The sequence below is a fragment of the Mytilus edulis genome, chromosome 4, assembly GCF_963676685.1.
Source record: "Mytilus edulis chromosome 4, xbMytEdul2.2, whole genome shotgun sequence".
In the NCBI taxonomy this organism is placed as follows: domain Eukaryota; kingdom Metazoa; phylum Mollusca; class Bivalvia; order Mytilida; family Mytilidae; genus Mytilus; species Mytilus edulis.
Window position 1 is genome coordinate 59,648,148 of NC_092347.1, and position 60,948 is coordinate 59,709,095.

Consider the following 60,948-nt stretch of genomic DNA (forward strand, 5'->3'; position numbering starts at 1 on the left):
TTATGAACTCAATATGAAATAACAGAGAGTATGTTATTGCTGTAACCTGTTGAGATGGCTATTTAAACCAGTAAAAATTACAAAAGCAATCTCTTCCAATGAGGGAAACTTACCAAAAATATTTCAACCAGTTGAATTTACTTACTCAATTAAGACATCCATACTTGGTTTGGTAAAAAATCAGCTTTAGGGACTGCATTCACTTTTCTATAATCCAAACAAAGTCTGTCAGTATGAAAGTTTTGTCAGGCGTAAGTACCAAAATTGCAAGTCAAACTCCATTCATTTTACTTAAATAAAATAACATAACGTATATTGAATTTCCTCTTTCAAATGTCAACTTTGAATGATGGTAGGATTCAAACGACAAAGTCTTATATGAGATTCCTCTTTCTAGAAAATGAAATTTATTAATGTACTGTTCAAGTTATGTAAAGATATTGTTGCCGTTTTAAGTCAAGTCTTGATTGTCCTGAATATAGAAAAAAATCGATTTCATTACAGGTCACTGAATGTTTTAATATTCTAGTGTTTCCCTCTTCGTTTGCTCTTTTAAAACAGATGGGCCTAAATACCTAAACAATGATGGGTGCCTCAAATAGTTAAAGCAAACATACTTCATTATTATTATTTCATTGGGTTGATTCTAGACAATTATTTCATTCCTCATACAGTTGTTTCAATTTTACAAAACCTTTCTGTATTTGTTTTTAAAGGAATGCCAAACACAAATCAAATGGACTAACCCGGCAACTCGTTTCGTTTAATTCTAATAATTTTAACAGGTCCGAAACAGAATAACGAAAGACTTTTTTTTTTTTAAAGAGTTTATCACTCAAAACTGCTCACAACTTCAAGAAGTGCAATTACAAGGATAATCAAATGGCCAAATCAAAAGCTCAAACACATCAAATGAATGGATAACAACTGTGATATTACTTACTTGGTTAATGAATTTTCTTATGTAGAAAACAGCCTGGTTTTATAGCTAGCTTAACCTCTCACTTTACCTCTGAAACGATGATCGAGGATCTTGGCAATAAAAACTCGATGATTTAAATTGTTTTATGCATGAATAGTCCTTGTCTTTCTGGGGGAAAATGTATAAAGTACGGCACCCCTGTTTGTTCTAATAATTGAAGTACATTGTAAGTATTATTCTAGTCTTAGTCAAAGTAGGATATCTTTAAGACATGTGTTTAGGAACACATTACGGTCAATTTGTATTCATTTCCTTGCTAAATATTGAAGGTGACCCTACACAATTATCCTACAGAGGGTTTCTCAAAGTAGGAATTGAGAAGTATCACGCGAAAGTGACATAAATCTACCTGAAATAAAAGTGTAGTAAGCCTCAAGTTTAATATCTATGGCTGTTTAATCTGGCCTTTTGTTTTAAAAAGCTCACGAGTGATTTGAATTGCGTTAAAATACCAAACATTTTCAAAGAAATTGTCATGTTTATGCTCCAAGACAACAGCCGAGGGTGAGATACTAGAGCTTCTATATATCAAGGCTCTGCTTTTACCAATTGAAAGCAATATTAAGATTTAAATTTCATCACCATTTTATTCGTTTCTAGATAGAACCTCCTTAAATGATATACTAATATTTTCTTTTTTCATGAATGAATGCGATTCTAGGTCATATCTTAACAATTAATTGTCAGCAGTTTATGTTTCTTTTTGTTGAGTAGCACTATTATTAGAAGATATATGGGCGCAGCACTTCGATTTGGCTTTTTCTTATAAATCTAAAAAAGCAATGACACAAACACAAAAAACAGAATAATCATCAACAATGATCATGCAGTAATATCTGCTTTACCTTTTCACGTAAATGATATGAATTTATTTTTAAAATGGAGTTTGAGTAAAACGTGATAACAAATAATAATCTAGTAAATTAAAATAATGGAAGAGAAACATTGTGCGCTCAGAATGTTTTATACACAGTAGAATCCCTCACCTAATCAAATCTGGTAAATATCATAAACAGACTAGAACGTCATCCATCTATTGTATTTAGGCGTCCATCTACAAATGCTCGAGCAAACATAAAAAAGTTTGCAAGCACGCCATTCTGGTCAACAAGGACATTAACACTAGCTGTAGCAGTCTTTGTAATTATTGACGACGAAAGGTCTGTAAAAGTATCATAGAAAAAAAATAGAACAACTATTTCATTCTTTTTATATAAATGAAATGTACTTAGAAAATAAAGCTCACATGTTGTAAATACTTACAAAACATAATTTAACTACTGTATTTTAGAAATATCGCAACTACTGTAACAGATAGAGATTCAATGAAAAAATTCTACATATTCTTGAGCTGGATTAAAAATCATATTTGTTGAATACTATAATTCTTGTATTTTACAAAATTTGAGTACTGAATTAACGTAGAAATTTCAATAGTATAATGCACAATGAATTCAAAATCCAATTTGTATAGTTCACACTTTGGAGAACTTATTCAAGCTTGGTTAGTTATGACTGTAAGGCCAGACGTGTTATCATGTTTTATGTGTTGCTAGCTATAAATTGTTAATTTTAAGAAAGTAAATGAAAAAAAAATATTGTCATTAATACTACAAACAAATTAATGTGTTGCTATTACTTAAAGAGGAAGAGGAAAGAGGTAGTTCAACTTATTTCACACCAGGGTCCTTCTCAAAAAGTCTTCAATTCTTTATATCATTAAAATGCTGGGCTATTTTTTATCGGCAACAAATAAGTTGTGTGTGTTGGGTTGATATTTCATCGGTATTCCTATTGGTATTAATTATACAACACAACTCGCGGAATTGTGTTGTACTCATTTGAAGCAGAATTCATACATAGCCTTTTCAAAAATAAATAGAAAAGCCGATGACAATTGATCTTTAGTTTCCTGTCACTCAGTAACCCATATTTAAGTAGAATTTACATCTTAACCATCCAAGTGAACTTGGGACTAACGATACAATCGAAAGTAAAAGATCTACATATCCCACGTGTGTTCCATCGAATGACATTTACACATCTAAGTAAATATGTGGCGAGCATGCATCGTCAAAACTATACGGATAACATTAACAAATGCTTTCCAAGAATTATGATGAATAACGAGTGTAATCGACACTACATAAATTTACGGTTACCTTCCCAAATTGGTTAACGATACGTCGACGTATTGAATCCCTTACTACATGTCTTCGTAATTTTAGATCTTTCGAAATCAGTAAATTCGTCGCACTTATAATTTTACCGGTTGAGTCCTCGTTTTGACTTTTTTGCTGAGTGTTAATTCACATGCAGGTGATGCATGCATATCCGAAGACGCGTACCCTGTCGACTCACCACTTCTTGCTCCGTTTGAACATTTTTCTTCCCTCAGGTTTTGTTTGTAACCTAGATTTTTCTCTCTTATAGATTTACATGATTTGTACATCGGTTAACTACTATCGCCTTAATTTACAGCGTAGCACAGTTTCAAATGTGTACTCTGAGGTTTTATCAAAATTTCAAAATATGTTTCCAAATTATACTGGCTTAAATATAACCAAAAACCGTAATTGAGACGGAATCTGGCAACATTTGAATACTAGTATTTATATATAAAAAAAACAATACAAGAAAGAAAGACATGATTAGCCGAAACGAAAATTATATTGGAAGTAATGCTATTTTATATTGTCGTCGGGTACAACTCAAATGCTTTTTGGTTAGTTATCATTCGATACAAAAAAAAAATGACAAAGACACGAACATTTGTAATTTTGTATCAAAATGCTTTTAACAGAAATATATAGCACTGATTAACAATTCAGTTTTATATAATTAAACAATATTTGTAAAAAATTATAATTGATAACAGCATATTATATTGACTATTTCATTAGTGATACTGTTAGGGAAACAAATACACTTAGAAATTGGTCTTACTTGACGTAAGTTAACAAAAATTAAGTAAAAAAATGTACAAACATATTTCAGTGTTTTTCTTTATTTTCAAAAATTCATATGAGTTTTCAATGGTCAATTGACACTTGGACTTGATTATTTCAAGTTTTATTATGGAAATGCCAGGAAAATATAAAGTATTTAGCATGTTAAAATCAGTTCAAATGCTGAAGAGAGTTCAAACTTTGTTTAAAAAAAGCGTAGGACATGAATGGAGACAAGAAAACGTATGGTCAAACACATTTAGAATTTGCTACCGATGAATAAGTGAACCCTCCAAAAAAATCTGGAAATCTTAGACAGTTCATTCATGTTCGGCGCATATCAATTTGCAGTAGCCTACATCTATCTCATCTGAGCCAGATTTCAGAATGAAAATAAAAATCAATGATAACCAGTACTAGATAATGATAACAAGAAATGCAAAATTATGGTGTTATATTGTTGATGATCCTCAAATGTATTATACATGTACATGTTATATATTGTGCACATGCGTATATTGTATCGATTTTGCGTTCGGGAGTCGCATATTATTAAGTAGGTTTGTTAAATAGGAGATGTGCTATGGTTTTCATTGAGAAAATTAGCAAATATAGTCCAAAGAAATTGGATTTAAATAACTAAATAGCACAGTACAATGAACCAAAATGCACCGTTTAGACCGTTATAAAACGACCCTACGTGACAAAATGTGAAACAATTCAAACGATAAAAACAACCGCATGAATAATGACAAAACAATAAACGAAAAAACAAAAATGATATGTTGCAACCAACGACCATGTCCAATAAATTACAGGCTTCATACTAGGGACAGGCACATGTGCATGTGCCATATTGCTGATTTAACCATGTATGTGAGCGCTCATCATCCTCATAACCTAGGAAAATGGGGTAAGACTATAACATATGAACAAACTAAAAGTAATTATAAACTTATTAAAAAGATCAGATTGAGGCAAAACAACAACAAAAAACAGTAACATATATAAAGATAGAAGAAAAATATTGGTGATATAAGAATGCTCGCAATAACTGAAAGCACTACAGCTTATTTCAGAAAGCTTTTTGGCAGATTATTGATCATGATGGTTGATGATATTTGGATTGCTTTATCATTTATATTTCCAGAAAACTATGACCTCGATATGATTTAACGAATAATTGAAATGTTCGAAACAATTTGCATAATTTTTGGTTAAAATAAAGTTAAAACATTTTGAGTTACGTTACTTTGGAACTAAAACAGAGGGGTGTTTTTTTCACATGTCGCGCCGTATCTCAAGATATGTATACCTTTTGGTGATGATTCAACATTTTATTTTAGAGTATTGAGAGCTTTTTTTAAAGGGTGGGGGTTCACGTTTCGCACCGTATCTCAGAAACTGTTTATAATTTTTGTAATAAACTTCACACACTAGACGACGGGCGTATTATGCGCTCATTGCGCAGTTGTTTATTATTTTTTTAGGAATTCGGTATTTATGTTAAATAACGTTTCGTTCATAAAATATATTAATTCAGACTACAAGCCGTTGTGACTGAACTGCTGCAATAATATAGAAATAATAATTGATTCTTGTCATTTATAATGAACGTTATTATCAGCAAAAACAATATCTTATTGTGACTTGGTACGATCGATATTTCTTAAGTGTAGACCTAATCCTACGCATGCATTGATTCTTTGGAGGATGGATGTTTTCTTTAACATGGACAAGTTCTACATTTATGATGGTATACATAATGATATCCGGGTTCATTTATTAATGAAATTAACAGAGCTGGTTACATTTTTTTTGTTTATATTCTCGTCCTTTGGTCTTTTGGTGGACCCAGGGTTGTCAGTTTTCCTGACGAAAGTTATTGGTTATCTTCATGCATTTAAATTGACCGCCATAACCGAGTAAATAGTACCGAAATTTGCATTAACATCAACAATCAATCAATCAGTCTTTTGTGGACATTTGTCTTACAAGCAATCATATCATATTTAATTATTCTTTTTACCATTGTTTTATAATCTCTTAATGATCTTCCTTTAAACAATGATTGATTTACTCCTCTGTTGGCCCAAGACCACAATAAATGACTCATATTTTCGTTGTTCAATATAGTTCCCATTATGTAAAGTGTTTTTTTTCTTTTTTTCCCTTTTTTATTCATTTCCTAGATTTTATGGGGTCCACATGAAACCAGAGAGTTGAAATAAATGTTTGGATGTTGTATTTTAACTGATTTTGATATAGAATGAGTGATAAGGCCAGGTGAAAAAGGTTATATTTTATACAGCGATTAGGCCAGGTGCAAAAAGGTGATATTTACAGTTTCCGGAACATCTTTTTACTTGTTCATTTGGGTATGGAAGTGTATTGGATAAATTTGAAAGATTAAAAAAGGAAATTTTCTGAATGTAGGATATATAATTGGACACAAAAAATGGTGCATTTTTTAAAGATGCATAGACAATAATAGTGCATTAACTTGACATATCAACGATATAAGGATGAGGCTTAAAAACGGGGATATGCGAGGCTCTACCGAGCTTTTTCCCCGTTTTGGGCCGAATCCTTATATCGTTGATATGTCAAGTCAATGCACTATTATTGTCTTTATACTGAAATCTAAAATAGTACATTTCCAATTGTTGTTTAGTGTGTATGTAATTATTTGATTTAAATATTGGGAAACTTCCCCCTTTTATAAAAAGGCCTCATATCATGCAGGCGGGGAAATGTACAGCACAATGAAATGTACATCTACCTCCAGTCGATGATGAACAAGTTTGTTTGAGAATGAACTAAAATATCAACAATAAGCATAAAACATAATGATATATAGTTTGCAAACCAAAAATATTAACAAGTGAAATATGTTTTTTTTTCTCTATAAATTACAAAAGAAATAAGTTTATGTCGTTGTATACATTGGAACCAAGAACAGTTTGAATAGGTCGTATGAATAATTAATTAATAATTTTGTCAATTTCTATTTAAACATTCATGAGAAAAAGTGATATCAGGTCAGTGACTGTATATGACATAGAAATATACAGTCAACGCATTTTGACTGCTCAAATAGAACGAGTGCAGTATAAAACCCGTTATAAAGAACTAATAGAAAAATCAAATGTGGTATGTTGCCTTTTGTTGAAAAAAAATGGTTGGAGTTTTACTTGTTGATGCGGTCATATGTCGTTTTATTATTTATCTATTATGCTAAATAGACCATAGTCTATTGAAAAAAAATATAAAAGGCAGATTGTTTTTGATATGTCATTCAAATTCAAATTAATGATAGAGATATACATTATTTCTATTGAAGGTTTAACAACAGTGCATACTGAAAAAATTGAAGAAGAAAAAACAATCCTAAATATTTCATATTGTTCCGTATGAAGCAAGAATCTTGCAATCTGATTGAGTTATTGAGTGGGTGTAAATAAAAGCGCACTCCAGTCCACACAGAGGGGGAATTTCCAAAATGTTCCGCCAAAATAAAATTTTGCAATAATAATCATAATGATAAAAAGGTTTAAAAAAAAACACCCCTCTAACATAAAAAGTTTGCCAAAATAAAAAAAATTTAAAAAATTTAAACAAACAATAATTAATTCTGTTTAATATTAAATCACACATCCACAAAAAGAGGTATTATATGACAATGCCCAGTAACATTGGTATTGAACAGATTTGAAGTGTAAGTTCTTATTAAAAATTTATCAATATAATAATATATTTGTTCAACAAGTTCAAAGTTAACTGCAAAGTAAATATTCGTTTTGGTAAAGTCACATATTATTTTTTTTAATTTTTCTTTTAACCTGTAAAATTAACACAGAAACGGTAAATTTCGTAAATAATTTGTCAGTTATGATAGTTCTGGTATCATTACATGTTAATGTATGCAGATTTGATGAATAGTTCTTTCAATCAGCATTAAATGCGATCATAATTATAGTCATTATAAATAGACAAAATATAATTTTCCAAATAGATTTATCGTTTTGTAATCAATAAAGAAACGCTTGATACAATACCGTATCATTCAACCACTGGATGCAATCAAAGAAAATCTTTATCCAATGAGTGTATCGCATCTAAAGTCAACGAGTAGGAGTGATAAAATTTACGTATTATAACTAAAAAGTTCTTGTTTCTCATTTTGCCAACTTTATTTGTTCGTCTTCATATTACCTACCATATATTTTCCGCCTGCAAAGTAAATATTTCTAATAAGTTTTGGAGGAAAACATGGAAAATGAAGGACAGAACACAAGAGAAAATACACCAAAGAAGTCATTCTACATTGCTGACATATTGCTGGACAGTCCTATTAAGGAAGCCGATAAAAAGACTGAAAATCCAAAAGCATCTGTTACTGAAGACATCACCAATTCAGGGAAATCACTTCATTCCATTCCAAACTGGTACCCCTGGTGTCACACAACCCCAAAATGGGAGTACATGTTGCGAAGTGGTAGTGAGTATTAATTATATTAAGATGACGAGCAGTATTCAAATTAAACATTATTTCAAATTTAATTACTTTAGATATTTATTTCTTATTTATCTCAAACATTTCATTTCCGTGTAAAAGGAAAGAGTGTCAGAAATTATTTACAATGATTGTGTAAGACATGTTAAGTTTGTTTTCAGTTTTTACATAAGCTTAAACAGATAGTTTGTTTAACATGTTATAGTTTCAATTTACCAAATATGAATAATATATTTGAATGCATTAGTTTTGCATTTTTTACATAGTTTTGTCGGTTTCCGATCGACTTTTTTGAGTGTTTATTGTCCCTTTGGTATTTCCCGCCTTTTTTAATAATATATCTTCCTGTGTTGAACTGTGTTAATCAAAGTAATCGCAAAACTTTGTGCGAAACAAAGAAATCGTAAAACTTTGTGCGAAACAAAGATGACTAATTTTATTTAATTTTAAACATTTTGAAATACAGAAAATTCCCTACGAATTTATTTCATAACTATAATTTTAACAAAAAAAGTCTTAACCTTTTCATAATTGTTTTTGTGTGTTTTGTTTTTGTTTTGTCTTGGTTAATAACAATTGTTTTCCTTATTTCTAAATGTGTCATCAAATCATAATAGATTAATTCTTGATGGTTAACGATGTCTTTGATTTCAAAATATTTACAAAACTATTAAAAAAAACTTGCAATGTTGTATCAAAATTGTCTGAATAACAGAATTTAAGTATAGTCATTAAATTTTTCCAAATATTTGTGTTGGTCTCTTTAATATTTTATTTTTTTTTTTTTATTTTTTAATATTATATTGAGTCTCTTTAATATTCAAATTCAATTTGGTTAAAAAAAATCTGATATTGGCCCTGTGATTAAATCAATTTCTAGTGGATATGCAATAAAATGTTTCAAACGTTTTGATGGCTTCGAAATGTAGTAGCAATATGATTTAATGATATTCTTTGCTAACTTAGAAATTTGACATTTTCCGTATTAATTTAACCAACAGGGTAATAATTTCATCGTTTTTATGCTTAAATTCTGACATCATTTCATTTATGTAATATTGTAAGCATTAAAGCTACTATAAATTATTGATACCGACTAAAACTTCAAATGTGATAGCTTTTTCCTAGTATTACTCTGAAAAGAAATATCACAAAAATACTGAACTCTGAGGAGAATTCAAAACGGAAAGTTTCTGATCAAATCGCTAAATCAATTGATAAAACACATCAAACAAATGTAGTATACTAGAAAAAAAAACTACAAGAAATACAGCGATGTATTGCCATACAAATATAAATTATTCATTCTTAGTTCCTGTTATCTTTATAAAACCATAGTCACATTATACTTTTACTTTTAAATGAAAGGAACATTTGTTTGATTAAAATAGCCTGTCAAATTCATGGCATTTTATATATTGTATACAATGTTTTTTAATTCATTTTCTAACATTGGAAATGTTCATGGTCAAGATCATATATCAAGGTAAGAAAATCAAACAGATGCTTCCATTCTTTCATCCAATAGTTCTTTTTATACATCACATGTCGGAGCTGTATATATTCAGAAATCTCTATAAATCAGGTGTCATGTCAACAAATCTGTCTAAATACTATGGCATATCTTAGAATAGTATAAGGAAAAAGTAAAATCACAAAAATACTGAACTCAGAGGAAAATCTAATCGGAAAGTCCATAATCACATGGCAAAACAATAACAACACACATCAAAAACAGGGCATGATCTTAGTCCTAAATCATGACAAAATACTCCTAAGATGATTTTTTTTTAAAATTTTGTTGTTTTTATAAAGAATGAGTAGTTACAATGGGCGCCTATGAGATGGTGTAAACAGGAACATATATATGAGATGGTGTAAGCTGGAGCATATATACTGTTTCCAAAAATAAGGATAGTCCTAAAATATGAGTATTATAAGCTAAAATAAAAATTCAGAACGGAACAATTGTTTTCTTTGTTTAATGATTCCAGCCAGCGGAGATTGATTTTTTTTTATTTTTTGGGATATTGGAATATACTAGTACTCCTTTTTTTCTTATGTTGATTAAATGAATATGCAGGTATTTGTATGTATACACGTAACGAAACCGGATAAAGACAGATATTTTTTTATCTCGATTTTATTGAAAAAAATCTTTCAACAACACATTGTAACATGAAAAATATTATTATTTTAAACCCAATGTTAAATTTGTTCATCTAACTTTCAAGGGAAAGCATTGTTTCTTATTTTTTATACACTTCCGTTTGAAGAATGTTATTTTTCGCTTCCGTTTGAAACATTATTTTTATTCTTCATCAAATTAGAATAAAATGACTTTTATTTTTTTAAACCGTCTTACCCTTTTACAACAATGAATACTTGGTTGGCGATATTATTTTTCATTGAAAGTAACTTCAAAGGGGAAGGAAAATAAAATAAAATGGGGATCAATGTTGAAAAAATAGATTTTTTTTAATAAAGTTTTTTTTTAAATTTTAATATCCAATAGAAGAAAGGATTCATTATCATTCATTCGATGTAATATCTTTGTATAGATCAGAAAGGGGGAAAATGTCTACACTTCAGTTCAGTGCTGTACAACTTTGTACTTTTTTTTCGCTTTCTGTCTTTTATATCTGGGCGTCACTGGTGAGTCTTTTGTGGACGAGGCGCGTTTTTGACATATTGAATTTTAAACCTGATGCTTTTTGTTATTCATTAATAATGTGTTTCTTTGTCTAATACGTTCTCCTATTTATTTGTATTGTAGTCCTGTAATATTATGTTGTCATTTCAATGTTATATTTAACATTGCAATTAAAGTGCGAGGTTTGGCATGCCACAAAACCAGGTTCAACCCACCATTTTTTCCTTTAAAAATGTCCTGTACCAAGTCAGGAATATGGCCATTGTTATATTATTGTTCGTTTCTGTGTGTGTTACATTTTAACGTTGCGTCTTTTGTTTTCTTTTATTTTAGAGTGTAATTTCACATTGCGATAAGACGTGTCACGGTACTTGTCTATCCCAAATTCATGTATTTGGATTTGATGTAACATTTGTTATTCTCGTGGAATTTTGTCTGATGCTTGGTCCGTTTCTGTGTGTGTTACATTTTAGTGTTGTGTCGTTGTTCTCCTCTTATATTTAATGCGTTTCCCTCGGTTTTAGTTTGTTATCCCGATTTTGTTTTTTGTCCATGGATCTATGAGTTTTTAACAGCGGTATACTACTGTTGCCTTTATTTACATCCCTCGATAAGAATAAAGTTCATAGATTTGTCTATTATTATTATTATTATTATTATTATTATTATTATTATTATTATTATTATTATTATTATTATTATTATTATTATTATTATTATTATTATTATTATTATTATTATTATTATTATTATTATAACTATCATTATTATTAATTATTATTATTATTATGATTATTATTATTATTATTATTATTATTATTATTATTATTATTATTATTATTATTATTATTATTATTATTATTATTATTATTAGTATAGCCAAACTTATTTCAGTAATAGAGTTGTTATTATTATTATTATTATTATTATTATTATTATTATTATTATTATTATTATTATTATTATTATTATTATTATTATTATTTTTAAAATTTTTTTTTTTATTGTAGCCAAATTTATTTCAATAATAGAGTTGTGTAGTGATAAACTATAAAACCTATACAGATAAATATTACTCGAAAAATCGGCTAATTTGTAATACTTCACACTACTACAAAAATCTTTACATTTAAGATGGAAACTTCTAACGTTTAGATATGCACAATGCATTTCTGACTTGGGATCAAATGAAACTGTCACAATTTTTGATATGTTTATTTATCGCTACAATAAGAACCAATTGGTTTTCTATTGCTTTTATATGGTCAGCTATCTGTGAAATAGAAAGTATTAAGCGCAATATAATCAGATAGTTTGAATTCATTGAGATAATTAAACTTAAATCACACTTTACATGGATCAGTGAACATAATTCCTTAGCCGTTTGAGTATTTCAAACACTATACCGAATTATGCAAAGAGTGACAGATTTTCCAATAATTTATTCCATCTTTACAAAAAAATCATTTTGCTGTAGTGATTTTTTTATGCTGAATTATCCTTGTATTTCAAAACTCATTGGTTCCAGTCATTATAGATTCAGACACAAAACATGGCGGCTGCCAACCCATACGTATCTCAACTATTAAATAAGACATTTAAAAAAAAATGGATAAGTAGGTCCGATACCACAATTGTCGTCCCTTGATTTTCGTTGTCCGGACAAATATAGTCCCTAGTGTTGACAGTGGGTTACTTGCCAATATTTGTTATACCCCTTCCAAATTTATTTCTCCATGTTGTATGCCTCAAATTGCAAGAGGGGGTAAAATTACACTGTAAAAAAAATTTGGGTTCAGAACTTTAAAGGAAAGTAGTGATTTGGTTCAGCTGAAAAAGGTTAAAAATTAGCACTTCGGAAGCTGTCAAAAGATTTCAAGACGCCCTAAACATAAAATTGTCCTTATTTTGAGTTAAAGCTGATGAAGTTTTCTATAATTTTGATATAACACACTGTAAAAAATTCATTGAGAAAGCGCAGGTGGGATTTTTTTAATTTTCATTTATGTTCTAAAAGAAATGCACTACGAATTAATTGTGGTCTCGGACCAGTATGGTGAAGTAAAGGTTTGAGTCCAGTGTTAAGAAACATATCATCGGAAGGGGTTATTTGTTGCAAAGCATTTTTTTTTTTATAATTTCCTCCTTGTTTTTCCTCTTTTCTTAAATTTCATGAGAAGTTCGCCTGTTTTATATGAAAAAATAAGTCATACTGACTTGATTGTTGGATTGTGTTTTTTTTTTGGTTGCTTAACGTCCAGTGGCAAATATATCATGGTTGGGACGAATATACTGACTTCACATTTTATTTTATGGTTGATGTCACCGGCAATAGACATATGTTAAACGGGGCGTATTTTAATGTTGCTTATTTTATGTCAGGCCGTTTGTTCGTCTGTCAGTCTGTATGTTAACTAAACTTTCAGAGAATCTTTTGTAGCTTATTGAATTGTTCACATCGTTAATATATTGTTCAAACTATTTTTTGGGGAGATCTTCAAAGCAAATTATGGACAAAGGAATATATGTTTTGTATCAATAAATCCATTTGTAGCTACTGACTGAATTTCAGTATTATCTTCACAGAATTTTATACATATCTTGCACTTTATAAATGATTTTATTCGACTGATTTTTTAGACTTCCCATATCAACACGTGGACTTTGTCATATTTAAATTAAAAAAAATGGACGGCACTTTTTGTTGACACATTTATAAACAACTAATTTGAAATTTAAGGATCACAGTACATGAAGTGTACTATTCGGATGAGCAGTACTTTGGCATATACAAATGAGTTAATGGAATGTTATTAATTTGTGAGCTTCATTTTCTTTTGTTAGAACTATTTAATATTATTTCTGAATGCTTTGAACAGATAGGTTGACCATGGAATTATTATGTCAATATAATACTTCCATGGGTGAACTGTGATACAGCCGTGTTTGTTTTTTCGTCACAGAAGACTCTTTCGTGTGTTTCATAAGGCAAAACATAATTTGATGATTTTTTTTTCTACAGTATCTTTATTTTCATGTTGTGATAGTTGAAACTGATATTGATGTTTGTATGTATTTTTTAGATTATATTCCAAAGGGCGGGCAACATCCACTGAATAACACAGAAAGAGTTCATGATCTGTCATGTCAAAGAAATACCTTATCACCACAAACAGGCCACCAGAAAATAGATGCAACGGGCCTATTTGAGTTTACTGGCGAAAGTTATCAAAATAGAAGAAAAAAGAAAACAAGAACAGTATTTTCAAGAGGCCAAGTTTATCAACTAGAAAACACATTTGACATGAAGCGATATTTATCCAGTTCGGATCGAGCAACTTTAGCGAACACTCTGAAGCTTACGGAAACACAAATCAAAATATGGTTCCAGAACAGACGAAATAAATGGAAGCGACAACTATCGGCAGAAATTGACTCTACACCATTTGCACCAATCAACGCTTCTACGCAACTTCGGATCCCTATTTTTTGCAAAAGCCACCATTATATGCCTATTGGCTGTAAATTAGGCTCAATGACTTCTGGTTTCCAACCAACTCTGAAAGGAATGTCTTTATCGTATGAACAGCTGGCCATACCAGACCCAGCAACGATTCGAAATTCAATTTTGTAAAACACTATTGTTGTGGATTGTTGATCTTTGTTCTGTACAAACTATCGTGTAGTTTTATGTAGACAAATATTTTTTGAATGCACTGAATATCACTGATGCAAAACATTTAAACACCAACGGAGAGAGAACTATTTTAACCGTAACCTTGTCAAAAACTGAATCCTTTATATTGATGTATTATAACTTTTAATTTTTTTTTTAAATATTATCTTTAAGGAAGATATCTTCAAAAAGGTCCTTTCTTTACTAAAAATGAGTTATATGCAAACATAACTCAGGTTTTATATTAATGAAAATATCATTTATATTTTATATATAATACAAATCTTATAGTTTTAGTTTCAATAAATAAGATTACTTGAAAATGATAAGAAAAAAAAAAGAAAAAAAATAATGGTGATTAAACTGAACATTGTGTTGATATATTTTATGGATTTCGATTTGCAGACTTTATTTCCTCCTGTTTTAACATTTGATTTTTTTTCTTGTTTCCACTCAAGATCTTCAACGATATAAGTTTCAAATTGGGTTTGAGTTTTTTCTTCAATTGCTTTAGATTTTTAGCCCTGTAAAGTTTTGAGATTGGATTATTAAAACTTCAAATATCAATAAAGGAATGACTGTAAAAAAATTTCTGTCTATGAAGAAATAACCTAACAAATTTGGTGCACACTGAATAACGCGCGTAGCGGGTTATTTAGCAGTGTGCGCCACATTTTTTATGTTATTTCGAATAGTCAGAAAAAATATTACAGTCATTTCTTATAATTTAATTCTAAATTCCATTTTAAACCGAAGAAAACTATAAAAAAAAAAACCCGTTGATGACGTCACGGTCACATGATTAAATTATGTCTATGGGCTGATAACAAAATAATGTCAGCCAATCAGAAGACGCGTTACATTCAAAATTAAATTATTCACTTTTAGTTTAAATTTTTGGAATTTGGATTGTTTACTAACACATCCCCATTGCAAATAAAAAGTTATTTTGAAATTTTCAAATTTTCAAAGTTTTATGCCGTCTTTTGGGTTGTTGTTTTTTTAAAGTATTTTGTTTACTTAAAAGCTTAACAATTAAAAATCCCATAACGTATATACCATTCAAAGATTTAAGATATTATAAATAAATCAAAATATAAAAATCAAATTTTAACGGACTCCTTCCGCAAGAATGATATTTATGTATGAAGTCAAGAATTCTATGAATTATTTACATGTAATGCTTTATAACTGTCTGTCCTGCATATTCATGTAATACTGTATGTTAGCCCGGAAACGTTGTTTGTAATAATTGTGTAATACGGAAGTTTATTTTTATATAAAACTTGGCAAAAACTGTTCATGGTCACTTTCAGTTTAAGTCAATAGTCCAGGTAAGTCCTAATACCGATAGATTTCAAGTGCAGGGAAATTCCTTGAAGACATTTTTTCAATCTTGGTTAAAATACAAACTGATATCACAAATTAAGGTTTTATTTTCACTTCAAATATTTTTTAAACAAATTACTTTTGAAATAGTCCATTATTTACAAAAATCACATTTTCTTGTTTATCGGTTATCATTGGGTTAATTGCAGTACAAAGTATTTTCTTATAACACTTATAACTTTTAAAATTTATTTATTAGATTATACTATTTTATATTATTAAGATAAACATGTTATTTAATTCTGTTTATTGTAACTAACTGAGTTCACCCTCTTCAAATAAATAATTTATTATTATTATTATTATTACATTACTGTTACACAATGCGTTAACTCAAAATAAACATTTAAATCATAATATTTTTTTTGTTAATAGTTTCCGTTATATTAATAGTTATTTGTTATGCATATTATTGTAATTATACAACTCGTAATTAAGAGTTTATGTATCGTAGGAGAGACTGACAACTATAGGGTCCATGTTACGTTTAACAATTAAAAATTATGTGTAATATTAAAATTTCGATGTTTAAATTAAAACTTTTTGAAATTGCGAACTTGTTTCTTGTTTTCAAAATATATTTATTCAGCTAAAAAGTTCAAATCCCAAAATATGAAAATCCTTTCGAGTTGTTAGTATTTTAACGTTTATTCATTTAAATTCAGAAATCAACATTTCAAGAAGTGGAAGCATTTTTTTCTCAATCAAATCAATGACCTAACAATTCAAAATAAAGAGATAAATATTTGATATCGACTTTCACGGTTCAGAATAATACAAACTTAAAATCAAACACGAACTCGAATATTAATTCAAGTAAATGCAGTTTTTATTTCAGTTATGAATGGTTTAAAAAATATCATTTACATTTTTGTTTCTTCATAATTTGCCATTCGTTAAATTTATAAAGTTTGAAGTTTTACAAGTTTTTATCAATACGTAAAAATTGTAGATGTTTTATTTTTATAATGAAAAATCATTTTCATTTTGAATTGGTTGTTCAACGCTACTTAAACCTTACTGTTCAATACGACAGTTTAGCAAATGGAAAGTGCATTCTTTTCTGTATATTTTTACAGAACATTTATGTAATAAATGTATAAGATGACAACTAACATATTATGATTTTTGCATTAGAAAAAGCATCAAAATGAACACAAAGGTAGCCATTTGTCTGATCCTTCCCTGTATCATCGCACTGGTTTCCTGTGCTTATTTACCTGGTAACTATGGATACCAACAACCAAGACAGGTAGCTCCTTATGCAAACTATGCTGCCAATAGCTACCAGGGTTTGAAACAGGCAAAACTCTTCAACTACCGTGAGTATAATTAACACAGGGTTCAAATCATTTGCAAATGATATTGGTTGAAACGTAGCATACCACAAGAATTATCGCAGTTCATGTTAATAAAGGAATAAGATAAAACAAAATTTACAGCATTTTTCTTATTTTATGTTCTTCTCTTGTTAAGAAACAAATACATATGCAAATATATGGATATATTTTTTGTCAAATGAATAATGTAAAATCATAAAAAATACTGAACTCCGAGGAAAATTCAAAACGGAAAGTCCCTAATAATTGCAAAATCAAATGATAAAACACATCAAACGAATAGACAACAACTGTTATATTCCTGACATGGTACAGGCATTTTCAAATGTAGAAAATGGTGGATTAAACCTGGTTTTATAACGCTTAACCTCTCACTTGTACGACAGTCTCAACTTATTCCAGTATATTGACAACGATATGTGAACAAAATGTCACAAATAGTTTAATGTCTATTTAATTTAATTTATTTACGTGATTTTGTAATTTTTATAATCATTCTTAATATCATTAATTCAGGTATTGAATGTATACTCATTATCATAAAGTATCTTTTATTAGCAAATTTTGTGTCTTCAGCAATTTAAGTACATAAACAGTATTATATAGAGTAAACTGAGTATTTAAGTTCGATTTATCGATCTATTTGTTGATAATGAGATACATTTTATGAAGTCGATGAAATTAAAAAGATTTTTTTTTTTCAAAATAGTTAAATCGGATATGGAATTCAATCAAACTCAGAAAGTTTCTTCTTATTTCTAGAGATGAAATTAAACTTAATAAATTATCAGTAGTTATATGAGTATTTTGGAATGATAATTTCCATTTTGTTATGCTTCAATAATTAATGGCCTGTTTTTTATCATATTTTTTTTCAGTTCTAGGAGGTCTGTATTTCCTGAACCTGTTCAACTTCACTGGAAACAGAATTGCTGGTTAAAGTCCGAATACAGAGCTTGGTAAATTTCTTTATATATTTACTTGACATTATCAAGGCATGCTAAAAAACACATTCGTTATTATTTCTACCAATTGAAACGCCTCATCAATTTAGCTTATGTTAACATTCTAAATTCTTTACTTACAAAACCAATGCCACTGTTTAAATTCAACATATGGAATTTAACTCTTTCGAATAAAGCTTAAACATTAAAAAAAATAATTCTAGTATCTTATTGCAAAAACGTGGAAATCTATAAATTCTCTTGTTTATATCTAAACGAAAACTCTTTTTGTATGATATTAACTGTTTTGTGTTGTATTTTTTAGATGCAGACTAAACTCAGGTGATACCGGGATAATTAGATGCAGTCAAAGATCATTGTTACCCGGATAAATGCTTTAGTTATTTATTGTGGATTGAAATAATAAAATTCAAAATTCAAAACCTTTACGATGTGTGTTGATCTTGTAATATCGCCTGAATCTAAAAACTATAGGGTACTTCTAAATTTTCTTTCTTTATTTAATTTTCTATGTTTTTTAGACCCCGATCAAATCACTCAGCTTCGATTAAGATCAGCTGGTCCGTCATGATTTCTCAGTTCTCCACGAGGTGACATGGTTTCTTAGTAACAATAGATGCATTTTCAACGGTATGCTTTTTAAAAATACATTCCATTTGCACTTTTTATAAGCATATCCTTGGGGTTCCTAATTCATTTTAATTTATAACATGCAGGTAAAAAAAATACTAGGACCAACGATATATTCAAACTCGTAAGTTAAAAATAAACTGACAATCCCATGACAGAAAAAAACCCGAAAAAACATAACATAGAAAACAAAAGACTGTGCAACACAAAGATCACAGAAAGCCGGGTATGACACCAGGTGCTCCGGACGAGTAAGCATAACCTGCTCCAAATACGACATCCGTTGAGTTACTCATTACAATACAATGATAAAGTATTTCAGAAGATAGGAATCACACTATAGCTGATTGGTAGTTGGCTCCTATATAACCATAAGTAATCACCATATTACACCATCGGTCATGTAAATTTCTTACCCTGAAAATTGACCGAATGTGAAAAATAGAAATAGAAACCAGGTTTTTTCATGACAAAAGACTGTAACCTGAATAAAAACACAAAGAAAAATACTTAAACAAAACTAAATCAAGTGCAATACGAATCGCTTTAAGGCAAAACTAAGGGTGATTGCAGGGGCACATATCCTTCTTCATATGTGGCACCCGTTGTGTTGCTCAAGTAACGTTAGTACAAATAAGAGTCTAATTCGGTACGTTTCATTCGAAGAATATAGGACATGATCATTGTTACGAAAATAGGAACAAATCAGTCGTCATCTGTGAAACAAATATTACGTAACGGTCAACCAACTCGAGATGGCCTCCGTAAAATTTTCGAATGGATGATCTCAACTTCACCACTTGGAACACTTATAGCTTACTTGTAAACAGCAACCTTCAATCAAGGAAATCATGATTTGTACATTTAGCTTCCTATATTGCATCTTCATAATTAAGATATTTTTAATTTACCATTGCTTCCTGCGTTCATGTTTACCGGGTTTTCCCGGGACTGTATATATTTTTTTTCATTTCTGTATTGACCTTTCGAATAGATTTCTGGTCTAGCGCTAGACTATCTAAAACCTTTGTTAATTTTATTTCGTATTCTGACACTTTTGCATAGTTTTCCGGTCTGAACAATGGTGCGAAATTTAAAGCTCGAATTTCTTGTCCGCATTTAGCTATAAACTAGTTTTATTCTGGTTTGATCAGGTCTGCAACGTTTGTTTACGTTTTTTGGTTTTTCAATTATTTTGACATCAAGCATCAAGTTGAAAAGACAATTATTGTCGAAATGTTCCTCTGTATGAAAATTGGTACCGTTAATACCTTAAATATAGTGTTTCCACTGCTCAGCTGGTTCCATCATCAGGTGGATCCCCTCTCCTCGACTGTTTCGGCGCTGTCAACGACAATCGCCAGGGGTGCTCCGACTGAGTTGAGCAGGCTCAGCAAGGAACCAGCTAGCTCTTCCCTCTTCCTCCATACCCGACCAGAAGCTTCCTCCGCCTGTCTTCCAACTTTTCCTACCAGGCTTCTTCTTACTGGTCCAGTTATTCCTAGGGACCCCAAGGCTCTCCAAAAAAAGTTTGAGAAACAAAGCTGCTACATCCTACCTCCACTGGAAATTACCATGTCCTCCAATTCTTCTCTTGGATGTCTGTTACCAATTCCTGGTACTTCGCTTGCTTTCTCTCGTGGGCTTCTTCCAGTCTTGATTCCCATGGCACTGTAAGCTCTACAAGTATGACCTGTCTGCTGATTCTGGACCACAGCACAATGTCTGGTCGGAGGGTTGTTGTTAAAACCTCTCTTGGGAAGGTGGTCTTTCCTCAAACATCTGCTTGCATCTCCCAGTCATTTGCTGTTGCTAGTCACCACTGGCTTTGCTGTATGTGTTTTTGGATGACTCTCCACCTCCCTTGATGAAGTTGATGAACTTTGGTCCCTTCTCTATCTTAGTCTTCTTCCTCTTCTGTGTGTCCAATACTGCTGCTATCTCTCGAAGGACTTGGTCATGGCGCCATGTATATCTGCCATCCTTCAGAGCTGCCCTGCAAGACGACAAAACGTGTTTACATTTGCTGGCTTACCACACAACTTACAACTAGGGTCTTTAATAAGTTTCCACATTATTAGGTGTATGGGTGTTGGATTTACGTCGTATACTGATCGAAGTAGGAAGCTTATTTTCTGTCCGTCTATTCTCCACATCTCATGCCAACTGATCTTTCTTGGTCTTGCCATCTCCCATTTCATATATTGCACTTGTTGTTTCATACTGACGGCTCTTACTTGTCGATCTTCTTCTTCCCTACGACGCACCTCTTGCTGAACAAGTTCCCTTCTATGTCTTGCCTCTGCTGACTGTCATAATAGTTGCTGAATGTTGCCAAAACCAAGTCTTCCTGATGTTACCACTCCTACTATGTCTCTTTGTCTCAATCGGCTCTCTGCATCTTCATCATCGCTCTTGTCAACCCATTTCCTTCCTGTCCTAACATCAATATTTGCTTCTTTCACCTTGTCATCTTTACTGTCTCTCAACATCATGACTTGTCTGGTTTTGGTGACTTTAAACTCCTCTGTAATAGAAGACAGTAGTAGTTGAAGTTTTGAACTGGTGCTGTACAAACCAATGCTGCTTTAGAACACCAAGCCATTTGAGTAATTTGAGTAAGTGTCTGTTGAACATCCTCTCTAAACTTTCAACCTTGGTTAGAGGTACTTCGTACATCAACAGAGGCCATGTTATCCTTGGTAATATTCCATGCTGAAAGCACAAAGCCTTGTACTTCCCAGGTAAACCAGACTTGTTAATAGTGTCCATCCACTTTCCAGCCTGTGATACCATCTCATCTACACTTTCTCTGTCGTTCAAGGAGTCTCTAAACCACTTGCCCAAGCTTTTGACTGGTTTCTCCATGATTGTTGGAATGATAAATCCTCAAATTCTGATCTTTCTATTCTGCCCCTTTCCTTTCTTTAATATAAGACTTCTCGACATTTAAGGCTTATACTTCATCCGTGCCCAGTCTATAGTGCCTAGATCTTGTAACATCCACTTGCTTTCAAGGACTGACTTTGCTGTTATGGTCATGTCATCCATAAATGCTCTTGTTGGTGGCTGACTGACCCCAGATGACATAACAGGTCCTCTGCTCATCTTCTCTGCTGATTTTACTAGTAGATTCATTGCTGCTGAGAATAGAACTACTGATATGATACATCCTGCAACGATTCTTACTTCTAGTCTTTGCCATGCTGTTATGTAGTCTGCCAATGTGAATCTCATTATAAAGTTGTTAAAATAGTGCTGAAGCATTTCTCTAATCTTGCCAGGTATGTGATATTTCTCCAGGGTAAAGTCTACTACCTTTTGTGGTATACTTCCGTAAGCGTTTGCTAGGTCTAACCACATGACAGTCAAATCGTCTTTGATATCTTTGGCTTCCTGAATAATCTTTGTTAAAACGCTTGTATGTTCGAGGCACCCTGGTACTACTGGTAGTCCACTTTTCTGAACTGAGGTGTCAATATAGTTGTTCTCAAGCATAAATGTTGTTACCCGCTTCGCCAAGATTGCAAGACAAACCTTTCCCTCAACGTTGAGAGGTGATATGGTCCTAAACTGTTTCAGCTCTTTAGAATCTTCCTCCTTTGGAATAAAACAAACATCTGATTTTAACCACTCATCTGGTAACCAATATCTTCTACATATTACTGTGACAAGTCCCCATAGTTGTTTTGCGAGGTTTGTACAGTTCTTATAAACTCTGTATGGAATACCGTTTGGTCCAGGTGCTGATGCTGCTCTCGCTTTTTTCAAAGTTGACACCACTTCATGAAGTTTGAGAACTCTATTGTTGGTTCTTCTGGACTTATTAATCTATGTTGGTCTCCAAGATTTTTATCTCTGTCTGGATCACTGTGAGTCTCTCTCAAATATTGTTTAACCTCCTCTTTTTTGGCAAACTAACCGGCCTGATCTTTTATCTCCTAGACGTTTCTTTACAAAGCTAAATGGATTAGCTGTAAATTGTGATCTCTTTCTTGCTCTTTCCCTTCGGTTCTTTCTAAGGTTCTCTGCTCTCCTCAGCGTTTGAATTCTCTCCCTGTTGACATCTCTGAGCTCTTTTAATGCTTTTTGTTCATGTACCTCTGCTTTCTTGTAGTACTTTGTTAAGTTGCGTTGTTCTCTTCTTAGTTAGCAATTTCACATACTCTTCTGTTCTCTTTCATCACCTGACTTTTACGCACTTTCTTCTGTTCTTCAATTCCTAACCTGTCTTTCTCCATTGCGTAGATAAAAGTACTCATTGCTTTGATCTTTCTGTCTACATTCCCAGGCAGTGCTGATTGTAACACTTTTGATGCATCTTCATCAAACTGGATCCACTCTTTCTTTGAAGCTGCTGGTGGCCACTTTATCCGTGGTGTTGGTGGGTCTCCTTCTTTCTCTTGATGTGTATCTCCTTTTTTTCCCTTGGTGTTTCTCTCCTTCCTGTTGACTGTTAAGATCAATTCGCCGTTTCAGAATCTAATGCATCCTGGGTAATATTTTCAAAAGCGTACACCAAAGCGTTTTGATTGGTTTAAAACGTTATAAACAATGGAAATTCAACCAATGACGTAACGTTATTTTCACTTTGGGGTACGAACAATGAAATTACCCATGATGCTTTAGATTCTGAAACGGCCAATTCCTAACTGATCATGAGCTTCGTCTTATTCTATGACTTCCCCTTCTTGTATATGGAGGTGTTTAACACTATGGTATATTTCCTGGTTCAACTCCTCCTCCGTCTCATCAGGTTGCCCTTTGCATCGTTCAAGAATTGGTGTCACTGAACAGCCCATCTTTGTGCGATGGATCTTAAGTCCTTTCTCATTCTTACATATCTTCCCACAACTACAAACTCTAGATGTATCCATTTCCTGTCTCGTTGTCCGTGTTTCAGTTCCAGTTGTTTCCGTTAATGTTATTGTAGTTAATGCATGCATTTATTACTGTTTCTTAAATCTGATATCAAATCTGTTATTTAAACTGTCTGGGTTGCATTGACCTACACTTATTTCCATTTCTCCGGGTTCAGGAATTTCTCACTGCATTGAAGACCCATTGATGGCCCTTGGCTGTTTTTGCTCTTTGGTTTGGTCGTTATCTCTTTGACACATTCCCTATTTCCATTCTCAATTGTATTGTTGTTTCAAAATAGGTATAAAGTTAAGCAAACACCGCAATGGTGGTGAGTGTTTCCAATCGGCAATCCTCGTGTGACTACGCTACTCTCCTTAGATGAGGTACGGAATCGGCCGAGTTGTGACGAGTGGAGCGTTTCATAACTTCGGACAAACTTGTGATGAAACCTATAAGCACCGTTTTGGAAGGCCGCCATTCCGAATCAAAAGACGACACCGGTAGTATAAATATAATAAAAGAAATCACTTGCTAAAAAATATGTTTCTTGCAATCATTTGCTGCAAATCACTACATGTTTACGGCATACGTTATAATACCATGAAGATTCCGGGTCTGTTGTTTGTAGACAAACAATTGTGAACCCTTTTTTATGGATGGTTTCCTATGAATTTACATCAAACCTACAAGCAAACATAGATGGACAAACATTACAAATGTATCAATAGCAAGGTAAACTTAATTTTCGACAGTAAATCTACGTTTTACGAATGTAAAGCTTAAATTACAATACATATATCTCATAAATATAAATATTGCATGCTTCCTCGCTTCATAAAAAAAATGTTCTTCGATGTAACGCTTTTACTCCCCAATAAATTTGCAAAAATAAGCATTCAATTCCTAAATATGATTCAGATGAATTATCATTATCTCAATGATATCTTTAGAAAGAAATATTAATGTGAAAGAAAAAAATAATTGTCTGTGTCAGTACACAAACAAAATACAACCGTACTGCCAATTTCATTTAGTTGCGAAACATTTCCAAATGATAAATACAAGAGTGAAAATTCTGATGTTAGGAGTATATAAATGTACATGTAGCAATTACACATTCCAAACCGAGCTATACTTATTTTAATGTTCTAGCAAACAATTTCAAATTCATATTTTTGGAATGGCTTACACAAGCAAATTGAATTCAAATCAATTTAAATTCAATGAATTTCACCTAAAACGAGTTTTTACGTGAAACTCACGTGAAATCAGTTTATGTGAGTTTCACATGAATCTCATGTGAAACTAATATGAATTTCACGTAAAATTCACATGAATTTTGTACACGTGAACTTCACAAAAAAAATTTTAAATAAAGATATTCAAACAACATCTAAATCAAATTTAATTAAAATCATGAAATATACCATTTTTTTTTAAAAAGTTTACGTTAAATTAATGTGAAAGAGTTCACGTGAGAATCATGTGAATCTCAATTCACGTGAAATTCACATGAATTTTTTCACGAGAATTTCATGTAAAATTCACGTAAACAAATGTTGCCTGTGTACAAGATATATAAAAAAAAGAAGATTCGGTATGATTGGCAATTAGACAACTCTCACCAAGAGACCAAAATGACACAGAATTTAACAGCTATAGATCACCGTACGGCCTTCAACAAAGAGTAAAGTCCATACCGCATAGTCAGCAATAATGTACGCTAGTTGTTTCAAGCTTGTTATAGATTCAGATTAATTATGATTATTAGATATATGCGCACACATCTCATTTGTTTTAATTCTGTGTTTTTTCGGTTTATGTAAACTTAGTTGGTCTATTTGACATGTCGATGTGTAATTTTCAATTCTCGGTGCGTGTTTTTCAGTTCATCTAATTTCTGTATATATTTTTTTAGGTATCTCGACGTGTCTTTTTCAATTATCAGTGCGTGTTTTTCTGTTTATCAAATCTCAATATGTCCTTTTTTGAAATCTCAGTGTGTAACTTTTAATTCTCAGTGTTCCTTTTACACTGTGTTTTTTCAATTTCACAGTGCCTTTTTTTTAAATCTTAGTGCAGAATTTGTATGTGTATTTTTTAATGTCAGTTTTGTTTTTTTGAATTTAAGTGTGGAGGCCTATTTGTTTTCGAAAAAAAAATTATAAAATATAATTTTGACGAGAACGGGTTGCCATTCGGATACGGCTTAATTTTACTTTATCGTTTTTTTGTTTCACGGTTTTCTTAAAGTCCTAAATAGTTTACACAGGGATCTCTTTATGGCAATATAATGACATATCATTCACCCTTGTTGCTTCGCCATGTGATATATGGCTACACCTTGCAGTATTTGTATTGTCTAAGTCTAAACTCAAGAGATACACTGATGTGGGTTATGAACACAGAATCTAGGTCATTTCTCACTGCTGCTAGTAAATTTATTTCTAAACAGACGCCCTAAACTAGTCAGTTTTGAACAGCTGCATCAAATATTTTGATTGCATAAGCTGCGCAAAGTGTTAAAATTAGACTTATATTTAACAACTTTTTTAATGAAAAGAAATCCAAAAACCCTATGATACATCAGCAAGAACTGCATGGCATAAGAATTGAGAAAATTCCAGAATATTCCAGAAAATTCCAGTATTCTTGCAAAAATAGACGTATAGACAGTTTGAACAATAGGATACACGAAACAATACTAACTTTCTATAAATATAGCCCGTCTTAGATATATCAAGGTAAGACCATTTTTCTACTATATAACGTTTTCCAAGTGGAAGACAGACCATCTTTGTTCCAAATTGTTTGTAAAAGGATAAGGTGTGCTGTCTAATTTTTCAATTACTTCTTTACTTTCAATTTTTTATTTCTGTTTAAGGATGTACTTTTCGAATTTTTGTTAGATGTTAGAACTCTTTGTTTTATTCACTAAGATACACGGTAAAATATTTTCTCCATAACACCAAATTTTCTTTTCATGCAAGATTTCAATAGCTCATAAAATAAAATTGAGAAAGGAAATGGGGAATGTGTCAAAGCGACAACAACCTGACCATAGAGCAGACAACAGCCGAAGGCCACAAATGGGTCTTCAATGTAGCGAGAAACTCCTGCATCCGTAGGCGTCCTTCAGCTGGCCCCTTAAAAAATATGTATACTAGTACAGTAATAATGGACGTCATACTAAACTCCAAATTATACACAAGAAACTAAAATAAAAAATCATACAAGACTAACAGAGGCCAGAGGCTCCTGACTTGGGACAGGCGCAAAATTGCGGCGGGGTTAAACATGTTTATGAGATCTCAACCCTCCTCCTATACATCTAGGCCAATGTAGAAAAGTAAACGCATAACAATACGCACGTTAAAATTCAGTTCAGGAGAAGTCTGAGTCAGATGTCAGAAGATGTAACAAAAGAAAATAAATAAAATGACAATAATACATAAATAACAACAGACTACTAGCAGTTAACTGACATGCCAGCTCCAGACCTCTATTAAACTTATTGAAAGATTATGGCTTCATCATATGAATATCAGGCACAATCCCTCCCGCTAGTGGTTTAGTATCATACTATCATAAAATATATGAGAAGAACATAACCCGTGTCATGCCTACAACTTTTTTTTAAAATAAATGTGTTTAGTTCCGATGCAAAGACCCTATAAGAAAATCAATATTAAAGCCAAACTATGCAATCTTTAATGACCTGACAACAGTATCGTAACTATATCCTTTCGTTTTGTAAGCTTTTGAGGTGATATTGACATTTTTGTGCTTTGTAAAGAATATTACCATAAAAGATTGGATGTGAAATACCTGAACGTAAGATGTCTGCATGTTGAGTTATATTTACGAATTATTTCCTCATACCGATGATAAGATTTAGTAAATGTTTTGACTAGTTTGTGATATCGAAAACTCTGGTGTAATAATTTTTCAGTAATACATACATTTCTCTCGCTAAAATCTAAAACAATGTTACATACACGAGAGAATCGTACAAGTCGAGATATATAAACACCATAAGATGGTGACAAGGGAACGTCACCATCTAAAAATGGATAATTAACGATAGGAAATGAAAAATCATCTCTTTTGTCATAAATTTTTGTATGAAGCTCCCCGTTTATGATATAGATATCAAGATCGAGGAAAGGGCATTGGTCATTGTTAGTATTAGCTTTTTTTAAAGTAAGTTCAACAGGATAAATTTCTTTAGTATACATACTGAAGTCGTCATTATTGAGAGCCAATATACATCCAAATATCTAAAAGTATTGTTAAATTTTTGTATCAAATGTTGTTTCGATGGGTCATAAATTGTAACTCATAACAATACAAAAACAGGTCCGCAATAAGTGGTGCACAGTTAGTCCCCATTGGAATTCCAATAACTTGACAATATACGGAATCTCCAAAGCGAACAAAATGTTATCAAGTAAAAATTCAAGCGCATATATAATATCACAGCATGTCCAATTGACATAGTTCTTTAAATTTGTTTAATGCTTCTAAAAAATGACCTACATGAGTTTGAACATATGTACTCGCATTCTGGCTTTTTAAATGCCCAATTAATTAAGGATGTGATTTTTTTCTTAATAAGAATATGAGGCAAAGTGGTATATAGGGTAGAAAAATCAAAACTTTGAACAGATTCAAAATCACCAATTTATGCATGCAATTTATCCAGTACTTCCTACGAGCTTTTGACACTCCAAAAGTAATTAATTCAATTATTTTCAAAGGTATTATTTGAACAATTTATTATCAGGTTTGTTATTGGTCCAAGTGTACTAGTAAGTAGAAAAGACAATTTAGTAGGTGAACAATGACTTGAAGATGAAATAAATCTATATGTGTAAGGTTTTTTGTGTAGCTTCGGAAGCCAGTACATAGTTTAGACTTTCATTGTTTTTGGTTCTGCTTGTAAAGCAGTAGCTAAAAGTTTCTTAAGGTCATTTACCAAAATTTAATTCTATATTTGTTTTCTTTCGATTTGAGACTCAAATAATATAAATGCAAATATAAGGTAAAAGTCCGAGTCGGTCAAAAAAATCTAAAATCTCGAAAAGTAGATCTATATAAACCTATCAATATATTTAGCTAATTTTATTCCTTAACTAATTCTCTCCTGACTAATAGTATCAATTTTAAATTAGATTTATATTAATTTCACCTAATTTCGTCTTGAAGTCAGCATAAACGAAATCTTTTGTATCTAGTGATTGCTGAATGCAGGCTATTCCAGGAGGACGTGGCGTATCACGGTAATGAAAGTCATGTGAAACTTCAAATTTATAAAAAAAAAGTCGAAGTTTTTTTTACTTGAAAGGCTGAGTTTTACTCAAAAAGAATTGAATGGGAACTTTTTTTCAAAGAAAATCCTTCATATTCATATCAAAATCTTCCTAAATGTAGCGATATCAAATTAATGACTTCGCCGATGTTTTTCCGTATGAAGTGACCTTGGGATCCCGCTAACATATTACATCCTGCCACATTCTGTATGTATGTGCATGTCCCAAGTCAGGAGCCTGTAATTCATTGGTTGTCGTTTGTTTATGTGTTACATATTTGTGTTTCGTTCATTTGGTGTACATAAATAAGGCTGTTAGTTTTCTCGTTTGAATTTTTTTTACATTGTCATTTTGGGGCCTTTTATAGCTGATTATGCGGTATGGGCTTTGCTCATTGTTGAAGGCCGTACAGTGACCTACAGTTGTTAATTTTTGTGTCATTTTGGTCTCTTGTGGAGATTTGTTTCATTGGCAAGCATACCACATCTTCTTTTCTTTTATATTAACTCCAAAACCTCGTATAAACATCGTCTACCGCACAGTGCAAGTGCGAGGAACCGCGATTAAATAATGTAAACACACGTGCTCTTGCGAAAAGTTAGTTAGCTTGCGATCTACAACTACTGAATGAAATAATATTTGTCGGTAATACGGTATATACATGTGTAATAAATATAAAAAAGACTTTATATGAAGTTTATATGCATTGATTCGATAATTTCGATAAAATTAAAATTTCAAGAAACTCTTTTTATATGACTTAAACAAAACTGATGGAATCTCATGAATTTTAAACCAAACGTGACCGTATAGGTAGACGGAATTGGCGTCTCGTGGTATGCATGAATCTCCCGCTAAACGAATTTACACTTAGTCAAAACGTCTTAAAAAGGAATAGGACACGGTCAAATAACAGATCAGAGGGATATACAAGTATCTTACTGTCTACAACCGCGAAAACATGTCGATTACAATGTATCGGTCAACCAACTCATGATGGTGGCCTTTAAACGTCTGTAGCTTGGTATTTTTGTTTTAATATGTGTAGGTTTTAATCGTTTTTCCAAATAACTCTGTTCGTGATTTTTTGTGTGAAGATCCTCTGTAAATTAGATTAGAATACTTGTGAACATGCGCGAACGTAACGTGTTAACTGAGATATATAAACACCATACTACATAGGCGAGTGTATGGTACTGCTTAGAAATGAGAAGTTGACAATTAGAAAGTTCAAATCATTATGTTTGTCATAGGTCTTCCGTCTGTGCTAATATCAAAGAATAGATCAACATAAGAAGCAGGCCTTCTTCTTTCGGTAATACCTTAAAGAATATCCTGTCAATAGTTCACTAGGATGTAAAAGATGTAACCATTCATTGAAACGTCAGTTATATAATTTTTAGTTTTTCTTACATATTTGGATTAGAGCTTCAGATTTCTTTCATTAAGGACTAAACACATAGAAAAAAGATTCGTTTTAAGTTTGTGTCGACGTCGACATTATTTTTAGATTTGAACAGAAGCTTTATCCAAAAAAATGTTTTGCTATAAACTGTATTTTCCAAGAATCAACGGTTAACTTTATTTGTTCATATCAACACAAGAATTATAAATTGGAATAAGTCTGTTAGCACGGGCTTAATTACAATTCGTATTTACGGGCTGTCAGGCTGGGCATTATCTATAGGTTTGTTTCTTCCGTAAAATTTTCAGTATGCCTTTGGCATTATCAAACTTGAAGCAAAATAATTGACAGATACTAGTCGAGGGATAAACCCACTAAACTCACTAAATATATTTTTTTCGGAAAGTTGTCCAGCATTGTTGAGACAATTATTATTTTGATATATGAATAGAAAATGTGCATCTGTCTTGTTGTTAAAATCAGGCTATAATGGAAAACAACGGATTACTACGAAAGCCTATTAGGGTCAAACAAACAAAATATTTATCTCGTAATATCTCATAATTACGAGAAAACTATCACGTAATTACGCAATAATTATCTCGTAATTAGAGCCTGTGTCGCTCACCTTGGTCTATGGGCATATCAAACAAAGGAAACTCTCCAACACTGTTGAAGAGAATAGACCATGACAAAAATCTCTATTTTGTTGATCTTGTTTATCTGATCTTTATATCTGTTTAGTTTCTTTGACTTGGCCAAGTTTGGTTAAATTTGTCTCAGTAGTTTCAGGAGAATAACTTTGTAAAAGATTACAAAAATTTACAAAAAAAAATTAAAAATATACTATGAAGGACAATAACTCCTAAAGGGGTCAATTGATTATTTTGTTCATTTTTAATTTTTTGTAGATACTACCTTGCTGAACAATTTTTCAATAAACAGTTTATCTCTATCTATTTAAATATTCGAGACAATAACCAAAAACTGTTAAACTTCCTTAAAATTACCAATTTAGAAGCAATAACCCAACAACGGGTTGTCTGATGCGTTTGAAAATTTCAGGGCAGACATATCTGATGAACATTCGCCCGATGTCAGATTTGCTCTGAATGCTTTAGTTTCAGAGCTATTAGCCAAAAACTGCATTTTACCCCTATGTTATATTTTTAGCTATGGCGGCCATCGTGGTTGATTGGCGGGGTCATCGGAGATACTTTTTTAAACTAGATACCCTAAGGATGATTTCGGCCAAGTTTGGTTTCATTTGGCCCCGTAGTGTCAGAGGAGAAGATTTTTCTGAAAGTTAACGGACGACGAGGACGGACTACGACTTAACAACCACCAACACCGACCCCATAGACACCGACACCGTAAACATCAACACCGACATATAGCCACCGACACCGTAAACATCAACACCGACACTATAGACACCGACAACTAAAACATCAACATCGACAGCAGAGACATCAACACCATTAACATCAACACCGACAAAATAGACATCAACACCGACACCATAGACACCGACTCCATAGACACCGACACCGTAAACATCAACACCGACACTATAGACACCGACACCACAAACATCAAAACCGACAACAGAGACATCAACAACACAAACATCAACACCGACACCATAGACATCAACACCTACACCATAGACATCAACACTGACACACAGCAACACCGACAGCATAGAAATCAACACCATTAACCTCAACACCGACACCACAAACATCAACACCAACACCATTAACACCGACACCATAGACACCAACACCAACAGCATAGACACCGACACCACATTATCAATACCGACCCATAGACACCGACACCATAGACACCAAACACCAACCCATAGATACTGACACCACAAACATCAACACCGACCCATAGACACCGACACCACAAACATCAACACTGACACACAGCAACACCGACAGCATAGACATCAACACCATTAACCTCAACACCGATACCACAAACATCAACATTAACACCGACACCATAGACACCAACAACAACAGCATAGACACTGACACCACAAACATCAACACCGACCCATAGACACCGACAACAAAAACATCAACATCGACAGCAGAGACATCAACACCATTAACATCAACACCGACAAAATAGACATCAATACCGACACCATAGACACCGACTCCATAGACACCGACACCGTAAACATCAACACCGACACCGTAAACATCAACACCGACACCACAAACATCAAAACCGACAACAGAGACATCAACAACACAAACATCAACACCGACACCATAGACATCAACACCTACACCATAGACATCAACACTGACACACAGCAACACCGACAGCATAGAAATCAACACCATTAACCTCAACACCGACACCACAAACATCAACACCAACACCATTAACACCGACACCATAGACACCAACACCAACAGCATAGACACCGACACCACATTATCAATACCGACCCATAGACACCGACACCATAGACACCAAACACCAACCCATAGATACTGACACCACAAACATCAACACCGACCCATAGACACCGACACCACAAACATCAACACTGACACACAGCAACACCGACAGCATAGACATCAACACCATTAACCTCAACACCGATACCACAAACATCAACATTAACACCGACACCATAGACACCAACAACAACAGCATAGACACTGACACCACAAACATCAACACCGACCCATAGACACCGACAACAAAAACATCAACATCGACAGCAGAGACATCAACACCATTAACATCAACACCGACAAAATAGACATCAATACCGACACCATAGACACCGACTCCATAGACACCGACACCGTAAACATCAACACCGACACCGTAAACATCAACACCGACACCACAAACATCAAAACCGACAACAGAGACATCAACAACACAAACATCAACACCGACACCATAGACATCAACACCTACACCATAGACATCAACACTGACACACAGCAACACCGACAGCATAGAAATCAACACCATTAACCTCAACACCGACACCACAAACATCAACACCAACACCATTAACACCGACACCATAGACACCAACACCAACAGCATAGACACCGACACCACATTATCAATACCGACCCATAGACACCGACACCATAGACACCAAACACCAACCCATAGATACTGACACCACAAACATCAACACCGACCCATAGACACCGACACCACAAACATCAACACTGACACACAGCAACACCGACAGCATAGACATCAACACCATTAACCTCAACACCGATACCACAAACATCAACATTAACACCGACACCATAGACACCAACAACAACAGCATAGACACTGACACCACAAACATCAACACCGACCCATAGACACCGACAACAAAAACATCAACATCGACAGCAGAGACACCAACACCGACCTATAGACACCGACACCACAAACATCAACACCGACCCACAGACACCAACACCAAAATTATTTTCAAATAACCTTATAAAAGATACCAGGCCTATAATAAAGTGCGCTTGACCGGCGTTTCGTCTATAAAAGACCTACCAGTGACACTTGAATAAAAAAAAACCTCAAATATGATGTTCTATTTGTTCGGTACAGACAAATGTTCATAAACCATTACTATAATCAAAGAAACACGATTGGTTCGTTTCGAAAAAATGTGATAACATAGGGAATGAAATCACATATCTTCTTTTTTCTAATTAACATATAAGTTGTATGTTATTGACTCACGTTAAAGTCAACGTCTGCTAACAGCATGTGAATTAGAAAAAAGACAATGTGCAAATTAACCTAGGCATTGCCTTTCTGGGAAATTATTTATGTTCTTTAAATCGAAAACTGACACGTTGTATAACATGATATTTAGAGTAAAAAAGAACATTAAGTCTATTGCTCCTTTTGCTTTAGCCGTTGTTTGTTAGTACAGTTTTATTTATGGTTGATGAATAATCAAAAGTACACTCGGTATTCGGTCTATTTTTTCATTTGACCATTTCTTGATGCACAAGTAGGACAAAAAGAAATCAATTCTGCGTATTATTAAATAATTACTGGTCTTGATTCATCATTCGGATCGAAATTAAATAAAACCTGATTTTAATAAATTTAATGTTATGTATTATAACATAATTATTATAACATAATTACGCAACGATTCCGTGTTCATAATGCCATTTTTGCCGTGTAAGACGTAACAACAATAACTAACCATCCAAATATAAACGAAGAAAACACAAACTACTGAATGAATTTCGATGAAATTTGTACAGATGGGATATAATATGATCATATTTATGGTTTGAAACGATCGAGATAAATATCCTGTCAGTTCGCAATCGAGCGGCTATTTACGAAATTCAAAAGAGCTGTACGATTAAATGAAAGAAAGCATTTTGATATATCAATATTTTCACATAAATTATAGAAAAGGTTCGCCATCTCTACATGAAAATGTGATTTTATTTAATATTACGTACACATTTTTATTTCTAACACAGCTTCTCTCATTTTTTATTTTTTTTTTTTATTTTTCGTGTCTCCCTTAAAAATGTTACCATGGAGCAATTGTTCAAGATTTTTCAGTATCATGATAATTAAAGGTATTTCAAATTTGTGACAGACAAATAAACTATGAAAACAAATGTTACTACTGACATGTGATTTTTTTTAAAGATTTGTTTAAGCCTTCAATATTAAGGAAATGCTATTTTTTTCATCAATTTCCACCAAGTTGTCCGTGTCTCCCCAAAATGTTACCACGTCCAAATTGAACGTTTTTTGCACGGAACGTCAATGTAACGTAATATAGTCTATATAATTTTATTTTTCATTTACTAAAAGTTAAGAATTTTTGTGTCTTTAGCATCTGACACGTTCTGTGTAATGATATATTTGTTGGAGATAAATTTTAATAATTTCAAATTTGACTTCCATCAAAGTTTTGTAAACCTTTTAATGATCTTAAAGGCGTCGAAGTTTTTGGTAAAAAATAAGTTTTCTATAATACCGAACCTTTCGACTTTGGAACATTTGAAGGCTAAGGTTGATAACATTTATACTCTTAAAGCACTACACAGCTTTGGGACTTGCTGTATCCACGCGATATATATGTCTAGATTTAAATACTTGTGATGACGGAATCCTGAGCATCATATTACAGTATGTGTATTTTGCAACAATTGACATGTTTGGGCAGTGACAAATATTTGAAATATATACTTTAAATAAGTAAAGATTATGAGGAAATACAGTTTATTTGTCAAAAATATATAATCAGTCATGCTTACAGTCTATTTTTTTTAAGTAGTTAAACATCAAAATGTCAGCTGTATGACATATAGTGCAAAGCTTTGACGTTTTGTACAGAAGTCGGTTGAATTATTGAAAAACTACGTCGAGTAACGTTACCATTACTAAACCGAACACTGTGCGTAACGTTTATAAGTCTTCTCAAAGAACAAAACCTGTAGATTTCATGCATAGATCCGCCCATTTTTGATGGGGTATATTTTGATCAGTCTTTTTTTCCTATGTTGTTTTTTGTAGATTTTTTTTTTTATCATTGTTTGGTTCGTTTGTTGTGGACGTATGACTTTGTACATGAATGCTCGCAATGTTGCGTACATTTTTTTTGTCTTTTCTGCATTGGCTAGAGGTTAGGGGAGGGTTGAGATCTAAAAAAAAAAAAACATGTTTAACCCCGCCGCTTTATTGCACCTGTCCCAAGTCAGGAGCCTCTTGGCTTTGTTAGTCTTGTATGATTTTCAATTTTAGTTTCTTTTAAATATTTAGAAGTTTGGTATGACGTCCATTGTCACTGAATTAGTATACATATTTGTTTAGGGGCTGATGTCCACCTCCGGGTGCGGGATTTTCTCGCTGCATTGACGACCCATTGATGGCCTCCGGCTGTTATTTGCTCTTTGTTCGGGTTGTTGTCTTTTTGACACATTCCCCATTTCCATTCTCAATTTTATGTATCAGATAACATGAAATAGAGGTTTGACAGATCCTTAAGATGTAAAATGATGAACTGCTTCTAAAGATAAGGTCATTCTGTTAAACCATACATGAGAAAAGTGTGACCAATCTCAATCTATTTTAATTTCTTGCGATTTATATAGATTGTCTCTTGATATTCCCAATTGATTTACATGTTTAGAACATTGACAAACTACTGTGATCTTTTCATCTTTGCATAGTGTTGTAAATTTTCTTTATTTGTGGAACATAGTGAGTACATTAAGGTGGCAAGGTAGTACTTCCTCGGCCATAAGGATAATGATAGCCTTTTTAGAATTTTCACCACTTTCTAGCACTACCCAAAATTCTACATACACAGTTTACTGGAGTACTTTCATCTTAATTTTCAGAAATGAATTAAAATATGTATCATGATTGTTTACTTTTTTCTATCTTTAAAGACCTAAGACCACTAGTGCTTTTAGGGTGTTTTTTTTATCATGCAGTGAATATACATACTTTAAAAAAATTCTCAAAAATTCATTTTCACCTGTATTTAAAATTATTTCATATTTTTCTTCACCTGATTCATCCCTCAGGTTGGGAAAGTATGTTACGTTGATGCTGTATTTTTTGTCCATTCACACTATTCAGATACATTGACTTATAAAGAAGGGGACACAACATAAAATTTTGGAATGCAAATACTACCGTGCTACTTTAGCGTTTACTAGACAATTGAAGGAAAGAATCAGTTAAGAAATGACATATCAGCTATGAAATTATCGTGTCTGGTCGACATTATATTTACAAAGCGGCATAACTCAATAAAATTTGTTACGGTTATAGAAAATCAGACATCTCACTCGATAAAATTGATAAACTGTTTTTTTTTCAATGTTTTTTTGTAAAGAAATGAATAAATCCAATTAATGACCATTATAACACTTTTCATTATGATAACATGTTTTTTTTTTCTCCATATTTTTAAGAAAGTGTATGTCAGCAACATGTTGGTTCATAAGTTATCTGAAAAGAAATGTATGACTTCTTGATCAGATAAAGCTAAAAACTACATGTGAAACTCTTAAAGAAATACGTTAAAACAACAAAACTTCAGCGTTAATCGTAAAATCACTATAAAAACATATATTTCATAAACTTTTATTTGCCAAGAGTAATTATCTCAACTGAAATTTTGTCTTGTTTTCGCTTTTTGAACCCCGGCGAAAAATTAAGTCAAGAACTACTTTATTATTTTTTGTTACTGGTAGTATAGATATATTTGAACAATAAATGCTCAGAGAAAACACTGATAAAAACATCTGTATTATAATTTTATTTATTCCCTTCATCCACGAATCCCCTCATGGGGGGGGGGGGGGGTCCTAGTAATCACATAATCCCCATTTGTTTGCCAATATAATCACATAATCATTAAATATTTGCTTATCTTTAGTAATCAAATAATCATAAACTAAAAATACAGTCCTAGGTAATCAAATAATCATGAAATATTTGGCTTAATGATCAAATAATCATTAAAAAAAACGGCCAAGTAATCACATAATCAAAAACCCCATGAGGGCCCTCATCCACCAACTAATTTTACTGCAAACGTTTTGTTTTACAAAACTCGTAGTCACGGTAAAGTTCTCAAAGAACAACTTATTTTGTAGAATGTCCAGACGAAATGCCATAATGTTGCCGGTGTACAGACATGACTTCTGATCACTTCTATACAACAGGGAAGTAATGTTACATATAAATACATGTAAACTCGTGTTTGCTAATCACTTTCAATTTTAATTCTTCTAGGTATGTATGGAAATTGGTTTTGTTATTGTATATTTATATATTTATTTCTAAATTTTTATTTTTTTTTGAAAAGGGGGATGATAAAAAAAAACCTGTGATTTACCAATCCAAGGGAATATTGGGGTTGTTAGTTTTCAAATCTAGTTATATCCATAAATTGGCCAATGCTTGTTCTTTCAATATTATTCTTACAAGAGTGTTTTCGAGTATTGACTAAATTTCTATCGTTTTATCGTTAAATGAGTCCTTCTCTTAGGAGATAAGGCTTTGTTTAAAATAATTGTGTTAAAGAGTGATAATTGTTCACAACAATTCACATTTTCTTTTCATTATCAAATATTCTCATAATAAATTTATTATCATACTTTCTACAAAATTTTATTTCAGAAAGTCAAAACTTCAAAATGAACACAAAAGTCGCCATTTGTCTGATCCTTCCATGCATTATCGCACTTGTTTCTTGTGCTTATTTACCTGGTAACTATGGATACCAACAACCAAGACAGGTAGCTCCTTATGCAGCATATGCTGCCAATAGCTACCAGGGTCTGAAACAGGCTAAACTCTTCAATTACCGTGAGTTTATCTTACACTATATAGGTTATTGGAACAACAAAAGATGTTATATGACTGTGGCATAGCACAAGTGAATTCGAGTTTATTGAAAGCATGTTTGTTACATTTAAAACTGCCAAAAGTTCCATTAAAATCAATATATACAGCAAATGTGGATATTATTTCGTAGCTGGGCTTCTAAAATGTCATATATGACTTTTTTGGCTAAAAATACTTTTTGACACCAATAGTCTGGGCGGGAGGAAATCTTTGGTATTACACAATAGCATACAGTAAGACCAATCAAAATGTGTGAAATAAGACATATTACAAAATTACCAATGTCAGTTGTTTGTAAAGTCTGCTTCCAAAATGTTGTATGAAAACTTGAAAATCCATGTAGAATGGCTTTGGGAAAAAATGATTGTACATTTCTTTATTTCTGTGAAAATAATTTAAGTTCTTGGATAATCCAGAAATGTCAGAGTTTTTATTTCACTGCTATTTACAAAAATGTTCAAGTTCACATACGACATTTTGGAAGCTTGCATTTTGCCAAAATTTTCAAAGCCTGTTTGTGAGATATTTTTTTCTTGAAAAATTTGTAATTTACAACATTTAAGAAGCCCAGCGACGATTTGATCTTATCATTCAGTTCTTATTCTGTTATCAATTGTGCTCGTAAATCGTCAAAATAGATATGTAAACAAATTGGAAAGATGTGATTCGTTTACTAAAAGTGCGATTGGTATTTGTTATTTTGTCAAATGTATGTATTCAAGCAACGGTAGTTTTTTTCCATACTAGTATTAACTTAGTAATCTATAATTTATAATGTTAATGGCGAATTATTATTAATATTATATAATTATTATTATTGTCATTTTTTATTATTTCTATTATGAATTGCAACATAATTATGAATAGCAATAGTAGCCTTTTGTATTTATTGTTCTAGTTCTCGGAGGATTATACTTCTTAAACCTCTTCAACTTCACCGGAAACAGAATTGCTGGTTAGAGAACATTTTCATGAGCATACGAGGTTAGTTTATTTATCTGTATTTTGTATATGTTGTGTATAAGATGCAACTTTGTACAAATTATACAGGGTTTTTGTACTAGTTATAAGTTTTTTGACACATATCTGTTTGTACCAGATGATAAAAGTCTATTTTCTGAACTTAGATTTATATTATTCAACATAACATTTAGTGCTATTCTCCTGGTCTTAAAACTGGAATTAACGACACATGAATGGTTTAAATTCTATTTTTATTTTTCTCCTTATTCTAAAATCATATCATAAAAATGGAAATATAAGAGAAATATGACAGAAATGTGCGAAACAAAAGATAGTATGCTACTATCATTCATTTGTGTTAAGCGGTTCATAAAACACTGATAACTTGTACCAACATCTATAATGTGCACAACAATTCAATTTGTACACAACATATTATATTCCGCTTCGAATTGAAATTTCCCGAAAGGTGTTATTGCACAGTATTTGCCTTCGGATATAAAATGCATTTAAAAATGTACTTGTATTTAAAAGATAATCAAATTTCTTGATATTTATATCTAGTCTACCTAATACAAAATTTTATATTAAAAAGTTGTTATAAATTAAATGTCTAAGTGGAATCTATTTTTCCCTTTATAAGAGATTGTTGTTGTATATATTTTGTGTATGATATTCCTGAAATGAATATGCCAATTATCTGTGACAAAATGACACAATTCAAAGGCAAAACAATATAATGGTAACATATTTTTGTAAGTGTTTTGAATTATACTCAATCTGTTAAAATTGTCCGCAATTGCTACACGCTATATGCAGCGTTGCTATTAATGCTTAAACTCTATTTGAACATTTATATGTTTTTTTTAGGTTTTAAAGCACCATTTGGTCATAGAAGAAATGTGTGTCATCAATTTGGACATCTTACGTCATAGCAGACGATTTATGCAAACATCACAGCATAATGTTGGATTTACCAGAAACAGAACACTTCAGAATTTGTAAATAACTACCTTTTCAAAGATGTTTTTATCGAAATTAAAAATTGTCTGTACCTTATTTTCTTGTTTGGTTTTGAAAGTGTTTTTGCATTTTGAACTCAACATGTTCCAAACGTTAAACCATTAATGTAAAGTAAAACCTGCTTTAAATGACACCTCTTTTTAGAGGCCGTCTGTTTTGTCAGGTAATCCTCTTCTTGTTCCGGTGTAGTAATACCTATACACTTTAAACAACAATAAAATGGCCACTCTCGTGTAAAGCCAATTTTCCAGGATCCCTAAGGTGACCAAATATGTATAGGTTTGTCTGTACTAGGTTATACAAAACCGAAAACCCTAGCAAAAAATGACGTTCTCGTTTTGAATAAGTGAATGGCTTGACGACATTTAAAATTTCACCAAAACAACACAGTGCATTTAAAATGAAAATAAATCAACAACAAACATGCCCAAACGTCATCGCTTTAAAGCGTTTCTGGATACAAATGAGATTAGAGAATCAAAGTTATAAGCAACACTGGAATCATTACATAGTACATAAATCGGGAAAAAGGATAAAAAATAATGGAAATGAGTCCATTGTATTTTTACACACGACAAAGAACACCCCTTGCATAAAAGCAGGTAGAAAAAAAGATTAACGAGTTTCCGAGACAAGTTACACACATCTTTTGACCGTCCGAAAGATGCAGTTACAATTCTGATATATGGTACTTATACAGTGGGGTTATGATTTAGAAATTTACCATGGCATTGCCAGTATGGTTTCGATCAGTTCTAATGCCGGGTGTATAACTTTCTCATTCGCAAGGCGGAATATGCATGCATACCAAGAGGAACACAACTTGTCGACGTATCCGTTCATGATCCTTTTTGATTTTGTGCGATTCTCTCAGTTTATGTTTATAACTTGACCTGTATTCCTAACTACACTGTATTGGTATTGCTCATTGTCTAGAATCATTTCGGAGAACATGATATCACCCCTGGTTTTTTTTGTGTAGTTTGTGTTGCTCAGTTTTAAGTTTTCTAAGTTGTATTGTGTAAACGGTTGTTTTTCTTTTTGTCTCTTTATTTTTTCTCTTGCCTTAGAATGTCTGCCTTAGTTTTGACTAAGCAGTTTGAATTTCCCTTTGGTATCTTTCGCATCTCTTCAATAAATGGTCTTGGTAACACAAAATGTGAAGCAATTTATAAGAGAAAATCAATACCAAAATTCATCATATAACAAAGCAATGAAAAACAAATATGACAAAGATCCATTAATGACAACCACTGAATTATAGATTACATACATAAAGAATGTAACCTGTGAAATATCTATTATCGGCATAGGATTGGTCGAAATTTAATAGTGACGTCAAATTTGCTTGGTTTCTTTTGAATTTTCCTATTGTGGTGTCATGGGTGTCTGACAGATCCTTAAAATGTAAAATGATGAACTGCTTTCTAAAGATGAAGTCATCATGTAAAGCAATACATGAGATAAGTGTGACGGATCTCGCTCTTTTTTGATTTCTTGCGATTTATGTAGATTTTCTCTTGATATTCCCAATTAATTTACATGTTTAGAATATTTGTAAACTACTGTAATCTTTTCATAGTGTTGTACATTTTCTTTATTTGTGGAACATAAAGAGAACATTAACGTTTACTAGACAAGTCAAGGAAATAATCAGATCAATGATTACATTTACAAAGCGGCACAACTTTAATTTTCTTAAGATTATAGAAAAGGAGACATCCAACTCGATAAAATTAATACTTGTCTTTTTTAAATGTTTTTGTCAACAAACTAATAAATTCAATATTGGCCACTTTTCAATAATAATAACATGTTGTTTTCATATTTTGAAGAAAGTGTATGTTAGCAACATATTGGTTCATAAGTTATCTAAAAAGAAATTTATGATTTCTTGATCATATAAAGCTCAGAACTACATGTGAAACTCTTAAAGAAATACGTTAAAAAAACAAAACTTCATGGTGAATCGTAAAATCACTATAAAACATATCTTTCATAAACTTTTATTTGCCAAGATTAATTATTTCAACTGAAATTTTATCTTGTTTTCGCTCCTTGAACACGAAAAATTAAGTGAAGCATTACTGTAATTTTTTGTTAGTATATATAGCAAAAAGGAAATCTAATATTTGTTTTTATAAATTTGACCATTTTTAGACGTACAATGTAAATTTCGTGATACATTTGAAAAATAAATGCTCAGAGAAACACTGATAAAAAAATCTGTATTATATTTTATTTAGAATCATATTCAAAACAGTGTGGCTTTGGCCATTGATTGACGACCTAAATTATCCTTTGACTGGGACAGATTATGTGAACGTTTGTCTGTAACGACCACTGCTCACTATGTATTTCTTAAAGACACTTCAAATGTAGGGTCACCAAAGCTTCTCAAAGTCTAAATAAAGTAATTCGATAAATTAATCAGGAATAACACGATGTTTTTATTTATATCAATAATATAAATCAAAATATAAAGGTTATTCCTGATTAATTTTTCGATTTCTAAATTATTAAAGGCGTTAAGAACCTTTGGTGGGCCCAAAGTTTAAATTCTTTAATAAGTAAGTAGTGATCAGATATCCTTACAGACAAACGTTCACCTAATCTGTCCCAGTCAATGGGATAATTTAGGTCGTCAATCAATGGCCACAGCCACACTGTTTTGAATATGATTCTATTCCCTTCATCCACCAAGTAACTTTACTGCAAACGTTTTGTTTTACAAAACTCGTAGTTACGGTATAGTTCTCAAAGAACAACTTATTTTGTAGAATGTCCAGACGACATGCCATAATGTTGCCGGTGTACAGACATGACTTCTGACCACTTCTGTACAACAGGGAAGTAATGTTACATATAAATACATGTAAAATCATGTTTGCTAATCACTTTCAATTTCAATTTTTCTAGGTATGTATGGAAATTGGTTTTGTTATTGTATATTTATCTATTTATTTCTAAATTTTTTTTGAAAAGGGGGATGATAAAAAAACCTGTGATTTAACAATCCAAGGGAATATTGGGGTTGTTAGTTTTCAAATCCAGTTATATTCATAAATTGGCCCATGCTTGTTCTTTCAATATTACTCTTACAGTATTTTCGAGAATTGACTAAATTTCCATCATTTTATCGTTAAATGAGTCCTTCTCTTAGGAGATAAGGCTTTGTTTAAGATAATTGTGTTAAAGAGTGATAATTGTTCACAACAATTCACATTTTCATTATCAAATATTCTCATAAATTTATTATCATACTTTCTACAAATTTTATTTCAGAAAGTCAAAACTTCAAAATGTACACAAAAGTCGCCATTTGTCTGATCCTTCCATGCATTATCGCACTTGTTTCTTGTGCTTATTTACCTGGTAATTATGGATACCAACAACCAAGACAGGTAGCTCCTTATGCAGCATATGCTGCCAATAGCTACCAGGGTCTGAAACAGGCTAAACTGTTCAATTACCGTGAGTATATCTTACACTATATAGGTTATTGGAACAACCAAAGGTGTTATATGACTGTGGCATAGCACAAGTGAATTCGAGTTTATTGAAAGCATGTTTGTTACATTTAAAACTGCTAAAAGTTCCATTAACTTCAATATATACAGCACATGTGAATAGTATTTGATCTTATCATTAAGTTCTCATAATGTTATCAATTGTGCTTGTAAATTGTTAAAATAGATATAAACACAAATTGGAAAGATGTGATTCGAATAAAAGTGCGATTGCCAATTGGTATTTTGTCAATGTATGTATTCAAGTTACGGTAGTCTTTTTCCATACTAGTATTTAATCTATAATTTATAATGTTAATTGCGTCTCAGAATAATAATTAATATCATATTATTATTATTGTCATTTTTATTATTTCTATTGTGAATTGCAACATAACTATAAATATTAGTAGTAGCATTTTGTATTTGATTTTCTAGTTCTCGGAGGATTATACTTCTTAAACCTCTTTAACTTCACTGGAAACAGAATTGCTGGTTAGAGAACATTTTCATGAGCATACGAGGTTAGTTTATTTACAAATTATACAGGGTTTTTGTACAAGTTATAAGTTTTATGACACATATCTTTTTGTACCAGATGATAACAGTCTATTTTCTAAAATTTATCATCTTAATGTCTTAACTTAGATTTATATATTTCAACATAACATTTAGTGCTATTCATATCATAAAAATGGAAATATGAGAGAAATATGCGAAACAAAAGATTGTGTGCTACTATCATTCATTTGTGTTAAGAGGTTCATAAAACACAGATAACTTGTACCAACATCTGTAATATGTACAATAATTCAATTTGTACACAACAAATATTCCGCTTCGAATTGAAATTTCCCGAAGGGCATTATTGCAGAGTCCTTATTTGCCTTCGTAAATAAAATGCATTTAAAATGCACATGTATTTAAAAGGAAATCAAATTCTTGATATTTATATCTAGTTTACCTAATACCAAATTTTATATTAAAAAGTTGTAATAAATTAAATGTCTAAATGGAATCTATTTTCACTTTATAAGAGATCGTTCTTGTATATATTATTTGTATGATATGTCTGAAATATACATATAAAAAAGAAGATGTGGTATGATTGCCAATGAGACAACCGTCCACAAGAGACCAAAATGACACAGACACTAACAACTATAGGTCACTGTACGTCCTTCAACAATAAGCAAATCCCATACCGCATAGTCAGCTATAAAAGGCCCTGTAATGACAATATAAAACAATTAAAACGAGAAAACTAACGGCCTTATTTATATTAAAAAAAATGAACGAAAAACAAATATGTAACACATAAACAAACGACAACCACTGAATTACAGGCTCCTGACTTGGGACAGGCACATACATACATAATGTGGCGGGGTTAAACATGTTAGTGGGATCCCATCCCTCCCCTAAACTGGGACAATGGTAAAACAGTACAACATAAGAACGAAATAACATGCCAAATATCTGTGACAAAATGACACAATTCACAGGCAAAACAATTTTATGGTAACATATTTAGTAAGCGTTTTGAATTATACTTAATCTGTTAACATTGTAAGCAACAAATCAAAATATATAGCTATATGCAGCGTTCTTATTAATGCTTAAACTCTATTTAAACATATATTTGTTTGTTTTAAGGTTTTAAAGCAGCGTTTGGTCATAGAAGAAATGTGTGTCATCAATTTGGACATCTTACGTCATAGCAGACGATTTATGCAAACATCACAGCATAATGTTCGATTTACCAGAAACAGAACACGTCAGAACTTGTAAACATCTACCTTTTCAAAGATGTTTTTATCGATATTAAAAATAAAAATAGTCTGTACCCTATGTTCTTGTTTGTTTTGATAGTGTTTTTGCATTTTGAACTCAAAATGTTCCAAACTTTAAACCATTAATGTAAAGTAAATCCTGCTTTAAATGACACCTCTGTTTGGAGGCCGTCTGTTTTGTCAGGTCATCCTCTTCTTGTTCCGCTGTAGTAATACCTATGCACTTTGAACCACAATAAAATGGTCACTCTCGGGTAGAGTCAATTTTCCAGGATCCCTAAGGCAACCTTACATGTATAGGTTTGGCTCTCGTAGGTTAACAAAACATAAATCTCTAGGAAAAAATGACGTTCTCATTTTGAATAAGTGAATGGCTTGACGACATTTAAAATTTCACCAAAACAACACAGTGCATTTAAAATGAAAATTAATCAACAACAAAAATGCCCAAACGTAATCGCTTTAAAGCGTTTCTGGATACAAATGAGATTAGAGAAACAAAGTTATAAGCAACACTGGAATCATTACAAAGTACATAAATGGGGGAAAAGGATAAAAAAAAATATAGACATGAGTCCATTGTATTTTTACACACGACAAAGAACACCCCATGCATAAAAACAGATAGAAAAAAAGATTAACGAGTTTCCGAGACAAGTTACACACATCTTTTCACCGTCCGAAAGATGCAGTTACAATTGTGATATATGGTACATATACAACGGGGTTATGATTTAAAAATTTACCATGGCATTGCCAGTATAGTTTCGATCAGTTCTAATGCCGGGTGTATAACTTTCTCATTCGCAAGGCGGAATATGCATGCATACCAAGAGGAAAACAACTTGTCGACGTATCCGTTTATGATCCTTTTTGATTTTGTGCGATTCTCTCAGTTTATGTTTTTAACTTGACCTGTATTCCTAACTATACTGTAATGGTATTGCTCATTGTCTAGAATCATTTCGGAGAACATGATATCACCCCTGGTTTTTTTTTGTGTAGTTTGTGTTGCTCAGTTTTTAAGTTTTCTAAGTTGTATTTTGTAAACGGTTGTTTTTCTTTTTGTCTCTTTATTTTTTTTATCTTGCCTTAGAATGTCTGCCTTAGTTTTGACTAAGGAGTTTGAATTTCCCTTTGGTATCTTTCGCATCTCTTCAATTAATGGTCTTGGTAAGACAAAATGTGAAGCAATTTATAAGAGAAAATCAATACCATACTTCATCATATAACAAAGCAATGAAAAACAAATATGACAAAGATCCATTAATGACAACCACTGACTTATAGATTACATACATAAAGAATGTAACCTGTGAAATATCTATTATCGGCATAGGATTGGTCGAAATTTAATAGTGACGTCAAATTTGCTTGCCAGCTGAAGGACACCTCCGGGTGCGAGAATTTCTCGCTACATTGAAGACCTGTTGTAGACCCTCTGCTGTTGTTTTTTATTTGGTCGGGTTGTTGTCTCTTTGACACATTCCCCATTTCCATTCTCAATTTTATTGGTTTCTTTTGAATTTTCCTATTGTGGCGTCATGGGTGTCTGACAGATCCTTAAAACGTAAAATGATGAACTGCTTTCTAAAGATGAAGTCATCATGTAAAGCAATACATGAGATAAGTGTGACGGATCTCGCTCTTTTTGATTTCTTGCGATTTATGTAGATTTTCTCTTGATATTCCCAATTAATTTACATGTTTAGAACATTTGTAAACTACTGTAATCTTTTCATAGTGTTGTACATTTTCTTTATTTGTGGAACATAAAGAGAACATTAACGTTTTCTAGACAAGTCAAGGAAAGAATCAGATCAATGATTACATTTATAAAGCGGCACAACTTAATTTTCTTAAGATTATAGAAAAGGAGACATCCAACTCGATAAAATTAATACTTGTCTTTTTTAAATGTTTTTGTCAACAAACTAATAAAGTCAATATTGGCCATCATAACACTTTTCAATAATAATAACATGTTGTTTTCATATTTTGAAGAAAGTGTATGTAAGCAACATATTGGTTCATAAGTTATCTAAAAAGAAATTTATGATTTCTTGATCATATAAAGCTCAAAACTACATGTGAAACTCTTAAAGAAATACGTTAAAAAACAAACTTCATGGTGAAACGTAAAATCACTATAAAACATATCTTTCATAAACTTTTATTTGCCAAGAGTAATTATTTCAACTGAAATTTTATCTTGTTTTCGCTCCTTGAAACCGAAAAATTGAGTGAAGCATTATTGTAATTTTTGTTAGTATATATAGCAAAAAGGAAACCTAATATTTGTTTTTATAAATTTGACCATTTTTAGACGTACAATGTAAATTTCGTGATACATTTGAAAAATAAATGCTCAGAGAAACACTGATAAAAAAATAATCTGTATTATAATTTTATTTAGAATCATATTCAAAACGGTGTGGCTGTGGCCATTGATTGACGACTTAAATTATCCTTTGACTGGGACAGATTATGTGAACGTTTGTCTGTAACGACCACTGCTCACTATGTATTTGTTAAAGACACTTCAACTGTAGGGTCACCAAAGGTTCTTAAAACCTAAATAAAGTAATTCGATAAATTAATCAGGAATAACACGATGTTTTTATTTATATCAATAATATAAATCAAAATATAAAGGTTATTCCTGATTAATTTTTCGATTTCTAAATTATTAAAGGCGTTAAGAACCTTTGGTGGCCCCAAAGTTAAAATTCTTTAATAAGTAAGTAGTGAGCAGTTATCCTTACAGACAAACGTTCACATAATCTGTCCCAGTCAATGGGGTACATTAGGTCGTCAATCAATGGCCACATCCACACTGTTTTGAATATGATTCTATTCCCTTCATCCACCAAGTAATTTTACTGCAAACGTTTTGTTTTACAAAACTCGTAGTTACGGTATAGTTCTCAAAGAACAACTTATTTTGTAGAATGTCCAGACGACATGTCATAATGTTGCCGGTGTACAGACATGACTTCTGACCACTTCTTTACAACAGGGAAGTAATGTTACATATAAATACATGTAAAATCATGTTTGCTAATCACTTTCAATTTTAATTCTTCTAGGTATGTATGGAAATTGGTTTTGCTATTGTATATTTATCTATTTATTTCTAAATTTTTATTTTTTTTTGGAAAGGGGGACGATAAAAAAAACCTGTGATTTAACAATCCAAGGGAATATTGGGGTTGTTAGTTTTCAAATCCAGTTATATTCATAAATTGGCCCATGCTTGTTCTTTCAATATTATTCTTACAAGAGTATTTTCGAGTATTGACTAAATTCCCATTATTTTATCGTTAAATGAGTCCTTCTCTTAGGAGATAAGGCTTTGTTTAAAATAATTGTGTAAAAGAGTGATAATTGTTCACAACAACTCACATATTTATTATCAAATATTCTAATAAATTTATTATCATACTTTCTACAAAATTTTATTTCAGAAAGTCAAAACTTCAAAATGAACACAAAAGTCGCCATTTGTCTGATCCTTCCGTGCATCATCGCACTGGTTTCTTGTGCTTATTTACCTGGTAACTATGGATACCAACAACCAAGACAGGTAGCTCCTTATGCAAACTATGCTACCAATAGTTACCAGGGTCTGAAACAGGCTAAATTGTTCAATTACCGTGAGTATATCTTACACTATATAGGTTCATACATTATTGGAACAACCAAAGGTGTTATATGACTGTGGCATAGCACAAGTTAATTCGGGTTTATTGAAAGCATGTTTGTTACATTTAAAACTGCCAAAAGTTCCATTAAAATCAATATATACAGCAAAAGTGGATAGTATTTGATCTTATCATCCAGTTCTTATTTTGTTATCAATTGTGCTCGTAAATCGTCAAAACAGATATAAACACAAATTGGAAAGATGTGATTCGTTTACTAAAAGTGCGATTGCTATTTGTTATTTTGTCAAATGTATGTATTCAAGTAACGGTAGTCTTTTTCCATATTAGTATTTACTTAGTAATCTATAATTTATAATGTTAATGGCGTCTCAGAATTATTATTAATATCATATTATTATTATTATTGTCATTTTTTATTATTTCTATTATGAATTGCAACATACTTATCAATAGCAATAGCAGCCTTTTGTATTTAATGTTCTAGTTCTCGGAGGATTATACTTCTTAAACCTCTTCAACTTCACTGGAAACAGAATTGCTGGTTAGAGAACATTTTCATGAGCATACGAGGTTAGTTTATTTATCTGTATTTTGTATATGTTGTGTCTAAGATGCAATTTTGTACAAATTATACAGGGTTTTTGTACAAGTTATAAGTTTTTTGACACATATCTTTTTGTACCAGATGATAAAAGTCTATTTTCTAAAAATTATCATATTAATGTCTGAAATAAGATTTATATTATTCAACATAACATTTAGTGCTATTCTCCTGGTTTTAAAACTGGAGGTAACGACACATGAATGGTTTAAATTCTATTTTTATTTTTCGCCTTATACTAAATAAAGGCAACAGTAGTATACCGCTGTTCAAACTCAGAAATCCATGGACAAAAACAAAATCGGGGTAACAAACTAAAACTGAGGGAAACGCATAAATATCATATCATAAAAATGGAAATATGAGAGAAATATGACAGAAATATGCGAAACAAAAGATAGTATGCTACTATCATTCATTTGTGTTAAGCGGTTCATAAAACACTGATAACTTGTACCAACATCTATAATATGTACAACAATTCAATTTGTACACAACATATTATATTCCGCTTCGAATTGAAATTTCCCGAATGGTGTTATGGCAGAGTCCTTATTTGCCTTTGGATATAAAATGCATTTACAAATGTACATGTATTTAGAAGATAATCAAATTTCTTGATATTTATATCTAGTTTACCTTATACAAAATTTTATATTAAAAAGTTGTTATAAATTAAATGTCTAAGTGGAATCTATTTTGCACTTTATTAGAGATCGTTGTTGTATATATTCTGTGTATGATATGCCTGAAATGTACATGCCAATTATCTGTGACAAAATGACACAATTCACAGGCAAAACAATATAATGGTAACATATTTAGTAAGTGTTTTGAATTATACTTAATCTGTTAAAATTGTACGCAATTGTTTCACGCTATATGCAGCGTTCCTATTAATGCTTAAACTCTATTTAAACATATATTTGTTTTTTTAGGTTTTAAAGCAGCGTTTGGTCATAGAAGAAATGTGTGTCATCAATTTGGACATCTTACGTCATAGCAGACGATTTATGCAAACATCACAGCATAATGTTCGATTTACCAGAAACAGAACACTTCAGATCAGTAAATATCTACCTTTTCAAAGATGTTTTTATCGAGATTAAAAATTGTCTGTACTTTATTTTCTTGTTTGTTTTGATAGTGCTTTTGTATTATAAACGCAAAATGTTACAAACTTTATACCATTAGTGTAAAGTAAACCCTGCTTTAAATAACACCCCTTTTTAGAGGCCGTCTGTCTTGTCAGGTCATCCTCTACTTGTCCTGGTGTAGTAATACCTATACACTTTAAACCACAATAAAATGGTAACTCTCGTGTAAGGTTAATTTTCCAGGATCCCGAAGGTGACCTTATTTGTGTAGGCTTGGCTGTACTAGATTATACAAAACAGAAAACCCTATGAAAAAAATGACGTTCTCGTTTTAGATAAGTGACTGGTTTGACGACATTGAACATAAAAAAAAGCCCAAACGACATCGCTTTAAATCGTTTCAGGATACAAATAACACAAGAGAAACAAAGTTATAAGCAACACTGGAATCATTACAAAGTACTTAAATGGAAAAAAGATAAACAATAATGGACATGTGTCCTTTGGATTTTTTTAACACGACAAAGACCACCCTTTACATAAAAACAGGTCGGAAAAAAAAGAATAACAAGTTTCCGAGACAAGTTGCATATATCTTTCGACCGTCCGAAAGATGCAGTTATAATTGTTATATTCTGTTCATGCAGTACGGTTATAGTTTAAACATTTACTATGGCATTGTCAGTATGGTTTCGACCAGTTCTAATGCCGGGGGTATAATTTTCTCATTCGCAAGCGCAATATGCGTGCATAACACGAGACACAAAACTTGTCGACGTATCCGTTCATGATCCTTTTTGATTGTGTACGATTCTCTCAGTTTATGTTTTTAACTTGACATGTATTGCTAACTATACGGTATTGGTATTGCTAATTGTCCAGAATCATCCCAGAGAACATGAGATCATCCCCTGTTTTTTTGGTGTAGTTCGTGTTGCTCAGTTTTAAGTTTTCTAAGTTGTATTTAGTAAACTGTTGTTTGTCTTTTTGTCTCTGTATGTATATCTTTCCTGAGTATGTCAGTTAAATTTTCGACTAATGAGTTGGGATTTTCCTTTGGTATATATCGCCTCTCTTCTATAAAAGGTCTTGGTATGACAAAATGGGAAGCAATTTATAAGAGAAAATCAACAACATAATTTATCATATAACCAATCAACGAAAAACAGGTATAACAAAGATCCATTAACGACAACCACCGAATTATAGATTATTATTATACCATGTCTTTCAAAAAGAATATAGCAATCCGTACACATATTATGTCCAACAGATTTACATTGAAGACGTCATAACTAGCCTTGTGCAAATCTGAATCAAGTTTGTGATTGTTCAATCCTTTCCCTATCATCGAAGAGGAGTGTATTATCAAAAGAAATAAGAAAAAAACAGAAAAAAATCAGTTGGAAAGGGCAGTATTTGGCAGATTAAACAGATCACAAAGAACAAAACTTATTTCGAAATAACTGAAAGCTTGTTCAAACACCATTTGATACCCATTGCATGCTTTTCCACACTATTGTTTTTTTGAAATACCATCGTGGGGAAGGCTAAAAGATTCAAACATGTGAGAGCCAATGATGTATAGCACCTTACCACGTTAAGACCTATATGACCAAAAAGAAACTGACAATAAGCCAACGTCATCTATTAAAGGTCAATATTGCATGAGGCAAAATAAATCTTAATTTCTTATTAATTTCTTAATTTCTGAACGGAGAATTTAGGAAACGTTTGTTAAAATCATGTCAGTTCAGAAGAACCAACTGCTGAGATGGTGATAAGATATAAATGTAAGTTATGTAATGACGCTATGAACGAATACTGTTTTGTTTAAAATATAGAAAGAATGGCATTGCCAACAATGATAATATTATGATCAAAATGTGTTCTATTTCTGTCACAACTATCTGTCCTGTCATGTAAAATCACAGAAAGCCATACTGTATAACTTTTTCCATGGTTCGGATAAAGTCTGATAGCAACTTCATTAATTGTACGTTTATTTTGTCTTGTTGTACAACCTTTAGTATATAAACTCATTATTACCCGTTTAAATGGTTTTACACTAGTAATTGTTGAGGCCCATTATAGCTTGCTGTTCGATGTGAGCCAAGGCACCATGTTGAAGACCGTACCTTGACCTATATTTTTTTACTTTTATCAATTGTGACTTGGATGGAGAGTTGTCCCATAGGCACTCATATATCTTCCTATATCTAATCATTATATATACCACGAATTTTGGTGGGGTTTTGGTTTGAAAGTCATACACATTGATTAAGAAGATGGCACTACGGCTACAACAAGTAGAACACTGCTTCCATAATCTGTGACATAGATACTCCTTTACTGTCTTCCATGTCACGATTGCTGCATTACAAAGTGCAATTTGAACAAAATGGAAATCATTGATCTTATAAGAGAGTCAACACATGAAATGACTTACTTATACCTGCATCTTATATTAAAACTTCAAACACCAACACAAATAAAAAGACACCAACATTGATACCATAGACACCGACTACACACACATCAACAACGACAACGACACTATAGACACCAACACCAAAAACATCAACACCGAAACCATAGACACCGAGTACACAAACATTACCATCGACCCCATAGACATCATAGACACCAACACCGACACCATACACACTAACACCACAAACATCAACACCGACATCAAAGACACCAACACCTCAAACATCAACACCGACACCCTAGAAACCAACACTAACATCTTAGACACCAAAACCACAAATATCAACACCGACATCATAGACACCAACACCAACATCTTAGACACAAACACCACAAACATCAACACCGACACCATACACATCAACACCATAGACACCAACACCACAAACATCAATACCACAAACCTCAACACCGACACCATTAACACCGACACCATAGACACCGACACCATAAACATCAACACCGATACCATAGACACCGACAACACAAACATCAACACCGACCCCATAAACACCATTGACACCGACATCATACACACCGATACCACAACCATCAAAATCGACACCATAAACATCCAACACCTCATACATCATACCAACACCATAAACAACAACACTTAAAACATCAACACCTCATTCATCATACCAACACCATAAACATAATCACCGACATCATAGACACTAACAGCGACGACATAGACATCCACAACGCACAATAGGCACCGAACACCACACACATCAACAACAATACAATAGATATCCATACCGAAACCACAAACATCAACACCGACGACATAGACACCGACTTCACAAAATCAACACCGACACCACAAACATTAACAACGACACAAAAGATATCCACACCGACACCACAAATATCAACACTGACATGATATACATCCACACCGAAACCATAGACATCTACACCGACAACTTTGACATCCACACCGACATCATAGACACCGATTACACAAACATCAACACCGACACCACAAACATCAACACCGACATCATAGCCATCCACACCGAGACCATAAACATCCATACCGACACCATTGAAACCGACACCACAAACATCAACACCGACACATAGACACCAACACGAAAACTATTTTTAATAACCGTATAATTATAATGAAGTACGCCAGGCCCGCGTTTCGTCAATAAAATAATCAGTGACGCTCAAATAAAAAAAAGAAGTCAAATATGATGTCCTATTTGTTCGGTACAGACAAATGTTCATAAACCATCACTATAATCAAGGATACACGATTGGTTCGTTTCGATAAATGTGATGACATAGGGAATGATCTATCTAATTATTATTCAAGTTCTATGTTATTGGCTCACGTTAACTTAAACTTCTGTTAACAGCATGTGAATTAGAAAAAAAGACAATGTTCAAATTAACCTAGACATTGCCTTTCTGGGAAATTATTTATATTCTTTATATTGGAAAACTGACACGTTGTATAACATGAGATTTAGAGTAAAAAAGAACGTTAAGACTATTGCCCTTTTAGCTTTAGCTGTTGTTTGTCAGTACAGTTTTATTTATGGATGATGATCGATACAGCGAAAAATCAAAAGTACACTTTAAGTCTTCTCAACGATTGATTTCAAGAATAGCTCCCCCAATTTTTAATGGGGTATATTTTGATCAGTCTTTTTTTCCTGTTTTTTTTTTGTAGATTTAGATAATTTTTATTATGGTTTGGTTCATTTGTTGTGGACGTATGACTTTGGTCATGAATGCTCTCAATTTCGCGTACATTTTTTGTTTTTTTCTACATTGGCTAGGGGTTAGGGGAGGGTTGAGATCTCAAAAAATATGTTTAACCCCGCCGCATTTTTTGCGCCTGTCCCAAGTCAGGAGCCTCTGGCCTTTGTTAGTCTTGTATGAATTTTTATAGTTTCTTTTAAATATTTAGAAGTTTAGTATGACGTCCATTATCTCTGAACTAGTAAACATATTTGTTTAAGGGCCAGCTGAAGCACGCCTCCGGTCGCAGGATTTTCTCGCTGCATTGAAGACCCATTGGTAGCCTTCGGCTGTTATCTGCTCTTTGGTTGTGTTGTTGTCTCTTTGACATATTCCCAATTCCCATTCTTTGACATATTCCCCAGTTCCATTCTCAATTCTATGTATCAGATAACATGAAATGGGTGTCTGGCAGATCCTTGAAATGTAAAATGTTAAACTGCTTTCTGCCTGTGAGATGAAGTCATCTGTTAAGCCATGCATGAGAAAAGTGTGACGAATCTCACTCTTTATTGATTTCTTGCGATTTATGTAGATTTTCTCTTGATATTCCCAATTAATTTACATGTTTAGAACATCTGTAAACTACTGTAATTTTTTCATAGTGTTGTACATTTTCTTTATTTGTGGAACATAAAGAGAACATTAACGTTTACTAGACAATTGGAGGCTAGAATCAGTTCAATGGCATATCAGCTAGGAAATTATCGTGCCTGGTCGACATTACATTTACAAAGCGGCATAACTCAATAAAAATTATGATTGTTATAGAAAATCAGACATCCCAACCGATAAAAATGAATAAATCCAATATTGACCATTATAACACTTTTCATTATAATAACATATTTCTTTTCTTCATATTTTGAAGAAAGTGTATGTAAGTAACATATTGGTTCATAAAAAAGAAATTTATGACTTCTTGATCATATAAAGCTCAAAACTACATGTTAAACTCTGAAAGAAATACTTTAACAATAAAAACTTCAACGTGAATAGTAAAATAACTATAAAACATATATATGACATTTAATATGTGTTTTTATAAATTTGACAAATTTTAGAATTACAAGGTAAAATGAGTGATACATTTGAAAAAATAAAGAGAAAACACTGATAAAAAAATCTGTATTATAATGTTATTTATTTCCATCTATCCACAAAGTAATTTTACTACAAACATTTTGTTTTACAAAACTTGTAGTGTATAGTTCTTAAAGAACAACTTGTTTAGTAGAATGTCCAGACGACATGCCATAATGTTGCCGGTGTTCAGACATGACTTCTGACCACTTCTATACAACAGGGAAGTAATTTTACATATAAATACATGTAAACTCGTGTTTGTTAATCACTTTCAATTTCAATCAGTCTTCTAGGTATGTATGGAAATTGATTTTGTTATAGTATATTTATTTATTTATTTCTAAATTACGGGTAAAATTTAAACTTCAGTTTGGGGTGTGACGGTTTGGAAAGGGGAATGATAAAAAAAAACACTTTTATTTAACAATCCAAAAGAATTTTTGGGTGGTCGTTTTCAAATCCAGTTATATTCATAAATTGTCATATGCTTGTTCTTTTAATATTATTCTTACAAGAGTATTTTCGAGTATTGAATAATTTTCCATCATTTAATCGTTATATGTGTTCTTCTCTTAGGAGATGAGGCTATTTGTCTAATAAAAACTTGTGTTAAAGAGTGATAATTTTTTACCACAATTCACATTTTCATTATCAAATATTCTTTAAAATTTATTATCATACTTTCTCAAAAATTTTCTTTTAGAAAGTCAAAACTTCAAAATGAACACAAAAGTCGCCATTTGTCTGATCCTTCCGTGCATCATCGCACTGGTTTCTTGTGCTTATTTACCTGGTAACTATGGATACCAACAGCCAAGACAGGTAGCTCCTTATGCAAACTATGCTGCCAATAGTTACCAGGGTCTGAAACAGGCTAAACTGTTCAATTACCGTGAGTATATCTTACACTATATAGGTTCATACATTATTGGAACAACCAAAGGTGTTATATGACTGTGGTATAGCACAAGTTAATTCGAGTTTATTGACAGCATGTTTGTTACATTTAAAACTGCCAAAATATCCATTTACATCAATATATACAGCAAATGTGGATAGTATTTGATCTTATCATTCAGTTCTAACTTCTTATTATGTTATCAATTGTGCTCGTAAATCGTCAAAACAGATATAAACACAATTTGGAAAGATGTGATTCGTTTACTAAAAGTGCGATTGCTATTTGGTATTTTGTCAAATGTATGTATTCAAGTAACGGTAGTATTTTTCCATACTAGTATTTAATCTATAATTTATAATGTTAATGGCGTCTCAGAATTATTATTAATATTATATCATTATTATTGTCATTTTTATTATTTCTTTTATGAATTGCAACATAATTATTAACATCAGGAGTAGCATTTTGTATTTGATTTTCTAGTTCTCGGAGGATTATACTTCTTAAACCTCTTCAACTTCACCGGAAACAGAATTGCTGGTTAGACAACATTGTCATGGGCATACGAGGTTAGTTTATTTATCTGTATTTTGTATAAGTTGGATATAAGATGCAAGTTTGTACAAACTATGCAGGGTTGTTGTACAAGTTATAAGTTTTTTGACACATATCTGTTTGTACCAGATGATAAAAGTATATTTTCTAAAATTTATCATCTTAATGTCTTAACTTAGATTATATAATTTAACATAACATTTAGTGCTATTCTCCTGGTCCTAAAACTGGAAGTAACGACACATAAATGGTTTAAATTCTATTTTTATTTTTCTCCTTATTAGTATATCATATCATAAAAATGGAAATATGAGAGAAATATGCGAAACAAAATATTGTGTGCTACTATCATTCATTTGTGTTAAGCGGTTCATAAAACAATGATTACGTGTACCAACATCTATAATATGTACAACAATTCAATTTGTACACAACAAATATTCCGATTCGAATTGTTTCGCGACGGGTATTATTGCAGAGTCCTTATTTGCCTTCGGAAACTAAATGCGTTTAAAATGCACATGTATTTAAAAGATAATCAAATTTCTTGATATTTATATCTAGTTTACCTAATAAAAAAATTAAATTAAAAATTTGTAATAAATTAAATGTCTAAGAGGAATCTATTTTTCACTTTATAAGAGATCGTTCTTGTATATATTCTTTGTATAATATGTCTAAAATGTACATGCCAATTATCTGTGACAAAATGACACAATTCACAAACAAAACAATATAATGGTAACATATTTAGTAAGTGTTTTGAATTATACTTAATCTGTTAAAATTGTAAGTAATTAATGAAAATATATAGCTATACGCTATATGCAGCGTTCTTATTAATGCTTAAACTCTATCTTAAAATATATTTTTTTCTTTTAGGTTTTAAAGCAGCGTTTGGTCATAGAAGAAATGTGTGTCATCAATTTGGACATCTTACGTCAGAGCATACGATTTAATGTTCGATTTACCAGAAACAGAACACTTCAGAACTTGTTAACATCTACCTTTTCAAGAATGTTTTTATCGAGATTAAAAATAGTCTGCACCTTATTTTCTTGCTTGGTTTGATATTGGTTTTGCATTTTGAAAGCAAAATGTTCCAAACTTTATACCATTAGTGTATTTGTAAAACCTGCTTTAAATGACACCTCTTTTTAGAGGCCAACTGTCTTGTCAGGTCATCCTCTTTTTGTTCCGCTGTAGTACTACCTATGCACTTTGAACCACAATAAAATGGTCACTCTCGTGTAAAGCCAATTTTCCAGGATCCCTAAAGTGACCTTATATGTATAGGTTGTTCTGTACTAGGTTATACAAAACAGAAAAACCTAGCAAAAAATTAAGTTCTCGTTTTGAATAAGTGAATGGCTTGACGACATTAAAACTTTCACTTAAACAACACAGTGCATTTAGAATTAATAAACAACAACAAAAAAACTACATAACTTTATAGCGTTTCTGGATACAAATAAGATTAGAGAATCAAAGTTATAAGCAACACTGGAATCATTCTAAAGTACTTAAATTTATTTTATTAAACTTAACCTATATTTCTAACTATACAGTATTGGTATTGCTCGTCAATTTGTCTAGAATCATTCCGGAGAACATGAGATCACTCCATGGTTGTTGTTTTTTTTTGGTATTGTTCGTGTTGCTCAGTTTTAAATTTTCTTAGTTGTATTTAGTAAACTGTTGTTTGTCTTTTTGCCTCCCTATTTTTATATTGCCTTAGTATGCCAGTTTAATTTTCGACTTGGAATTTGCCTTTTGTATCTTTCGCTTCTTCTCTCTTATAAAATGTCTTGTTAAGACAAAATGTGAAGCAATTTGTAAGAGAAAATCAACACCATAATTTATCATATAACCAATTAAGGACAAACAAATATGACCACGATACATTAACGACAAGTCGTCAACCACTAAATTCAAGATTACGTACATAAAGAATGTAACCTGGGACAATAGTCTAACAGGACAACATGATCAAAAACTGCACACATCCATTGGAAAGGAGTTGGCTTATCAGATCTGTACGAAGAATAAAGAAATAATAAAAAAAACCAAAGTATTGCTCTTACACAAATCTGTCAGAAACTGTCAGTGAACTGTTTTCTAAAATCTTCAAAACATTTTCTGACAAAAGAGGTATTTCTTTTAATTTAGAATAGATTCTTACATTTCTTTACTAGAACAGTTTAAGACAGATCTATCCTAGCAATGCTTCTAACAGTTGTAACACAGAACAGGTCTATCTCGAATCGTTTGGTACTGATTTACCTATCTATAAAGCTTTTTTATTAATTTTATTTGAAAAATAATAATCTTCTAAGTGTTATCTATTACTTTCACATTCTTTTAATAGTTATCAAAGGTACCAGGCTTATAATTTTGATAC

The 60,948-nt window shown here is 32.0% G+C and overlaps 1 protein-coding gene and 5 long non-coding RNA genes across 6 annotated transcripts; 5 read left to right on the forward strand and 1 right to left on the reverse strand.

The window, feature by feature from the left end:
* Window positions 1-17,042: 17,042 nt before the first annotated feature.
* Window positions 17,043-18,897, forward strand: LOC139518483 (uncharacterized). Its single transcript, XR_011663370.1, has 3 exons — window positions 17,043-17,486; window positions 18,383-18,463; window positions 18,774-18,897. It is a non-coding gene; the product is annotated as an uncharacterized lncRNA (long non-coding RNA).
* Window positions 18,898-32,006: 13,109 nt separating this feature from the next.
* Window positions 32,007-32,399, reverse strand: LOC139521460 (uncharacterized). The gene has a single exon (XM_071314935.1). The coding sequence runs from the start codon at window positions 32,397-32,399 to the stop codon at window positions 32,007-32,009; it is 393 nt and encodes a 130-aa protein (XP_071171036.1).
* A 5,920-nt stretch (window positions 32,400-38,319) lies between these two features.
* Window positions 38,320-41,119, forward strand: LOC139518486 (uncharacterized). Its single transcript, XR_011663374.1, has 4 exons — window positions 38,320-38,482; window positions 38,870-39,058; window positions 39,996-40,081; window positions 40,931-41,119. It is a non-coding gene; the product is annotated as an uncharacterized lncRNA (long non-coding RNA).
* Window positions 41,120-44,308: 3,189 nt separating this feature from the next.
* LOC139518487 (uncharacterized) lies at window positions 44,309-46,443 on the forward strand. Its single transcript, XR_011663375.1, has 3 exons — window positions 44,309-44,557; window positions 45,031-45,116; window positions 46,249-46,443. It is a non-coding gene; the product is annotated as an uncharacterized lncRNA (long non-coding RNA).
* Window positions 46,444-49,797: 3,354 nt separating this feature from the next.
* Window positions 49,798-51,780, forward strand: LOC139518488 (uncharacterized). The gene is made up of 3 exons (XR_011663376.1): window positions 49,798-50,041; window positions 50,538-50,623; window positions 51,593-51,780. It is a non-coding gene; the product is annotated as an uncharacterized lncRNA (long non-coding RNA).
* Window positions 51,781-57,791: 6,011 nt separating this feature from the next.
* On the forward strand, window positions 57,792-59,600 carry LOC139518484 (uncharacterized). The gene is made up of 3 exons (XR_011663372.1): window positions 57,792-57,983; window positions 58,476-58,561; window positions 59,430-59,600. It is a non-coding gene; the product is annotated as an uncharacterized lncRNA (long non-coding RNA).
* Window positions 59,601-60,948: the final 1,348 nt, after the last annotated feature.

Coding starts and splice junctions, on each gene's coding strand:
- LOC139521460 (XM_071314935.1), bottom strand. CDS start 32,399: ATGGTGTTGATTTCTATGCTGTCGGTGTTGCTGTGTGTCAGTGTTGAT.